This window comes from Echiichthys vipera, assembly GCF_963691815.1.
Source record: "Echiichthys vipera genome assembly, chromosome: 13".
NCBI classification, from domain to species: domain Eukaryota; kingdom Metazoa; phylum Chordata; class Actinopteri; order Perciformes; family Trachinidae; genus Echiichthys; species Echiichthys vipera.
This window is the reverse complement of record NC_139838.1, coordinates 18,362,272-18,434,360: the sequence shown is the minus strand read 5'-3', so window position 1 is coordinate 18,434,360 and position 72,089 is coordinate 18,362,272. Positions and strand designations below refer to the sequence as shown.

The 72,089-nt window shown below is 40.9% G+C and overlaps 1 protein-coding gene across 2 annotated transcripts; it reads left to right on the top strand.

Moving 5' to 3' along the window:
* Positions 1–25,997: 25,997 nt before the first annotated feature.
* On the top strand, positions 25,998–53,814 carry tshz1 (teashirt zinc finger homeobox 1; the record flags this gene model as incomplete). 2 transcript variants are annotated; one of them, XM_083925438.1, is made up of 3 exons in its annotated part: positions 25,998–26,051; positions 26,506–26,601; positions 50,483–53,814. In XM_083925438.1, exons 2-3 carry the CDS (start codon positions 26,562–26,564, stop codon positions 53,812–53,814), a joined length of 3,372 nt encoding a protein of 1,123 aa, XP_083781564.1. In that variant the 5' UTR covers positions 25,998–26,051; positions 26,506–26,561. The 2 variants fall into 2 exon arrangements, with proteins under 2 accessions (XP_083781564.1, XP_083781565.1); XM_083925439.1 differs by lacking the exon at positions 25,998–26,051 and having other exon boundaries at positions 26,466–26,601.
* Between the last annotated feature and the right edge of the window lie 18,275 nt (positions 53,815–72,089).

Below are 72,089 nucleotides of genomic sequence, written 5' to 3'. Positions count from 1 at the left end.
CCAGCTCATCTTCTCCCATTGTCCCTCCTTTTGCCCTCCCTCCTCTTTCATTTCCAACTACTCCCTCCTTCCCTCTCTCTTCCTTTCTCTTTTGGTCTTCCTCTGCGATTTATTGCACGGGGCAGGCAGACAGCAGAGAAACCTCCCTGTATGGAACGATCTGTCATCTCAACATTATCATCCAAACACACCGCCTTCCATATTGTGCTACAAGGGCTTGGGCAAATTGCTATTTTTATGGGACATGATAAAGGAAATGCTACCTTATGTTCACATTTTTTACTGCCCAGTGTTAGAGCAGGACATGCCATGATTCACTATATTGGAAACTAGCCTCTGTAGTGTGTGACGCATGTGTGTGTGTGTGTGAGTCTGTCTGTATGTCTGTGTGTGTGTGTATGTGTGTGTGTGTGTGTGTGTGTGTGTGTGTGTGTGTGTGTGAGTGTGTGAGTGTGTGAGTGTGTGAGTGTGTGTGTGTGTGTGTGTGTGTGTGTATGTGTGTGTGTGTGTGTGAGTCTGTCTGTATGTCTGTGTGTGTGAGTGTGTGAGTGTGTGAGTGTGTGTGTGTGTGTGTGTGTGTGTGTGTATGTGTGTGTGTGTGTGTGAGTCTGTCTGTATGTCTGTGTGTGTGTGTGTGTGTGTGTGTGTGTGTGTGTGTGTGTGTGTGTGTGTGTGTGTGTGTGTGTGTGTGTGTGTGTGTGTGTGTGTGTGTGTGTGTGTGTGTGTGTGTGTGTGTGTGTGTGTGTGTGTGTGTGTGTGTGTGTGAGTCTGTCTGTATGTCTGTCTGTGTTGCTGCATGGGTAGGTGAAAAGTAAAAAAAAATGAACATGAATAATTTTGTAAAAGTGTCACCCATTAGACATCTCTACAGAGATATCATTCAACAGATCCTCAAGTCGTGTCAGTTATAACAGCAACAAGGCACACAAGTCTTGCACGGTTGGTTTGAAGGGAAACTATTATGCTCACTTTCAGGTTCATACTTTTTTTCTATTTTAAGTTTCAGCTGGAACATGTTTGCATCCTTTCATCTCCAGAAAACACTTGTATTTTTCTTATACTGCCCATGACTGCTGCACCTCTATTCACCCTCTGTCGGTGACGCTCTGTCTCTTTCAACCCCCCTCCTGAAAAAAGCCCAGTTTGCTCTGATTTGATAGCGTTTCTGGGTCTCTACCAGTATAGTGGCACTTTCTAATGTGAAAAATCTCTAATAAAGGCCTCCTAACCAAAAACTAGACAGTTGGACACGTTTGAGCAGGAATGTGATCCAAATTTGAGGGAAATTAACAATATCAGCAACAAATTACAGCTTTCTCTGACATTAGCATGCACCTGATGTTATGGTATATATGTATTTATGTATATAATGTAAACACTGCCACAACAGTAGCAAGCCTGGAGCAGATGACCATATAACAAAAATCCGGGAATAAACTGTTGGAAATTTAGGGTATTTGCTTGCAGGGATTACTTTTACATTTACCTCATTATCTAAAGCTTTGGCCACGTTTAATATGAACATCTGACATTGTAACAGAATGTATATATATAATGTATAAAATAAGGAAAACTATAAAAGGTCACCTTTAAATTACAGAAAAAAATCCAGTGATTAATTTAATTTACAAATGGCAACGCTATTGTATATGGAATAAGTTTAATCTCCTTTTCAAATAGAACACACATACCAGTAGTTGACCCAAATAGATGAACAATAATTCATATATGAATTATTTCTAATCTATTTGGGTCAATTACTGGTTCTCGTAAATCAAAAAGTCAGAGAGCCGGAAAGGGTAAAAGGCCAAAATAAAATGTGAGAGATAGAGAAAAAATATCTCTAAAGGCAAAAGGTAAACCTATTACCATGTTCTGTGGGTATGATGAGTGCATGTTGACTTCATCTGTCTGCTCTCTTTTCTCCTCTCCTGTCTTTTTCCTCTCCTTCAATCCTTCCTTCCCCGAGCCCTCGGCATGCCTGACAGCCAGCGCTGCACCAAACTGACAGGCCCTCAAACCGTGGCCAAGAAAGCGAGCATTAATTAAGTCATTGCTGGACTGTAATTTCCTTGAGAAGTAAAAAAATTTCCTCACACGCGAAAAGGTTACCAAGACCTTTTCTGTGTCAAAATTACCATGCGTCATGAATATTAATGCGCTTAATGAAGACAACCTTTGGTTCATCAAGAATGTTCCAGTAGCAGGTGCCAAGCTGATAAACTCACTCGGTGGAGGCTGTTTTTTCATTTTTTCCTCCATCTCTTTCTTCTTTTTTCCAGTTTTATGTCAGATCCTTAGAGAGTCAGTTATTTAAATCAACATCTTCCTATCAGAATTTAGTGACTCACACACACACACACACACACACACACACACACACACACACACACACACACACACACACACACACACACACACACACACATCTAAACACCTTCTCATATTCACTTTTCCTTGTCCTTGAGTTTATTTCTGAGGCCTGCTTACTTTGGTTGTCAGATTTACGAAAGAAATGTTGATTTTAACTGTTTTTCTCTCAGTCAGACATGCCCTTTACTTTTAGCTGCATGACTTCAGTCAAGCCCTAGCAAGCCTGGTATATCCTTAAACATGTTTCAGACAAGATTCTATTGAAATCATGAATGTTTTATAAAATGTTGGATTTTTTTGTGTAGTATGAAACAAGTTGTTCGGTTTGGGTAGGGGGTCATTTTTAGTTTGAGTTGCAAGCAGTCATCTCGTATTGTCTCGTATTGTTGACATAGCCTGCCTCCATTTGTTGTCCTCATGAGAGCATGGTCCTGATAAAAAACTCTAGTAAAAAGTTTTACTGGTATTACTTTTGGTATTGGGTGGCTTAAAACCACTAAATATCTCACTGGCTCACTTTGTATACAACATTCACCTAAAGACAAATCTGGCCAGTATTCAAAAGTGCAGCCAGGTGTTAAATTCCACAACTGTCAAAGGTTTCGTCTCGCATGTATCCTGTGCAGCCCCAAGCTAATATGAGGCTTCAACAGCCGCAAATAGCCGAATTGTTTGTGCAACTATCAGGACACATCCCTCCCCCACAGCTCAGAAAGGTAACATTGTCCAGGGAATTGGGGGAAAAAAATGTAGATTTGGCTAAATCAGACTGCTGAATACTCATATTATTTTAAAATTTAGAATGTATTTTTTGCAAGGACCAAGGTCTGTGGATTGTTGCAGTTAACCGAGCTAGCGCTAGCACACTGGCTTACAGACCATCATGTGTCATTGACTATTTATATTTTTAAGTCATGTTTGGGAATAAATAATTAAGCCATATGATGTCTGGGGCTTCCTTTTTTAACAAGAATAGCATTGTGCCTGAGCTGTGCTGATTTTAGTGTCTCTATACAAGAAGTGTAAAAAACATTCATATCATATTGAGCGGTTTACAAAGGCATCGTATACAGATACTTATGTCAACAACATGAGGAAAATCAGTAACTGGCATGGTTGGGTTGATTTACATATATTAAATATGGGTGCTGTCTTCACTTCTCACTCTGATATCAGTAAGAAGCCACAGTGACCACATTCATATTAATTTAAATTTTGCATTGATTTTGAAAATACCATTTGTAAACAGTGATGGAAATGCTACGACTCACCAAGTAAGAACAAGTCACCAAGTGTCATTGACAGAGCCTTTGATCTCTCTTCTCTGTGAATGAGCTGTCCCTGTACTCCTTCTCTGCCACGGTGCTGCCTCTTATTCCTGTTGTGTAATTGAGATGCAGAAACATTGACAGAACTCATTTAATGCGATGGAGGACTGTGTAATGTGAAAGGGTAAGACAGATTATTACATTGTGTGCACACGCACGCACACACGCACACACACACACACACACACACACACACACACACACAAAGCATACGGACACACACGTTAGTAAAAGAGAATGTCATTTGGCACCATGTATGAAGCCTCTTCAATTGTTCTGTACTTGTGGCCTCATGTAGCCAGGCAGGCAGGGGTAAAAACGTGTTGGGTGAGTGCTTCCTACATGATTGCTTCCCTGTGAGTGCCAAGGTGTTTGTTATGAGAATTGGACATCAGTATTGCTGTGAGTGACTGGCAATTGAAATGGGATTGCTCTGTTGTCTTGTGCTTTCATTAAGCCAAAAAATCCTGTGCTTCAAGGTCCTAAATTGTAAAAAGTGAGCTAACATGTCTTTTTTTTATTATTTAAAGCAGGTCAAGGGGCTGTATAAAGTATCAAAATGCTCAATCCACAGATCCACCAAAGAAATTAAAGTCAAAAACAACTGGACTTGGTTGTTTGTCTGATCCAAGAGGCATCATCGGTTCATTTACGCTTCTGACCAGGCTGGGACTGGTCCAAAGGTCTGGTGTGGAGATCCAGGTATTTAACCTCTAGTGAGGGTGTGCACAAGACCGATGATGTCACTGGAACCCTTTGTGCTCCAAGTGAGAAATGCACATAGCCCATATTCAGATGCTTAAGACCCGGTTACAGTAACCAATCAGTGGATGGGATGTATGTGTGTGTTGGCAAGGAGCCTTTGAGCCCCAAGTAGGTGTTTAATCCCCATCCAGTAAGTGCAAGGTGAGCTACACACTGATTCCCAGATGCTGCTTTGTGACGCCCCTCCGCACAAGGCATAAGGCAGTGTGTCTGTTTTCTTCTAACACACACACAGTGAAGCTCTGCATTCACTTATAATCCAACATTGTAGCACCTTCCAGCAGTTTTTGCAGTGTGTGTGTGTTTATCCGTGCTTTAAAGTAAGTGATGTGAAACAATCAGAAAATGCCGTTATTCCTCTGATTTACTGCTACATCCTCACCGAACGCTGCTCCCTCTCTTTACTCACTTTTTATCTCACTCAACCATCGCTTCTCGCTGTCTCTCCTTTTCTGTGTTTGGCTGTTGAGGCGGAGAGATGAGGGGGGACTGACTATGAAGGCTGTGTGTTTACTAAAAGTAAGCAATACTTTCTACATATTATACCTTTAAAGAGACAGGTGTTTCAGATAGAGGGAGAATACAGGTATATTCAGACAGACAGTATGATAAAATTCTTTGTTTTTGAATATTAAAGCATGTAAACATGATCTAGTAGAAACCCAAAACCTGAGCAGCATATAGGACTTTTAAACAAGGAAATAATAAACAAAAAAACAAAATCAGAAAGCTTCATCTGTGTCAAAATGCTAAGAAGTCTCTTGTCTTCTTTTTGTCTCTCTCATATCACTCTTCCCATTCTTCCTGCATCAGGATGACAAAGACGGTGGTTCATCCTCTTGAGACAAAGGACCTCACTGGCGCACGTGGACGAATGCATACGCACGCACACATACACAAGAGCACCGAGGTCTGCTGTCATACACCTCTCATTAATTCCTACCTGTCAGCCGGCTCCCCCTACCGTATCGGCCCCCCAAAAGGTGACAGCTTTCCAATGACTGACAAAGGCTCTTTAGGTGATACAGAGGATCCCTAGCAACCACCGGCTTCTGTAAAGTGCCCCTCAAATGTCACTTTTGCTGCTCTGAGACGTGCGCACACACACCCACACATAGTATTTTTAAAACAGAGGCCTGCTCTCAAGTCTTCAACCATCTTTGACATCCAGAGGGCTATGGATGTCACAGAGGCCTCAGCTCTTAAAGCTTTTAACATCCGAGAGAGATGGCGTTGTTTGACAGTGCTATTGGTGGATGTTATTGTTGCGTGTCGTTTTCACCCCCGAGTGCATTGGATTTGCTTGTTTTTCTGTTGTAAGAGGCAGATAAGGAAGAGCAAGAAACAGAACCAAACTTTCCCTCCGTGTCCATTCAGCTGTCGTTGAGTGGCAACAGCAAGCAATATTGGTGTCGACTCGTACTAGTGTGGAAGGGGTCAAGTACATAGAAATGTTCACATCTTGTATTGACGTCATTCAGCTGTCGAGGCTCATTCCAGAGTGCAACCTTACCTTTGTTCAGTGTTATCTGTTGTAGAGCTGGTAATAGCGGGCAGAGACATGCAAACTATGTGACTGTTCACACCTGGGGAAGCAAGAGCAGGACAATTTCTTCTTCCTCAAGACCTTAAAGCTGTTACTAATTGATTAAATTCTAGGGGTGTAAATGACATCAAGACATTTGTGGTAATATGTGTATTCGTCCCCCACCCCATCTCTCCAATTGTCACAATTTACTGCCAACATTCACCACTTCTTCTCAGAATAACTCAAATACTTACTTAGATTAGTCAAATCTAAAGACACAGAGACCATACAAACCTTGTTACAATCAGTGTAATCATTCATAATCATCACATTCAGACTTTTTCTTCAATATTGTTGTCTGTACAGTGCAAACAGGTTCATATTTATATTTTTGGGTTTCTATCTGCTTTAATGTAAAAAAAAAAAAACACGTTATTTTTTGTCTTTATGTTCTGTCTGTTTGAATATACAGTACCTGTATTCACTCTCTGTCTGAAATGCTCCATTTTAGCGTCCGTCACTTTAAGACCCCCTCGTGATAAAGCCCAGTCTGCTCTAATTGGTCATTGTTTCTGTGTCTTTCACATCTGCACTCTTGACGTCTCTGCACTCTCATTGCAGCCAGGGAATGACTGTGGTGGCACTCTACCTAACCTCCACTCAACCATCAGGGATCGCTCCATTGCAGAGGGATTTCAGGGTCTGCAAAAAATGGTCAGGCCAATTAGGATGACCAGGCGAGGGGGTTTGATTGATCTGACGTAGCGGCGAAGCGACTGTTGTGATTCAGACAACAATGGCGGCTCGCATTGAGGAAGGAGGCGTCAACATCGATGCTGCTATTTCATCTGTGAAATTTCATCCAGCCCCCTGAAATCGCTTCCCAGTCAAGCGATCCCAGATGGATGAGTGAAGCAAGGAGGAACAAAATTCATCTGGCAAGAGTCAGGTTATCTTCTACCTATATACTGTATCATATAATTATGACATAAAGGAAGTCCTGACGGCTCGTTTAAAGACAGTTTTTGAAAGCAGGCTGTGTGCATTTCTCTGTGGATTGAGCATTTTGATACATTCTACGATATGGGACCTTTAAGTGCGATTCACTAAGTGATCTAAAAGAGTCAAAAGGTCATAAAAAAACATTGTGGCTTAAAACTCTTATATCAGCAGGAGAGCTGGAAAAGCATCTGGAATTAAAACTTAAAATAATTCTTTAATGACGTAGTTAGTGCGAACATCAGCTTTACAGGTTGCTGCTGTGTGTGTGTGTGTGTGTGTGTGCGTGTGTGTGTGTGTGTGTGTGTGTGTGTGTGTGTGTGTGTGTGTGTGTGTGTGTGTGTGTGTGTGTGTGTGTGTGTGTGTGTGTGTGTGTGAGAGAGAGAAAGAGAGCTTATCAAATTAGCAAGTATTCCACACTGTGACTCAAATGAAAATCACAACAGGGTATCACTGTTTAGAGAACAAAAGTTCTTGGTCTGTTGGTATGCTGTTCACTTTCAGCTCAACTTAACTGGATGGTTTCTGCAGATGAAAAGTACTCCTGTGTAACTCAGAGGGTCGAGGACGATGCTTACTGACTTTACCTGGTCTGCCCATGTTTAAAATGCACACAACAATATGCACTAGTGTTGGAAAGGATCAAGATGTTGATGTTTTTTTTAGTCCTAATTCACTTTATCATACAGTAATGTGTAATACGTAATAGTGGCACTAAAATGATAAAACATCAAATCCTAATAATCATAATCACCTCGTAAGATGTTAACTGGATTCAAGAGCTCATTAAACAACTCAAATGAGTCTTGAGTCTGAAAGTTGTCAGATGTTCTTCACATGAAAATCTGTGAGAAAAAGATGAGAAGAGCAAGTGATGTTAAGATATGAAAATGTGCCACAGAAACCAATTATCACAAGAAATGGAGCAAAATGATTTCACATTCTTATGCGCGCAGTCAGTGTCGTGCAGGTTTAAATTAACTCCATCAGTAAACCAGATGATTACATTCAGTAAACAACCACAGTGTGACTAAGGCTCTGAGCAAATAGGCAGCATCTCTGTATCCTGCTTTTGAATGCAAATAGATTGACTGTGCAGGAACTGAGTTGTTAGACTGTTATGTCTGTTAGTGGTCAAAACAATAAACTGGCCAGAAAATTACCTACTTTCTACAGCCCGTATATTGGTTATCTTATCCTGTATTTTTTTATACCTCCCTTGTGTTTTTGTAAGCTGCTGGAATCTCAATTTCCTTGCAGAAGTCATCCCAAAAGTTCAATAAAGAGAAGTCTAAGTCTATTCGAAAACTATGTCTTTAAACAAGCCGCTGATTGGTCAACAGCTCCGGGTTGACCAATCAGAGCAGACTGGGCTTTTTCTGGAGGGGTTTTAAAGAGACAGGTGCTAGTGTAAATACAAGTATGAACATGAAAAGAAGCATAATATGGACCTTTTAAACCTCAAGAGGTCATTCGTACCAGAAGAATAGCTGGTAATAAGAGGTGACAACATTTGCTTTTCGTAAAAAATTTTAAATATTCCATTATAACGTGGTTTATCTCCTTGTATCTTATCTGTTTCCAAGGTTATTTACTACATTTGAGTCAGTAATGTTTAATGTGGAACTTTGAACCTTACTGCAAGATGAAAATGGAGATTCAGTTTTACATTCTGCTACACCAAGGGACTATCACCCTTTAAGAATGAGGGGAATGTTGAGAATATATAGCTCAGGGATCCCTGCAGAAATTAATTATATAACCTATTGTAGCATGCCTCAAAAGTTCACGGTGCATGAAAAACTTAATATGCATGGCCTTCACCTTTACAGGCTCATAAAATTGTAGAGTTGTGCTTAATTTTTTTACAATATGACAGAGATAATTTATTAAGACCGGCATATGTTAATAGCGCTCTACATGGGTGAGACTTTTAAAAAGTTGGGTTTGATGTCCACTCACACAACCGCGGAAAGGTCAATACTATTTTTTAATACGGCTCTAATGATATTCATGTTCTTCTTAGTCGCCACTTTTAAATTGGACTTTGTGGACAGCAGTGGAATTAATACTACTTTATTTATAAAATCACGGACTGTATGAGTTAAATTTTATCACAAGATTATTTTTTTCTGTGACTTCAGTGCATGATTTAGTGACATAATCTGTGTGAGTGGACAGTACATAAGGGAAGTACAATTGTGACATTAAAAATAGACTTACAGGAAAACTAGACATTTTTATCATAAAAGATCATTTGATTCCTGCCTTTATCATGGGAGTCTGTTAGGAGTAATAATAAAGTGTCAAATGCCACATATTTTACATGTTTTCATAATAAGTGATCTGGAAGTTAGTTATATTTTATTAAAAACGTACCTGTATATTTATGTTTATGTGTATTATTCTCAGGTTGTGCGTTTGTTATCGTAGACAATATCTCGTACCTCACTCTTCTATTTGACCCATATCTTCACTGTGCTGTCTGTGTGAATACAACCTAAACTGAATATGAAAGAAAAGTGAAATGGCTGCTTTTAAAACCTTTTTTATGCACAATGCATGTATCAGCCGGATGTTCTCACACCCGGGCAAGTCTGGCAGCCCTGCCTACTACTTGATTACGCCACTCTGACAACCCAGCCGCCTGGTAAGGTCAAGCCCTACAGAGTGTCAGAAAGGTGGGATGATGATGTATCTCTCTGATGCCTCTGTTTTTCACCTCTTGACTTTGTTGTTTTTCTCTTTTGCGTCAGTGTCAACTTTTTTTGCCCCATATGCCAGGGACGGTGTCTCCCATCAGAGCTGGACAGTCAAACTATTAACCCTCTGCATACCTTGGTAGTAAAAACATTTCTCCTTCTCATACTTGTTGTTAAATATTCACTTAAAATTGAGTTTGGTGAATTTGCCATGTTGTTCTGCTACTTTAAAATGACATAACACCGGCTACATTCGGCTCAACTGAACAGTGGTACAGTACTTTACATCCGTGGTAACTATTTTTGTGTGTTTGAATGAAAGGCTGTACATTTGTTGTAATCTGTTCTGTTCATTGATAGGTTTAGCATAAAATCGCCCAGGTTTCCATGTTGTATTCATGAACATTTTTGGAGCAGTCTCTACAAATTTCAGTGGCATGTTTGTAAGGAGACAACATTTACCGACATTATGCAATGATCGCAATATTTTCACACAGTCATCACTCCACGCCATGTGCTGACCTAAAGGCATCATATAGAAACATGAGATATTGTCTTTTGTGGTGGTTTCACAACCAAGAGCACCAAGAGGGCACCGTCGAATGAGTCATAGCACATAGCAGTAATCTTACAAAGCAGTTACTGGTGTGCTACTAGCCTAATAATGGCACAGAGTTGCAATTTCATTGATATCCTTGTCACGCCGCGGTGAGGTTGTCCTGTCTTTGGGTTTTTGTCTTGTGAATTTCCTGTTTTATTTTGAAAGATAACTCTCCTCTCGTTCCAGGTAATTTGCCCTTCCTCTTGTGTCACCGGTCTGACGTCATTCCCTGATTCCTGATTGTTTCCATCTGTGGTTCCCCTTCCCTCATGTGTATAAAGTCTGTGTATTCCCCATTGTTCCGTGCCAGATTATTTCGTACCTTGTGTCGAATGTATCCAGTGTTTTTTCCCCACAGTCTTGTTCATGCCATCAAGCTTATTGTTTCCACGTTCAGGTGATAGCATTTCTTGTTTTGTTAAAGTAAGTGTAGTGTTTTTGAATTCTTGTTTATCCATTGTTTTTCCCTCCTGGTTGGAGCGTCCTAATAGAGCGTTTCATTAATTATTTTGTTAACTTTGCCTTTTGTTTTTTCCTCCTGGATGGAGTGTCTTTATTTTGTACTTTACTTTATTACTGGTGACTTTCTTTTTGTTCCTCCTGTGCGGAGTGATTTTTTGTTTGTGGCTTTTGCTCTGGGCCACGTTCCTGTCGTCAAGCTAATAAATTCAGTGTTGATCCGCGAACCTCCGCATCTAAGTCCTCATTCCTGCCTGGGCCTGACAATCCTTATTCACTATTTATTTGAATGGCTGAACTAATTTGAGATGTGTGCAATGATTCAAAGACAAAAGACCATGTTTGAATATAAACAATCACACTATTCATTTTCTAACCTTGTATACCTATTCTCTCATCTTTTCTGCCATGCTTGGGATTTCTGTTTATCCCAGCCCTCCATTTTTCTTTACAGTTAAATTATTACCATCATAACTTTGTGTCCTGTTAATGTCATTGGATGCGCACTGTGGAGGTTTGTGTATTTAGGATCAAAGTTCAATTTACCTTAACTGTGGCTATAAATTCTGGTGAAAAGTTTGGAAATTGAATGCCACAATAGCTCACACAGCTGCTCTCTCCATTGGAAATACAAAATGTCATATTTTTGTGTTTGGTTTACCTTGCACAGCAGCTGAATTCTCACAAGATCACACAGGAATCATATTCACATGTCACACAAAAATCTCTTTTGTCAGGCTTCAAGAAGTGCATTGTGTTTTGGCTAGAAGTCCTCTGGCCAATCAGCGTCCTGGGAGGAGCTACTGGCAGTTTAGAGGAGGGAGTGGGGAGTGACGACAACATGAGAGGCTTGTTCAAAACAACAATGGCGGCGCATAAAGAGGTTAGCTTAGATGCTGCAATAGCATCAGTTTTATCAGAGTTAAAATTAAAAAGAAGAGAACGGCACTGAAGTCTTTTCTCAATGAAAAAGATATTTTCTCTCTTTTCCTGAGGGAGTTTGATAGACAGTCGGTTCTTACAATCCCCTGTCAGGAATGTTTTGAAAGTGCCCGCCCTTCCCAATCATTTTCCAATGATGAGGCCTTTAAAGATGGTTCTGTGAAACAACCCTCTGGTGTGAAATACATGTTATTATGATGTATCACAAATGTTCATGCATATGCTACTTTGACCTTGGTAAATTAACAGTTTTATGTTTTTCAGAGCAGAGTAAATTGTTGTTTAAAATGCCCACAGACTATCCATCTTCTTTATCAACGGAGTGAATACAAAGTAATTTGTCTGAATTGATGCCTTTGAAGGAAGAATTAACACAATAACATTGCATTAAGGAGCTCTTTAAATACAAGTCCTGTGTGTTGTACTGTCATGGTAGCATGTCTGTCAATTTATTCATCACAATGGATCACCATATACATCAAATCATTTTAGAGAGTTGTATGGCAAGAACAGTTTACGTACACACTTTCTTTATTAACTCACATACGCTGCATTTTCATCACAAACACGAATAGATGTACTCTTCTCCAGGATGATTGCAAGTGGCTTATAGGTGACAACAGCTGCTGTGATCCGGATGTCTTGCCCTAAGCCAGTCGTCCTGTGTGCTGCTGCCTCTGTAGAGATGTCTCTTGTTGTTAGTATGTAGCAGTGGATATTTCAACTGATAATCCTGCAGACTTCGCTGGAGAAGCTAAGGTCAGGGAATCGTCTATTCTTAGTGTGACCTCAGTCATATTTTCCATTATGTCTGAAAACAAATGGGTATGAATCAACTCAAATCACAAAATGGGATTCTAAACTGTACGATAAGACTCACATTGGTAAATCTGTGTATTTGTCAGATAATGTGAGTCAGGCCAACACAATGGGATGCTGTTCTGCCAGATTTCTCTCTTTTCCCTCTCGGTGCTGGTGTGTCTCTGCGTCAGCGTCTCTGTATGAACAGGGAGGAAGGGAAGAAGCTTGTGTTTTGTGTGTGTCGTGGTGGGTGCGTATGTGTGGAGCGGTGCAGTGTCGGTGCTCAGGTGGCAGATACCCTAGGTAAATCATTTCAGATCCATTTATTCAGATGCCTCTGTGTAGACGACACCTGCACAACGCTGCCAAAGAAGTGCCACGATGTCAGCGACTTCGTTTGCAGCTCTGACCCCCGGCTGGCGTGTGTGCAAAAGTGCATGTGTTCGTGTGTAAGCGTATATAGATATACTGTGTCTTTATTTCAGTGTAGTAGTTATGTTGCTCAGTCAAATGTCTTATTCAGAGAGAAATAACAGCAGGGGAGGCTTTTCTGTCATTTGAACGGCTGTGTTATTGCTGTGTTGCTTTCAATGATTTCTGCTTTAAATCTAGCTTCACTCCCGAGGGCGATTAGTTAATTTAATCACTGTAATGAACAAACTTATGCTAAAAAGGAGGATTGTTTGGTTATTAGATAGCAAATTAATTTTCAAAACGCTCAAGATCATATTGATGGTATTTTTAGTCCAGATGAATTTATATATTTTTTTGATATGACAGCTGTCTTAATCTGTGTTCAAAATGAGCTCGTTTGCGTGTGTCATTTGCGCGATGACAGTCAGTTGTGACAGTTGTAAAGTGTTCTTGAAAAAGCGCCCGACGTGGACACTCAAGGCAGCCAGACGAAAGATTTGCAGGCTGTGATGTCTGTGTGTCAAATTACTTATCTCACTAAGCATATGCTGGCACTTCAGAATCATATACTTCAAACCCTCGGCCTTCAAAAGCGTCAAAACGGACTGTCTTATTCAACACATCACTCATGTAGCCACCAGCAAAATGAGCGAGATGTCATTTGCACTCAACAAAAAGCTTCCGGAGACATTTAAAGGCACTCTTGATGACTGTTTCAATTTGGAGAGACTGTTAATGATATCTCAGCTGCCTTTTTCTTTTTTTTCTCCACCAAGATACAAGTGAACGACAGAGAGTGCTTAAACGTGCACTTCAGCTAAAGCTATGCCAATTATTAATTTGAATCCGGAAGACAATTAGTTAATCACTACGGCAACCATTATCCAGCTGTGGCCCTGGATTTTTGAAGAGTGAGCCAATCTTTGGGTCAATTTAGTCTGCCAGTAATGACAAAGATAAAATAATGATTCTTTCTGTCACACATGTTCTGTGCTACTTGCAAAGCCTTCTTTTGTGTGACGGGCCTGAAATAAAATTTTACAAATACTATTGACCTAATAATAGAGAAAAACAACAAAAATATCTTTAAGAAACACCTGCTGTGCTTTCTTATACACAGTTCTCTTTTGTTTGAACCCCTTTCTTTACACACACACACACACACACACACACAGACTCATGGATGCTACACACCAGTCCTTGAGCTTCGAGCAAATACTACTTGGTTTGTACTATTCCAAGTGTTAGAGAGGGTTAAACTACTTCATTGCACTAATTGGCCAGTGTCATTCCTGACGTTTGAATAAACAGCAGAAAAGAGGGAAAGCTGAGACAAATGATGGCTAATTAAACTGGTGTGTGTATGTGTGTGTGAGAGGGAGAGAGAGAGAGAGAGAAAGAGATCGAGAGCGAGCGTTGCAGAGACATAAACCAGCTGACAAAAAATGGAGTGACGAAACACCCAGCTTGATAAAAGCAACAACTACTTTTGCGATGGAAACCTTAACAGAAATAGAGAACTACTTTATGCTTTCTTTGAAATCCTCAACTTCTCTCTAATTGGGTTTCAGTCAGTACTGACTGGGAGGGAAAGGGAAACAATGATTGGACACAATATTTTGGTAGAAGCTAGCAATTTTAGGCTTGAACTAGAAGTGTTAAAAGCAAAAAAGGTGTGTGTGTGTGTGTGTGTGTGTGTGTATATATATATATATATATATATATATATATATATCTTTCTCCACCAGTTATCCCTTGCCCTCGCTAGTGATGGTCATCTGATGAAACAAAACTCAGATAAAAACTCATCTTAAAGGAATAGGAAAAAGGAAGATAGAGCAAACGTAGGGGAAGCAAACTCTTAAAATGAGCCGAGGCGTGTCTGAACTCCAACCCACAGGGGACATTTGTTTTCAGAGGTAGCGTGTTGGCGCATCACATCATCCCCGGGGAGATATCTTCCTCACCATTTCTCTGCTACTTCACCTCGTGTTACAGCCCCTCTCGCTCTCTGTCTGACTGACTCACACATGTAGACGCACACACATAAACACACACACACACACACACATGCGCTCACATGCAATCCCTCAAACCCTCGCCCAACCCCCATCTTGCCTTTCTCGCATTTGACCACTTGTCAAAGGATGTTTATGGGCCATTGTTTGCAGTGCTGATGATCATTGTCACCGGTTGATTCCATTAACCATAGCCCTCTGATGGATGGGGCCTACCCTGACGTCCACTGATACGGGTGTCCTTGACCACTGGGGCAGACGCAATGAACGGAGGGGGCAGTGGGGTGGAGAGTTTCTTCTTCTATTCAGTAGAAATAATGTGTCGTACTATTCAAATTATTTGAAGGTGGTCAATCAGCAGGTGTGATGAGGCAGAGATGTGGTAGACAACAGCTTCTGAAATCATTCCATTAACTGTTTACACGTTTTAAGCACATTTTTTGTAAATGTTGGCAAAATAAAATGAATCAGTGTGTGTTTTCAAAACAACGTGACAAGATTAGGTGATTGATGGATTTATTGTTACACATTTTTATCCAAATGGGAACTTGTTTTTCAGAAGGGGCATGAATTCTAAATTAACAAAAAATGTTTTTTGTAGCTACCCGTTAGAAAGACAGAAGCGTTTTATCGACAGGGTGAAATAATTTGTCTGTGCCCTCTGTGACATTTCCAGTTACAAAACAATGCACGGACAACTGCTGTCAAATTAACAATTAAGTTTACTGAATGTACTCTGGTCAATAGCATTTATACAGTGGTAACTAACTATCTTCTGTGTTACTACACATAATGTCTACACGTCCCTGTAGCCATAACTATCTCCACAGAGCTGGAGTATTGTCTTGTTACGCCAGCGTATCATTCTGGGATATGGGGGGAAACACTCTGGGTGGCTTGTATCTCTTTAAACCAATTACAATTGTCTTTGATGGCATTAAGCCCCGAATGCAGCAACGGTGCCTTGAAAAAATAGATAACTTGACCGGTTTGACAGAAAGACAAGTGTGTGTGTGTGTGTGTGTGTGTGTGTGTGTGTGTGTGTGTGTGTGTGTGTGTGTGTGTGTGTGTGTGTGTGTGTGTGTGTGTGTGTGTGTGTGTGTGTGTGTGTGTGTGTGTGTGTGTGTGTGTGTGTGTGTGTGTGTGTGTGTGTATGTAAGGCATGTACAAAGCTTGCTTATCTAACAGCACACGTTTGTGTTAGTTGTTTTATAATGAATGTCCAGTGACGTTGCCTGCAAGATTAATAGGAAAACTAATAAAAAGGAAAATGCAGGGACTTTTTTTGGTGAATCTAAAGAAGTCCTTAATGCATTTATTTTCTTAATTCTTCCTTCAAAGGCATCAATTCAGACAATTACTAACTTGCATTCAATCTGTTAAAAAAGAGTTAAAAGACAAGAGTAATGTGTAACTTACAGGATAGCTGTAGTAATTTGTGTTGCTTTCATTTGGTTTTAATCACATTATTACAGTGCATGTAAACACACCGAGGGGTTGCCCTTGGTCCAGCCTCCTGCAGTGCTCAAGTGTCACAACATTATTTGGAAATTTCTCCACCATCTCATTGAATTAGTGCTCCAGACGCACTAAAAAACAGATGAGCTTGAAGTGAAGGGATCGTTCAGAAGTCACACATCACGAGCAGACAACTGCAATTACTGATGGGAGAAGATGGGCTTGGATTTAACCAGGCCGAGGCCATGATGTAGTGTCAGTGAAGGATTGGCCGTGGTGTTTGGTGACGGGGGATGAAGCAGTGTTGATAGCTAAAACATTTACCGCGGCTGCAGCTATCGTAATTTTTCACAGAGCCGAGGGCATCATTGATCACGATGATATCTGGCGGAGGGGAACGTGTAGTTAAAGGCACATGTTTAACAAGCTTCTCCCAAAAATTGTCACATAAAGACTTTCCATTATTATTCCGAACAAAGACAGAGTCGTTTTCTATCCCTCAGATCTGTCTTTTGTCAACACATCCTCACTGGACAGATTACTTTTCTTAGGAAATAGCTTTCCTGGATCCGACGAAATATTGTTCTCAGATAGAAACAAGGCCAGATGCCGCACTTTGAGGTCAAAATTAGCCCAGTTTTGTTAGTGTCTTAATGATAGTTGAGTTAAACCCTTTCTATAACTAGACTGTCTTGTTCTTGTTCCTTTAAGACAATTCCAACGTGGCAAAAAAGGAAGAAAACCCAAGCCTCCAATAAACATAACATTAATGGCATTGCTATATGCAAAGCTATGCTAATTTTATGCACACTGTCAACCTACATAGTGGCTGTTCTTCGGTCATTTCAAAAGATATGACTGCAATTAGACGACAATTGATTGAAATCATTTGCGTTTTATGATTCTGTTACTTTTGAGAGCTGACAGGGTGTTGTACAATTCACTGACAGTATATTTTCTCTGCACGCCGAGATTAACTGCTATTATTGACCCTGATGCAAACCAACGGGTAATACATTTCAAACAAACTACACACTATCTCAGTGATTTGCATGTGGTGTGTCATTTACCATATTCCCTGATTACCTAATGATTTATGCTTTAATATAATGCACAGAGGCCTTTCAAAGCAATATGCGTACCTTTACAGTGACTTAACATGTCGGAGACAGAGAAAAATTGAAATGATAGTTTAAGGGCTGCGGGGAAAAGAGAAGTCTTATCAGTTAAGACTTTCTTTGTATGTAGGATTTTTTTCCCTTCTCTCCTTGGAAGGCAGGGGTGCAGTTGATGAATTCTTAAGCAGATCTGGCTGATAATTGTATTTCATAACTGTCATGCGGAGAGGGACTGTCCGCTGAGAAGCTATTTGTGTCACTGCATCTCTCTCCCTCACCGTCTCTCTCTCTCTCTCTCTCTCTCTCTCTCTCTCTCTCTCTCTCTCTCTCTCTCTCTCTCTCCTCTCTCTCTCTCTCTCTCCTTCTCTCTCTCTCTCTCTGCAGCCTCTTCAATAAAACTCAAATTACGACAGAGATTGTTAAATCCACCTCCAAGATTATTAAATCCAAATGGAGAATTTACGGATGACACTTCAAAACAATTAATCTGAGATGCTTGATTAATAAAGTTCGTTCACCCCCCTATCCCCCGTCTCTCTCTCATTCTCTTCTGTCTTCACCCTCCCCATCGCTAAAGTTGTCCTGTTTGAGTGGGATGGAGGAGGCGGTGAACAGACATACGGGTGGCAGGATGGTTGTCAGGGACGACATGAGTGTCATTCTTTTTGATTAATGGAGCATTGTGACCCCGCCCCTAACCCTCCTTCTTTCCCTACGTGCCCACTCTCACCTCTGCAAAGCCCCCCCACACCCCTCCCCCAATAACAGGTAAAAATAGATGTGGGACAAGTTATGCTCTCCATTTGAATTCAAGCTAGACGTGATCTGATAGGAAGAAAAGGCAGGAAGTTAGGAAGGGGAGAAAGCAAGGAAGGGGAAGATAAATGGAAAGAAAGAACAATAGAAAGAAATAGACATAAAGATGGAAAAAAGAAAGAATTGAGAAAAATGGAGCAAAGTGGAAAGATGGAAAGATAAACAAAAGAAACTTATAAGGAAGGCCAGAAAGGGAAAACGAAAGAGAGAAAGGGGAGGCAGAAAGACAGATTTTTGGAGAATGTCACCTACCTAACCTTGTCACCATGTTAACTCAGCTGTGATTAATTAGTTGAGTGAGACTGAGCAATTAGGTCAGGAGTTTGGGGTGTGTATGAGTACAAATGTGTGTATGCATATGTCGATGTGTGTTCAAGCACAACTTTCTTTTTTGACCAAGACACTTTTTATTAACAAAGCATATAAGCAGTATGTATCTCTTGCTTCTGTTTCCCTCTATGTGGGGACGAGAACAATTCAACGGGGCAAGAATACAAACAACAATAAATATATAGTTTAAAAAAAGAAGAAAGAAATTAATCTGAATCTAAAGAAAATTAATCTTTTCTTCCTAAATGTAATTCATAACATCCTTGACCCTATGTTTCCCTCCACTTAAAACCGGGTAAATCTCCTGGCAAGTGGCTAACACACCCATCACATTGGCCTGAGACTAGCACATATGAAAATCCCACGTGACAACCCCAAACAGTGCAATGAGTGGAGATAGTTCTAATGGTTTTTGGATATTTTTGAGAAAGTGTTGAAGATGGATTTCCATCGGCCCCATGTGGGTCTGCTCTCATCTCACACAATCCTGCTTTGCATCAATGAAGCCGATGTACAATTTTGACCAGTTTGATATGCGACTTGCATTTGAATTCCATGTCAAATCTGAATTTACAACAATATGCAAATGTATAAAATGGCCATATATTCACAGTTTTTGCTTGGTTTGCAATAACCAAGAGGGTAAAAATAAGTGTTTTTGAAAAACAGGGCCCTGTGGTGTATTATCGCAGAAATGTGGCTCTAGATTCCTTTGAAAGAGTTTGAGGATAAGAAACCCTGAGACAAATCCTTGAACCAGTAAAGGCTTACAAAAGATCATATTTAACAATGATGGCTATATATTTTCCTTTTCGCAATTAAAGAGTCCCTCTGTGTAATTTAATGCTTCTTTTCAAGTGTCGAGTCCCCTGAGACTTGGCCTGTAGCTATGCCATCGCTCTTGGTGATTATCATTAATGAATGTCGGCGAGGACCATCCCTCAATGTGACTAGGGAGGAAACACAAGCCCTAATTAAAGGTTCCTATTCATAAATATATGCCTCAAACTGCACGGATCGACAGGCGCTGTGCACACAAGTCATTTTAATGTCAGAAAAGCACCTTTTTAAGAGCGTTTTCTCCCTTAATGTACAGCACACCAACAGCTATGACAGATTTTCGCAGTCAAAGCCCACAGCAAGGGATCTGTGCAATTTGAGATTCACAGATTTAAATTTAGGAGTAAAGCTGAATATTAGAATGCACTAATTTGACTTGTAAGAAGAATGATAACAAAATAGCTGCTAACTGTGCTGTAGAACTGAACATTATGGTACATTTTTTGCATTAAGTCCTCAAGAGACTGGTGTGTTTTATCGCAAAAGGTTATAGGGAGCTCCTTGTGTTGAGAAGGCATACTCTGCATGGCAACGTATTCCTCTGTGAAAGAAACAGAAATATATACAAAATTAAAATGTTTAACTGATGACAGGATGTCCCTGAGAAAGACAATAATCCTTGTTGCTTGTGCTCTCTCATAAAAAGTAATTTTAATCAATGTAATTGCTCCAAATGCAGACTGACAACTGCTCTCATAAACGCTAGTGGCTACATTGTGACATCACTTTCCCAGACAAAGCCATTGATAATTGTTATGTGAAGAAGATCATGTTAACATTGAGGATAATATTGAGTCTGTCTGGATATTGTATGCTTTTTTTCTTGTCGGAACAGGAGCATAGTGAGACAAACATTTGGCTGCTTCTCTTTCCTCCTTAATGGCTGAAAAATGCTAATTGGAGTGCACGTGTCAAAGAAAACAAAAGGGAAGGGAGGAGGAGAGGGAAGGAGTGTGCGTGTTAGAGAGGCTGGTATTTTGAAATGTGAAATATGTCACTTTATTTAGCTGAGTTGGGAAGGATTTTTTTAGCAAGGTTGTTTCCAGGAAGCAGGAAATCTCAGTTAAAGTTCTGTTCTGCCTGTGGTGGTATGTAATGTCGCTTGTGTTTAAAAGGAGACACACTGTATATATTCTGCTGAACAATTATTTTGTAGTTCATGTAAACAAGCTCGAGTTGCTTGCTTTCAGCTTTCTTGTTGCTTTAAAATAACGTCTCGAATCCCTGCGAGACTCAGATCCTTTAATAAACTTGCATCTGTCACCGCTGCACAGCATTTCATCACATTCTTCGTCCAAACTGACAAAATCTGAAAAAAGCTCAGGTGGGGATTACAAACCTTTAATTGCATTGTCAAAACTACAGCAACACATCGTTTTTTTTTAAGTCTACACATTAAAGTCGTGGAAAAGTAAATCTCTATAAAATATCAAAACCCCTCTCTCTCTCCCTTTCCATACTCACAGTTGGCATTTTAATTATGCAGTCTTATCTGATAGATGTGGAGATATAGCTCATGTCAAAGTTAGAGCCTCTTCTTTATTAATTTTTTATTATATAGTCTTATATTCAGTCTGTCAATGAGTGTCTGGAATCTGATAGGACCCATCATTGATTGAAGATTACTCAAGATTATGAAGAGAGGCATTATCATAAGCTGTAAGCCTTCGTCATTCCAAAATGTTAACTTATTTGAACGACACTAAGGGAAACGATTACACTCTATTTCAGTCCACCAAGAACAAGTTGGTCGTCTGGTGCTGTGGCAGATCTCTATACAACTAACATTAAAATATAAAAGACGTTTGTCAAAAACGTACTGTATATGGGACGTTAAACACCATGTTAGACCCCTGACAGCAAATTAGTGGCGCACTGCTCGTACTTGCATGCCAGAGGAGCCCAAACCTTTTGACTTCAGAGGTTTATGGCTGTAAAATAGCTCGGGTGGTTAGCCAGAAGCCAAAATCTACATTACAACATTTTTTATTTATGAACATTAAAAGGTAAGCATTAAATTCTTGGTTTGTGTCGTGACGATTTTTGTTGATATACTTTGCAGGATAATTCTAAATATGTCCTTAAATTGAACTGAAAAGCCTCGGTTTTCCTGAACTATTACTGCATAGCAAACAGCTCCTCTAAAACTGTTTTTCAGCTTGTTTACTGGTGTCAAACTGTAGACTGTAAATGAATAAAATCACGCTGCAGTGTGTGGCACCGACGTTATTTCAGTGTGTGGCAGTGATGATGATGATAAAACTAAAGAGGGTGAAGGATAGAGACTGTAGTGCAGACGGTGAAGAATAGAGAGGAACAAGAAGAAGAAACATTTTTAATGTGTCGCACGTTCAACCGTCAAGCAACAACCACAACTTGTTTAAGGATTTTCAACAAACCAAGGCATGACTTGTGTTTTATTCGTTTTTTTTAATACTGCTTATTAGAATAATTTTCAGAATTGTTTGGTTACTTACAGAACAAAAGTCCGAATGAAACTGTAGCACAGTAGCAAGTAGCTCAGTTATAATTCTGTGAAAAATGTGCATTACAGTGTTGACAACATTTTCATTTGACACATATATTAATGTTTCTCACTCAATACAAAACTTCTTGGATCACATTTACATATTGGTGGCATATCATTGGCAATATTTGTGTTTATTCCTATATGGTAACCACACAATGTTATTCATAGTGACAGTATTTACATTTTCAAAAAGTATTTTTGCCATGATTTGGTCATTGAGTTCAAACAGGATCCCTCACCTCATTTGACAACCTGCAGAACTCCTTAAATACGATCCAGTAGGACTTATAACAGCTTCTCTTTGTAGATGGTCACGTCAGACCTAGAAAAGAAAAGACAAATGACGAAAGAAAGTAGAGAATAATATATGTAAAATATACTTGACGACTACATGGATGTTGTCACCCGCTCTGAGGGAGTATCGTCACACAGAAGAGAAGGAAACCGGATGACATGTCATCCCGCTGTCACCGTGCCACAGTATGTGGGAGAGAGGCTTCATGTATACACGATGGGGGTGGTGGGAAACAACTGTTTGTGCGTTCAGCTTTTGTCATACATGCACGTGGACACGGGTGGTTGAATCACAGGGTAGTGTAACTACTGTAGCAAGCAATTTGAATCATGGTGTCCTGATTGTGTGTGGCTGGCTGTTTTGAAAAATACTACATATCTGAACTCACTGTAAATTGAACACATTCTCCATATTAGGTCATAGGTGATAAAGAGAGTGATGCAAATTGACAAAATGTCTTTTTTTGTCGCAGCTGTAAAGTTTAAATAATTATTTGAATTTTGAGGAGCAGCACAATTTGATGGACATTCTTGTAAACATAAAAGCCCAACTGATACACACAAATACACACCAAATGACTCCTGGAAATAAAATGTGCTTTCACAGTATATCTGCTCTCTGACACGAGGGACAAAGAAGAAAAAGAGAAAGACACTGAATGAAAACGAGCAAGATAAAAAAGAAACTGAAAGAAATGTTTCCCAAAGACAAAACATTTTTGGTAATAACAGAAAACGTTGTCATTTTAACATGAAAATGCGAGCGTGCTCTCACTCTGAAGAAGTCCTGCTCATGTAAAGACTTTTCAATGCAGAGATGGTTACTACCCCTGCCTCTTGAACCACATGTCCCCCCCTGCTGGCCCAGGATCAGACCCTGCATGAGCTTTTCTGCTGTGACTCCTCAATACTGTCTCTGCTCTCTATAAACATGCAACCTTCAGAGCAAGAAGAGATATCTTACTCACTAAACTAACACAAAATAATTGAAAAGATCAGTATTATCTAGTTTTTATTATATAGGGTGTATTTTCTGACAGGGTTTCATTGTATTTCTTGAGTTTTTAGTCACTGACCTCAAAATTTCCCTGAATAAACATCTTACATCTTAATGAGCCCAAAGGACAGAAAAAGTTTAATAGCCAAAAAGTATGATTTTATGCACACAAACAATTAATCATCGTGTTTTCCTTAGATTTAGACTTGAGTTGCTCAGTATCACTAAAACTAGTAAAATAAATTGTGTGCTAAAAAAATGTTAACTTAATTTAGGCAGCTGTGAGGCGGTTAACATCTGCATCACTGATTAATTACAGCAAACCTTTTAGGTTTTTGTTTAGTGGATGAGGCACTGCATTAACAGCTACCTTACTGAACACAGTCCTGCACATGCACAGTCACACTACAAACGCAAATGCATGCATTTTCACTAAATATTCAACAACAATATTCACAATTATTTAAGTGAGCCAAAATCAAAAAAAGGCATTACAATTAAAACTGGGATTTCATGCTTATATGATCATGTGATTAGCCTGAACATGGACACATGCTTTTTCAAATAGTGTAGAGCCTCTCCAACAAAAGGAACAATAATTTGAGCTGCAGCTCTCCTGTCTGTCTGCATGTCTGTCTGACTGTCTGCCTGCTTGCATGTCTGTCTGTCTGCAGACTTAGGGGTGGAAATATTAGTGACGTAAGTCGTCTCCATCAATCAGCGCGTAGGCCGCTTTGACAGACAGGGATAGACATATGTTGGGGCGGTACTTTGGGATTTCTTTCACCACATAATAGGCGACCTTAAACATCTTCTCTGCGAAGATCATCCGTTTTTCAGAAAGGTAGTGGCTCAAAAGATACCGAGCGTAAAGACGCATACATGTTGTGAGCGGGTCCACTGCTGTGCGTAATGAGGAGCAGACACCCGGCTGTTTATTACCTGTTTACAGAGAAAACGTGAGGACAGAAACTCACCAGAACCACTTCAACCAGGACGGTTTGCAGACACTTTGTAATCCAGTTTCTTGTAAATGATCCGTTCCAAACCTCCGGTCGTAGCCCGGACTGGAGCCGGTGCAACTGGGTGAATAATGTCCTAAAGTCCTATGGCTGCTGGCCGCAGACAGAAGAAGAGCGCAGCCAGTCTGAACTGAACCAGCCCTCATGCTTTATCCGAGTTATGTTGTGATTATATCAGTCAGTAATAAAAACAAACTTTCCCCCCCTTCGCTCTTCTTCACTATCCTCTCAGTAACCGGATAAATCATGCTGTCTCATTTGAGATAACATTAACCTACTTGTGTGCCCTTTATAAACACTTTATGGTGGATAATAGTTAGGATGGAGTGTAGGCTATTAATGGAGCCTCTTGTGATTCAGAGCCCCTCCCCTTCACCACGAGCCTCACTAAAAAGGTGTAACGAATCGATCTGCAGCCTCCTTTGTCCCACTAAAGAGGTCATCGAAAAATCTCCACATTTTTAACAAACTTAGGAGCAGAGCGAAGAGCTGATCTGCACTGCTGTTTAGAGCGTCTGTGAAGTGAAACTCCAGATTTCTCTTCATATTCGTGCCTGAGCGAGAGTGTCATAAAAGTGTGTTTAATTCAAGAAGAAACTTGATATATAGTGCTTAAATTGTGTAACATTTTGCCGCATATTCGCATGAATTATCAGTGATTGATGTTTCAGGGTATAATCCCAATAATCAGTCAGGCCTGGTTTGGCTGTCATTACTCTCCCTGTGTCGACTCAACAAAATAGCCTATAATAGATTTGTTTTGGTATTTGGCGATTTTTTTTTTTTTGGTTTATTTGCTTGTTTTTCGCAAATTAAAACGCAGTATTTCTATCGATGAAATTTAGAGACTACACGCCTCACCTAATAGGCTACCATACCTTCACTGTTACCTTCACGGTGACTATTAAACCAAATCTTTTGATTGGGCAAATCTTCTCTCTCACACACAGACACACACATACACACACACGTCAACTTTTTGAGGCACCTCTCATTCTGTTGTTTTAGAGCAAGTTTACAAATCGGCCACTTGCATGTTGACGAACGGGACGCCTCTTCTGTCGTAGCCTACTATATGTGCGGAGACAGTAAGGCGTAGAAATGAAAGCCATCCCAGTGAACAATTAGAGCCGCAGATTGACAGGTGGGCTCTGACTGTCAGGGTGACGCTTGTGGAGGGGTGGAGTAAAGGAGAGGCCGGAAAGGCAGCTGGATGTGTCTGTCTATCAGTGGGAGCTGTCTGAACGCACCGCGCATCACCAATGTGCGCACATTTCACTGCGGAGAATATCCAGGGATGCTCGTTGCGCTCTTTAGAATAAATAATAATAATAAATGAAAAAACAGGAAAACAATACCAACAGTCACCCACAGTCTGCGGCTCAGAGGGGCGGGCCTGCTCGTTGTGTTTTTTGATGACTTTCTGAGAAATTCGTCAAGTGTCCGTGTTGACAATCGGACGGACAGCGTATATGTGAGTATTTTCATTATCCAGGCGGGCTGTGCGCTGCTTTCTCCGCACACACTTGACTGATTGACACACACACACACGCGCACACACTCACACACACACATAGCCCGGCTAACGTGTCACTCTTTCCTCTGATTTCCTCCCAAAAGACTGTCGCGGAGGTTGGAGACCGGAGCTGGCACCTGGACGGACTGACGGAAGGAGCGAAACACTAACGCGCAGTTTGGACTCGTCTCCGCCGCCGAGTGAGTTAAAACGCAAGAAGAGGAACTCCGTTTTTCTTCACTTTTGCTGTTAATAGAGGTATAAAATAGTCCAGTGAGGGGTGTAAACCTCTTTTTGATGGAAACGCGACGAGGAGCTCCGGTAGCTGCCCGTACCCCCCAACCCTTGATAGACTGAGATCCGCACGGAGCTTTTTTCAGCCAGTTTTTCACCGATCCAGCCAGCGATGAGTTTCTGTGATCGGCAGAAGTTAACGGACGAGCCGCCCTTTGCTTTTAAATGATTTGTGATCTTCATTTTATCACCGGACACACCGATTATAGAACGATCAGTAGAGATTAAACCTCCACTTTGCATCGATAAAAAGAGACTTCTTCACCCTGCGAGGGATCTACACTTTAATCCTCACATCCCGCTGAAGAACTGCGGAAACGCTGCTGGTTTTGATTTCCTCCTTTTGGGTTTCCTCTCCAGCTTGTCCGCTATTTTGATCTCTGCATGAAAAGTCAAGCGGAAAGTCTCGCAGCAGCATGCCGAGGAGAAAGCAGCAAGCACCGCGGCGGTCAGCAGGTAAGCCACGGCTCTTTCAAACAAACACCCCTCTCATCCATCAGAAACACGCACTTTATTCTTGCCACAGTCACGAGAAACAGCCAGGGATCAAGACAAGTTTACACACCAGCGTATAGGCCTGATGCAGGACACATTAAGGGTCCCTTATAGACAGTAGTCAGTATGTGTATCAGTGTGGAGCCGGGCATAATGCCAGTGTGCGTAGTTTTCCAGTATCTCAACAGCCCATAATAAGTTTATTTCTACCAATCTAAGGCGTGTTTGACTGGCAACCGTATTGTTTCATTTACGCAGCCACGCTTCGATGCCAATTCAGCCTCTTGAGAAATGAATGCGCTCAGCCGCACTTCAGTCTCAACGCTTTAAAGCTGATCCTCCTCTACAGCATCCAAGTTCTCCAAACAAAGCTCATCTTATCTCGTTTTTACAGGCTAACGTTTTTGATGTGTTGGTGCCAGTAAAAAAAAAAAAATCAAAGAAAGAAAGAAAAGTGGCGTATTTTCAGCTTGTGTTCCGCTCTGGGATTGCCATCCTTGATTTGATGCTTGATTGATCGCCTGTCATTCGACTGCCTTTGATCTATTCATTCTCGATAAACATCAGTAAATCATTCACCATAAAGACACGCATGCGCCCCGGCAGCTGGACTCCCCCTCAAAGGATAACTTTTTGCCCCCGTCGAGGAGCAAAGAAAAGACAAATTGAAAGAAAAAGTTCTCAAGCGGGATAAATACTTTGCGATTAATACCCAAGGGGGAGGGAACAAGGGAGGAGGGGTGCTGGGGCATAGCGAGATCACAGAGAAGCATCTCATACAGAAGTAGCCCCAAAACACTGCAGGGTGATGTGGGGAGGTTACTTCTAATGGTCAAACTCATCACCTGACCTCTGGGTTTATCTCTTAGAAGTGTTGTAAATCTGTCATAAGAGACAGGGTGCACCATTAAATACATCTAAATATAAGTGTAACTTTTGTAAAATCACTATTTAGTACCATAATCTTGGTTATTATCAAATAAAAAATGCAAATGAAAGTTTTTCAGATGAGCATGTGTAATAATTAGAGCCAAAAGTGTTAAAAGATAAGCACTAATTCACATTTAACAAGCATTATTTTGTTTAGTTTTTCAGAAAAAACGACCCTCTGCTAAACTAAATAATTTCACATTTTCTGGAGGAATTCAATGCCACAATTTCCATTTCAGCACCCACATTTTGCCCTCTGACAGTCATGCCTACATGTCGTCTTTAAGTTGACCAGACACAAACTGTTCTGAGAGAGAATCGCATGTTTGCCTGAATCCATTTGATGTCCCTGGGCGATGTGTGTGATTGACATGCATTTTCAAATGACGGGGGAAAAGAGGAGCCTTTGAAGTCGGTGCAGTAATGACCAAAGCCGAATAAAACAGCTGTAGAATGTTAAGCAGGCGGTGGAAATGTGAGGTTAAGCAGACTTAATCAAGGTTGTGACAGAAAGACTTTGAACTCGGTGGGGCTGTAATTTCTAATTGACGCCAGGCTTTAGTGATGGATAGAGAGAAATGTGTTTGAAGAACAAGCCTGAAAGTGAATAGTGTGAGTTTATACTTCTGCCACAAATAGTGAGCATTAAAAAAAGAAAGAAAGTGTCTTCTGTTTTCCAGCCTCTTCTGGTCACTCTGAAGTGGCCCCCATTCCGCCTCAGCCTTTGAATATTGATTTGTCTGTTTTTGTGACAGACACATGCATCACAGGCAGTAATGGTCAATCCCAACTTGACAGCCTTTGTCTTTATGTCATTTCCAGTGCCTGACATATGGTCAATCCAAACTCTTTAACACCTCTATTGAAGTGTGTCTGCTGTGTGTTTGGCACTCCTTCCTCAGTGAAATGGTGTACACCATTTTTTTTTTGTTACAATGCATTACCATATATTTCCACAACCTGGATTTGTCACTTTGGAGTTGCACTAAAACAAAATGTTGCATATGCTCCTCAGAGAGAGTGAGAGAAAGAAAGAAAGAGGGAGAGGCTTCAATGGCTCTTTGTATGCCATTTCAAATGGGCTCTGTTTCATCAGTCACAGTGATGATTTTAGACCCTGTAATGGCGCTGTACCCTATCTAGTTTATGACCAGTGACAATACATCAGTGTTCCTTCATTTGGAACCACATTACTGCATCTGTTAGTTTTGGCAGTTGAGTTCAGTGCAGTGCAATTTGAGCAGCAGAGACTTTTGCTGCAGTCATTTGTCGTCATTTTCCGCTTTTTTCTTCTTGTCTCTTCTCCCGAAGTGCAGTTGTGTTTTGAGGTATTTCTCATTGGACCTCAACGTAAACAATGCAGCAATATCAAGTTATTATGAGGAAAATAAAAATGTAGTAGAAAGAGAGAAACAAAACTTACTTTGAGTCGCAGTTCCAATACTTTATTTTCTACCTCCTATGAGGAGTTTTACATGTTTAACTCATGTTGATCATTCTAGATTTAGACAATATAACACAGTGTAATGAGTTTGTAAACACAACAGCACGCTGTAAACATAAACATTTGACTACTATGTACAGTACAGATATAAGTATGTATATAAAGAGTGTATATACAGCATTTATATACATATACACTTAAAGACCGCAAACCGTGCTTGAATAAAATATAGAATGATGAATATAACGGGCTGTTTAAATACAGGAGGTAGGTGGATATTACTACAGTTTGACAGCTATTTATTTACAGGATTAATTGAATACTATACAAATATACAATTTATTTGAAGTTAAAGCTAATGTTATTGTGCCAGTACTGCCTCTGCTTAGGTGCAATCGAAGTTGGCGCTGAAACGATTAGTCGAACGACAGAAAAAGAATGGGCAACCATTTTGATAATCAGTTAATCGTCACATAATTTATCACATCAAAACAACTTCTCAGACATGATGATTTGCTGCTTTTCTCTGTTTAATATCGTACATATTGTTTTACATTTTTGTTTTCCTGTCGGAAAAATGAAAATGTTACCTTTGCATGTGGGAACCTTTAAAAGTACATTTTTCACTATTTTCTGATGCTTTATAGACTGATTGATTAATCAAAAACAATCATAGCTGCAGTAGTCAACACCTGTGTTTATCGCTGTTTAAAGAAAACTGCGTGATATAGTGATATAAAGTGAGCATATTTTAATATGACAACATATTAAGGCTAGATAAGCAGTAATTAGTTTGTATTGTATTGTATAGAAGACATACAAAGAGGCCATAATTCTCTATTTGCCTTGATACCGAGGTCACTGTTTGGATTGCTGTCTGAAAATTAATGATATTGCTGCACGTCTACTCTCGCTTTTAGTTTACCAGCCACAGTATCTTAAATCAAACACTGTCACTCTAAGTAATGAATCTGTCAAATAATCATTCAACACGTCAGTGTGATTACAGTGTGACACTGTGCTGAATTTATTCCACAGGAGTTAAAAAGGTCTACCTGCAAAAAGAATACCATTTTTTTTATGACCTATCCTGCACAACATTTCATTTTACTGAGACACAGGAAGAGGCGGGGCAAACTGTGGGTGACCAATCCACAGTGGGGTGGACCAGCATACAGGTTTGGAAGTGTATGGGATAGACATCTTTGTTCTTAGGTTGAATTAGGCAGGAAAACTGAAATTCACTCAGTTTCCTTTCACTCTTAGATGTTTAAGTTTAGAATTATTTGATCTTGTGCTGGATTCTTATCTCCACTGACAGCAGAGAGAGCAGCTTCTACACTGACAGAATTAGTACGGGTCATGAAGGGAGAGAAAGTGACATGCTGTGATACTGTCAAACATGACTGTGTGGAAATGTGTTCCTTCGTAGCTCAAGATTGTAATTAGTTTGCCTTTTGTCTCCTCGTGATAGAAATGTAAGGCAACTGGCTGGTTCGGCCACTCACACACTGATGCCACTAATTAGAAAATTTAGCACTCTAAACATAAATCAAGTATTCAGCTTACAGTGAGAGACTGTGGATGCTGTTAATTTCTTTAATACATGTGATTCGGCGTCTCCAATAAACAGACTTCAGTGCTACATTTTAATGATCTGTCTGTATAGCTTAGCTCAGCATGTGTTTAATTAAAGCGCTCTGCAACATTTGTCCAGATTGAAGCCACAATGAGGTACACGCTGAACTGGATGCACAGACAGTACCTCGCCTTGTAAGCTTCTCCACTGACATCAGTGGTTGCCTAAACAGATCTCCCCTTTACTGCCACGATCACTACCTCAACGCAAAAAGGAGTGTCTTAATTATGACTTGTGGGTGGGGGAGAAGTTGAGCTTTCCTTCTTCCCGACAGCATCGTTAGCTGTGGTCCCTAATTATCCAGGTAGCTGACGGATCAGTGACAGGGCCTCACCGATTAATGCTTACAAATTCAGCAAGGTGTCAAGTCTGCAAGCTGCCTTGATATAATCAACTTGGTGTTAGCCACTTCTCGTCCACCCATCCCCAGTTGTTCCATTGTACACTCAACAGCAGAGGTTGCTTGTAATGTGACGGAAAAAATCAAAATGTATGACTTGTAAAGGTTATGAATGGTTGTAGTCTCTTGTTTAGTCCATGAACTCTCGCTATAAATAGTCATACTATGCAGTGCGAGTAGTTTTTAATAGGTAAAGAATAGCTTAATGTATGTGCCTTCCATTGAATGTGAAACATTTTCCCTCTGATCTTTCTGGTAACAGCTTTTTGGTTTGTTTGACAGAAAGGAAGGAACAAAGTTCTAAGTCGAGTAGCATTAATACATTTTGTTGTTGTTGTTGTTGTTACTTTGCATTGTATTTCCTCTGCAGAAATTTAGCTCACGGCACCTGTCAACTAAGAAGCCGTCGCCTTGGAACCTTGTGTTGGTTTTATCGTGATGTTTCTGATAACGTATTTAATGACATTTGTCGGGAGTTGAAGCTGCACTGTGAGAAAAAACGATGTTATTTGAAGTGAAAAGTGTGTGTGTGTGTGTGTGTGTGTGTGTGTGTGTGTGTGTGTGTGTGTGTGTGTGTGTGTGTGTGTGTGTGTGTGTGTGTGTGTGTGTGTGTGTGTCTGTGTGCGCGCGTGCGTGCGTTAATGAGCAAGACTAGGAATTGGTGCAACCCTGTGTGTGTGTGTTTGTACTAATGTGGAATATTCTGATCCTGTGATAAGGCAGTATATGTAAAGTGTCATTAACAGGTGACATTGACTGAAGGAGTCAGTGGATATATTTGCTATCCCACACTCGGCTACACCCGCAGTTTCATTTGCATGTGGTGTCAGAGCCAGTAGGCCTTCAGGAAATCAAACACACGCACACACTAATGCACACACTCGCACAACTACACTCTCTGTCCTCATCTTCGTGGAGGTTAAGTGACAAATGAAGATCGATGACTGCTCTTATGGAAAAGAGAGGGTCGGATTGAAAATATGTGGGAATTAGGCTCGCCAGCAGGGTGACGATGTAAAGGCATTCAGTGCTGCAGCCGCGAGGTAAAACTATCCCAGAGCTTAATGAGGTTCAGAGGAAGCAGGAAAACCTGGATTTTCGCTCAAGCACGACACGAGGAGCCTTGACAAAGAAGTAAAGAAAACAAGGTCATTTTTACTCACTAGCATCCTCACTCTTAAACACATCCTGCACGTATTTATTGTCCCTGATTTTCAGTCTGTTTTCCATTCGGAAAGATATCTTGGCTCAGTGTCAAAACAGCTGCACAACAAAAGCCACAATGTACAGTGGGGATGTAAAAAATAATAACAGGAATGAAATCATTCCCATGACTTCTCCTTTAGGGGTTTAGGCCACAAGTTGCTGATTATTGTAAAGCGCACACGCAAAGTTTTGCTACTGAGAAAATGAGGGTGAAATCACAGGGTTTATAAAATAAATTGTTTTTGTTTAATATGTATATACGAGCTGAAAATGTGTTCACCCTTGTATCCAACAACCAACAATTCTCTTTGTTATTAATTGATCTGCGCATTTTGGAATATTCAAGCTATTTCTACAGGAAAGGAGGAAAGGATTGTGGGCAATTAGACACCCAAAGGGAGCCAGCTGCATGTGCTTCTTCACACAAACATTTATCCGACAGTTTCTCTGTTAATTCGATCTGGTTAAGAATCAGACGAAGAAAGACAAAGGGAATTGGGCTCAGTGTGTAAAAAAGGAAAGAAAGAGAAAAATGGGAAGTGATGATTTAAGGCAAGAAGACGGGAGGTCCAGGGTACACTCAGAGGTCAGCATGTACTCAGGGGAGCCTCCAGTCTAGAGTGTGTTTTCTGTTTTCTCATATTTCCTTTGCAATACAGCTGTCTTGTATGTCTGTCAACTAAGTACTTTAGCATAAATGCACTTTATGTTTTTAGTTATCAATTCCAATGTAATGTTAAACCCGAGTATCTGCATGTATTGTGCATGATTGATGCTCTGTAGGGCAGACAGACGCCAATGTTTCAGAGACAGAGTAAGCCAGTGTTGGCTGCTGTGATCTAATTTGTCCGAAGCCAAAAACATTTTGCTCTGCTTTGGATATTTGTTTATGCATTTTGCCTGGGTGATCTCAGAAATTACTCTTTGTCCTTTTTTCTTTTTTTGTGTGTGCTGCACTTGATGTATCAGAAATTGCCACTGACGCGGCGCCTGTTGCAGTAATCATGATGATCATGCTAGAGATAAGGCTGGAGATACATGGCCACCATAGCAGGCGCATTGAGGTTTAAATTTCTCTCAGTACTCCTTTTTTATTGAATCTCATATTGCTGATACTTGAGTCAAGGGCTCAGTCAGTTAAGCTAAGACCGAAAAACTTCCTTTGATCCGCAAATGAAACATTAAAGAACATTGTTGAGCTGTATGACTTGCCACTGGAGGCCCTGTACGACCCGACCCTGAAGTTGTGCTGCTTCTGTTAACCAGCCTTGAACATCTGGGATGAAGCATGGGTGGGTAAGAGAGGGTGTGGGTGAGGGGAAGAAGACAACGGAGGGAGAAAGAAGGGCTGTGAAGAAAAGGTATTAAAAGTGACAGATGAACAGGACTTGGGTAGACGTTCTCCTGCAGCAGCTGTGACTGCTGCCATAGCTCTGACAGGTGTCAATTAAGAATTACTGCCGAGGCCCTGTAGTCATTTTTTCCTGCCCAGCTGTCTGTCTGTATGCCTTTTTGAGAAATAACACTTTACCCTTGTCACTGCTTTAGCGCTTAGCCACGGTCGCCCTAGAAAATGAGAGCATGGCGGGCACACTAATCGATAACCAGTGTATTAGCAATTATTTTTCCTATTGATTTATGGTGGGGCAGCGACTCCCACCATGTTATTAGCCGCTGATTATATGCGCGTGTGCTCTACTGCAGAACTGCACGCCAACACATTCACTTGCTTTGCTGTTGCCAGGTAGATATCCTTAATCTTCAAAGCTACGTTCACATGTAGGGACAAAATAATACACAATTTTGCTCTCAGTCACATCTCATAATAAAACTGCTCTCTGTAGCACTCTGGCTGAAAGTATGTGTAATTCATGTTTTCCAGTGTGATGATTTGAAGGAGTTTTGGCTTCCCATTAATCCAACAAAAGGAACCTGCTAACACTTTTATAATTTTAGAAACCACCTACCTGTCTCCTTGTGGCCTAAAGATACCTTTCCATGCCCTTGAAAAAAAGATAATAATCATGTTTTAGATAGACATCAATCCGTGTCTGTGCTGGGGCGTCTACTAACCCTAAATAAGCTGAGTTATCGGCCAGACGTGACCGATCCACATTAAATATAGTGTACTCATAATAGTTACGATTTGCAGAAGGACTTGAAACAATTGTAGCAGCTGTCTAGTGAAGAGAAATAAGAGTCATTTCAAGGCACTAACTACTGCATTGCTCTTTGGCTGAATTATTGTATCTTAGCAGAAATTCCATTAAAGTTCAGAACAGGAAAGTGTAAACTTTGTAATGGAGGGTTGCATCAATTCTTCACGCCAAACTATAAAGCAACCCTAAAACGGCTGGAGGCTTAAAAATAAAATTAGTGTATTTTTTTTTATTTGTGGTTGCCAAGGCAAAGGCTAGATATGGGCTAAAATATTCATGCACATGGTATCTGTACACTGTTGGTGTTTTGAATATAATCCCCCTGTAAACATCAGGAAAACATTAACATTAATCAAACATATGCAAACTAAGCAGTAGCTAGTGGTAAAGTTTCTTTTTCCCTTCATAGCTCTTAAGAGAGTCTTGGTTGTACTGCGTGTAGAGCGTGTTAAGAAGCAGTATTGTATATCATGAGAACAAAGGTACTTGTTTTTATTACAGGGATAAAAGCTGGCCTCAGCATATCCAAACAGCGGTGTGTGCAAGTGGACGAAAGTCAGAGGGTGGAAATTTCTATTCCCAAAGGAGTGTTCATTTAACTGATAAGGTGGGTTGAGAAGCAATGAATATCATTTTTTTGGACACTAGTTTACTGCAGATAAGCCATCTGGGAATGGATACAGTTAATAGATGACACTTTGTCCTTGAGAGCGGACACTGAGGGAAGGTCATGCTGCAGCCTGGTGTAGTGCCACTGCCATCCTCCCCTCACCTCTTCATCTTTATCTGGGCCTATTCCCTCTCTCTCCACGTTTTTTTTGGGGGGGATTACCGCCAGCCCTCCCTCCCTCCCTCCTCGTCCCTGTAAGCCTTTTCTCATCTTCCTATCTGTCATCAATCTCTATCTTACTGACTCAATTCTCCTCTACACTGCTCATATTTTCTTTCATCTTCCTCCGTGTCTCTTGCCCTCATCTATCGCTCTCTCTCTCTCTCACCGGATGCTCAAGAGTCAGTGAACTGGTTACAAGAACATGAACTCGACATCTTAAAAGGCGAGCATAATATACCCTTTCAGGCCCACTGGCCTTGCTCTCATATTTCAAGAAACCTCTTTTTGCAAAAGTCTGATTTCCGCGACATTCTGCAGTCACACTACGGAGTTGTAAAAATCTGAAAGGTCACAGGGCAGTTCAAGTCTTGTGTTGTCTTCTTTGAAGTCTGAACACATGACTGTCACATATTTTCCAATAGACATTTCCATTCCCATAAAGCATGTTGCACAGGAGAAGAATCAAAGCACATTTTGTTTCTGTGGTGCTCTTCATTTTTGTTTGACTCTTAACATTTAAAAGAAACCCATTGACCACAATTTGGTGAGGGTTTCACAAAGTAATCACTTAACAGTCGTCAGCTTGACAGGCAGTTGAAAGGGGATATAATGTCTCTGGCTCCCAGTCGATTCAACAGCGCCACATGCCACCCCCAAAAAATGCCTCCCAAATCTTTCCTGAGCTGCCGTGTTTTCTCAGACAGTGACAATCACAGGGGGGGTATAAGCTCAGCTCTGTCCCTCTAAATCGTCTGTCTCAGAGAGAACAGCGGGAGGCCTCTTGTGCACCCGAACGTCTCTTCTGTCAGTGTGTCTCTCTAGTCACTCACCCCTCGTACAGCAAACTAGCTCTGTCTAACTCACTGTCCACCTGAGCATCTGTTTCTGATCACCTGTCTCTGCCTGTCAGTTGACCCCACTGTTTACTTGCCTATCTCTGGTCCATCTGCCTCTCTGATGGTATATGATGACAGGACTGGCACTGCATCAAACTAGCCACCCTGAAAACATTTTAATGTTGAATAATGCTTGTATGATAGCCTGCATGAATATTAAACGTTGCTGTTAATATAACAATGAATGATATCTGGTGTAGCCAGTTGTGTAGTGTAACTATGTCAATTTACTCAAGTAAGAACTGTAGAAAAATACAGTTGTGATGTGCTTAACTTGAGTATTTCCAATTAATACTGTTACTAGGTATTGTAACTTTTTTTCCGTTACATTTATATGACAGCTGGAGTTACAAGTTACTTAACTGGAGTGTTGTCAAAAAAGAAAAGTTACTGTTCCAGGCCTAGAAATTGTCATAACATAACCCCCTATAAAACCAGAGATTATTGTTTTTGTGTATTGCCAAGAATCTGGTGATACAATATGTATCATGATACAGGGGTTGCAATTCAATATATTGCAATACTTTAAGCACAGGCATATATTGTATGTGTGTAATCAACCGGTTATCCAATCAAGTGGCAGGTGTATTACTGGTGACCCAGTGATGTGCTTTTTGTCGATTTTGGTGGAATTTGCACTTTGTATTTTGTAATATTTCCTGTAACTTTTGAATCATAAGTCTCAGAAACAAAGTTCAATTCAACAAATCTATCCATATACAGTAAGCCATGCCCATTTCCATTCAGATCAATTTTCAATCTGTTTTTTCGATACTCCGAAAACTGAACGGGGTACAGAACATCTCTGGATCAAGCTGTAAAATTCTGAACAGTCACATGCTCCAAACGGACACGCACCCCCCTTACATCCTTTCATTGAACAGAGCCAAACTAGCTGCTTCCAGACTTTATGCCAAGCTTAAATGAACAGCTGCTAGCTGTAGCTTCATACCATAAAGGCATGAGCGTGATATCAATCTTAACTATCAACAAGATTGAATAAGTGCATTTCTCAAAATGTTGAACTATTCCTTTTGGGATTTTGATAGAAAGTATATGACTAGCCAATGCAATATGCAGTGCAGTACTTTAATGTTATGGTATTACTACTAAAAAATTATATCCATTCAAAACCTAGAACATTTTTTACTTGTTTTTGTTTGCTCCCTCCTGCAAAATACCATCCATGAAAGGTTTCTGGTTCCTGTCTAACTGGTCCATTTTTGTCCATTTAGCAGTATTTTCATCCACCTTCTACCATACCTTATACTTTGGGTACTGCATGCTGTTTGACCTTTGCTAAGGTCTGTGTAATATATCTGTCATCTTGCTGAAAACTTACAGTAAATTTGGAATTTGTCTGGCCTCACATTCGGAGTCCAATAATGGACACATTCCCGGTGTGTATGAGTCATTTCTAGGTGTGAGTGTGACATACTTTTTTTTACTTAACTAATCTGTTTTTCCTCTCCATCTTCTCAGTTTGTCACTTCATTCATTCCCTGCCTTGCCTCATAGTTGGAGCCTTAAGTTGGAGAACAGAAACCTCTCTGGTATCACCTTAGCTGTGCTTGTTTCTACTATTCTGCTGTATTAACTGCCATAACATATAAGTCATATTCACATTACTATAGATATTATGGTAGATACCGTACAGCTAATGCTATTTTGGAACGGGGGCTTCATCCCTGGTTGTTGGAAGCAGAACAGAAATCTCATATCTGTATTTCTTTTTCCAAAAAGACAAGATATGACATTGTGCTGTGAGGTTCAGGACACGTAAGAGCTTAAAAACTTGTGCTAAACTGTGTTCTCCATAGGACAGGAAATTAACACGCATGACTACACAGGCCTGTCTGAGTATTTTTTTTAAAGTTCACATATTCATAGGACGCCTTAAAACTATTTTAAAACTAGAGTCGGACATTTTTAGCCTCGCGCTGCCAGACAGTGGAGCTACTATGGACGCACGCTGATGGCCCAGTCCTGAGCGGATGGAAATGTGCACCCACCCCTCCTCTTGATATTTGGGATCTATTATGTATGGAGGAGCTGAGTGTCTACATGTCCGGGGCCAGAGAGCTAGACAGGACTGGGTGAGGCACTATTGTGTGAGTGTGTGTGTGTGTGTGTGTGAGGAGGGGTACAAAGGGGTGAAAAAAAGAGGAGAAAAAGAGAGTGACAGCAGACAAAAAGAACCAGGGAGAAAAAGGGGGGTTGGAAAAAGAGGAGGCAAAGCAACAGAGGAGTGAAAGAGAAATGACTTGAGGGGTTGAGGGATGGAGAGAGAGGTGAATAAAGCAAGAGAAAAAGTATCAAGGCAATGGAGACGAAAAAAGAGGGAGAGAGAGAGAGAGAAAGCTGTTAGATAGTGGAGGAGAGGGAAGGAGAGAGGGGAGGATGTCACCCATGGCTGCCACTCATCACTCACAGCTTAATGACGCTGTTTTTTTTTTCTTCCTTCTCCCGCTTCTTTTCCATGTGAGAGGAGGGAGGGAGAATGGCCCCATCACATGGGGTCATACAGAGTTCACAACCTCCAGGTGGGACTGTCCTCCACCAGTGAAGTGTTGTGCACGTGTGTGGTATGTAGCTGTAAGGACCGTCTGGACCTGGAGATAGTTAAATGAGGATGTTTTAAGAAACTCTAACCAACAAATCTGGCGATGTTTGGTAGTCCGATGAGAGTTAGTTTTAGGTTTAAGGTTAATCAAGTTATGGCAAATGTCAAAACAAGCACAAGCAGAAAGCAGACTGGAAGATGCAGGTTTTTTTAAATGTCTGACATTTCTGTAAACATGGTTAAGGTTTTGTTTCGACTGCCTGCCAGCTTCTAAATGTTGGTTAAGGTGCAAATGCCTTGTCCAAAGTTTGTGTTCATGTGTTTACGTATATGCAGGTTTGAAGCATGTGTATTTACGCGTGTGTGCAGGCATGTTTGTTTTCAAGATTCTGGCTGTCTGTTGCTTCCTTCTGGGATTGGCACGGTTCCTATTGGAGTTTTTATTCGGCTGGTGTTTGTGTGTGTTCAGCTCCTCTTGTCCTCTCACTCAGTCCCGTTTCTGGGAAGCATCAGCCGTTTAAAACTCAAACGGCAGGATTTTTATCCCTTGCTCTTCTCCTCGCACCAAATTTGGGGAACAGCTGGGGCAGCCATGACGATGATTTGTCTCCCTCTGCCCGTCCGCCTGACAGGTTGAGAGCATGCACACAAACACAGACACACAGACACACACACACACACACACACACACACACGTACACAGACACTCAGTAATATGCACATACACACACAATTAAACATGCACTCAGTATCACAGACAGACAGGCACAAACACACAGACACGTATCCCTTATAAGAGGCCATGTTCTCAGGGCGCTGCCAAAACACTCTGATTTCCCTTAGCTTGGGCGGCCATACATCAGCTTGGGGCCTCCCAGCCCGGATGGCAGGGGCTGACAGAATGACATGTGTCATTTATCAAACAAGGGGCGCCAGGCCTCAGGAAAAGAACAGACCGCCGCGTGACAAAGCCCCCGAGAGCTCTCCTCCACTCGCAACGAGGGGAGTGTGTCATGGGATAGACACTGACAAATCTGCGGAGATAGAACACACATGGATACACGCTGACAACAACACACAAGCAGAGGAAACACACACTGAGAGGCACTTCCAGTACAGATACCAACCCAGTGATCACACATTCTATCCAAGCTACATTGTGGCTTTAAATGCATTTTGTGTTTTAAAGAAAGTCCTGTAAAACTCTAAAAAATATTTCAAGAAAAACTATATTTTCTGGATTTTAACGTGCTGGCTCTGGACCTACAAACACACATACCCACACATACACCCACATATATGTTTCCCTTGCAGGCAGAGAAGCTGCATGCCAAAGCTTCTCTTGTTGCCAGCAGCAGGCCTGTCTGTGTGCCCGTCCTTATTAATGAACGGTCACTGGCTGCCGAAAGGAACTCTCTTAGTTGGCAACGCCACTCCATCTTCTTCCTTTCATATCCATGCCACCACATACTCACAATTTCCCTCTTTCTCCTTCATTATGTCTCCCTCCTCTTCATTCCTTCCCTTCCCTCTACCCTCTCTCTGTCGTGATCCCCCTCCACCCCCCGTTTACTCTTTCCATAGCCCGTTCATTTGTCTTCATAAGCCTAATTTATTTTCTCTGCCAGATGCAAGCTGACAGCCATCAGTCTCTCTCCCACACACTGACGCACACACACACCTGACCTCTTGACACACAGAAAAACATACACTACCATACGTACAAATGCACAAAGCTCTTTTCTCGCTTTCTCTTTTTATTCATTTACTCTCTCTCTATTACACACACGCACAGCCCGTATTACCTCTCGTTGCTCTTAGGTCAGCTCCGCAGTCGGATACCCTCTGTTTTACCCCTGTCCTCCACCCACACCAACCCTAAAAAGCCTCCCATTAACATTACTGAAGATGGATGCTTCTTCATAGCTGAGATTGATTGCGGATGTAGAGTTATGGTGCCATTTATGTGTGTGTGTCTGTAAGTGTGTGTGCGTGGTAGTGTTAGATGGAGGGCACTTTGGGAGGCGGCGTTTGGAGCTGAAATGTGAGGGAGGTAGGCTTTTCTCTCGTTTCCAGAACCTTCCAGCCGTTCGTTGTCTGTCCGCAGTCTGATATTGTGCTCTGTTGAAGGATTGCTTCCTCTCTTCCTGCCTCTCTCTCTCTGACTCTGAAGCTGTTCACAGTATTGTACGCTTTCTCTCTCTCTCTCCCTCTCACACACACACACACATACACACACAGGCATGCATAGTCACACAGACACAATCAGGCTGAGATGGCTACTGATACTAGTCCACTTTAAGAGCCCAGTACATAATTTACTGACTTTCTCTGGGGACCCTTTTTCAGCCCCTAATTCCTCCTCCCTCCTATCATTTCTTCTTTTGTCACTTTATTGCCATGGTCATCAGGAAAGGGAGAAAAAAAGCTCCACACTAGCACACATACACACTCCAAACTGCTGTGTGGTTCAGCGTATGCTTTTGTTGTATTTTTTTCTTGTTACGCCCCTATGCTATTCATCAAGCTTTAAATCCTAAACTAGTCTTGAAATGAAACAGTAGAACTTTGTTTAATGGAGCGCCAGACTTCAGCACTAACTCGTCACTTCAACGGGCAGAATGAAAAAGAAAATGTGGCGATGCATAAAGGATAACGGTTTTGATGGTGCACAATTGCTGGAATTTCCCTGGTGACACATGCAGTTAAAAGCACTAAAATGTTTTGGGACATTTGGTTGTCCTGAGCAGCCTCCTGCCCTGAGGGTTTGAGGTCCTAATTAATTTCCCTGAAGTGACTTTGTGGTTTTTAAAGTCATGATTTCTTTGTCTGTCTCTGGGGTCATGTTCTCACAAAGTCCTCTGCGTGCTTATGTTCAGCCTTATGATGCATATCTGGTGTTAAGTTTGTTTTTGAATGTATTACTGAAGAAGTAGATACAAGTAGAGACGAGCTGATGAAATGTTTTGACTCAGAAAAACGCAACTACATGTGTTCCACCCCACTGTCCTAAATCAGACTACCTAACTGTTTCTACGGTCTGGTCTCATTAGCTTTTAAAACGGTAAACTTTTGCAGCTAAATCAGTTGATTTTTTTCTTGTATCAAGTTCAACTTTGTTGAACTTTGACAGCGCGGCGCCATCAAATGGCAAGCTGTAAAAAAAAAAAAAAAGATATTGTATAAAGATCAGTACTGTATGTTTCGTATCAGACAATTGGTGACCATGCTCTGCTGGACACACTATGTAAATACACATTTCTAAATCACCCCAAGCATTGTTTAATGCATTATATGTTCTGTAAAAATGAATTATCAGACCACATATACGGTGATACCGATATGTCTGGGATAGGCCAATATCGGCCGATATATATGTCCGGCTCTACTTCGCAGGATGGGTCTTGCCAAGAAACCAAGTGGTATTCATAATAGCGTGTTAACGACTATAGGGTCATTTATGCCCTACGTTAGATACGCATATGGATGCGTACATTTCACGTATTTCTGCATGTCTTCTGCAAGTATGCGGATACAGTCCAATAGGGACCAAATGTTGCAGTATCACTGGAAATCGTGGAGGCAGTGTTGGGCATTGTGCACAAAAAAGTGGCATGAATAGCTTACACAAATAGTTTTTTTTAAATGGCTGAATTATTTGAGGAGAGAGTGCGAGTTAGTTAGAAACTATCCCTATATATATGATGTGACATCGCCCAGTTGCAGGGATCGACAAGTGCTACAGAACAGCAGGGGGAGATTGGGTTCGGGCTAAATGTGAGCTGGACGTCAAAAGGGGAAGTGGAGGTGGATTCGAGACCGCTGTGTCTGAAACCACAACAAGACGCTTAGCAAGCGGACTGGGGATACCGCTGATATCGCAGCCTGCGATTTTGCCTCCTTCTCAATAGACGCAGGATTGTTATCTTCTCCATCGTCGCCATGTTTGTTGTTGTCATACAATTTTTTTCCCAAAACTTTAATGGAGTAACTTTTGAATCTGAGCAACTCACTCTAGAGGATGTTTTGCTCAACGTCCGTTCCAACGTAAAGGATGCATCAAAGTATGAGGGCAGTGACGGGTAGAATGTTGACAACGTACGTCTCTCTTTACGCACAAAATGGGAGCATAAATGAGACTTAACCCTGCAAGTGTTTAGCTTGCAAGCTTTGAGAGCCAAATATTTTGCGAAGACACAAGGATGCATTTCACTGTGCCATTTTCTAGTGTGAGCGTGTCTTTACGGTGTATCCCTCCCACCGAGAGTAAAGGATCAGATTTGTGGAACTATGTGTATGTGCCAACATGTTTCTGTATTTTTTTTTCTCCCTCTGTTTTTTTCCCTTCTCTGTGTTTTGTTCCTCACCAGTGTACAAAGTGGATGGCCTCTGTGAATTGAGGGGGTCTGACAGCGTGGAGAAGGTTGATTGATGGCTTATTGTGCAACCGGACTCGGCTAGACCGAACTGGTTAGGTTGTGACCCTGTTTTGGCCCTGCACCCTTTCATTTTCTGCTTTTTTTATTCTCTCCTTTTCCCTGTATCTCACCGTCTACTTCTGTCATTCTCCGACACACTCACTCTGACACAAAGTGCATAAATATACACATACCTGTATGTTCAACACACTTCCTCTTTGTGCTTCTTCTCAACCTCCTACCCCTCTCCTTCTTTGCTGCACTAAACTCATCATTGTTGCCATCATTCATTCTTCGCTGTTTCCTTTCTTCCTTCCTCTGCCCACTTTGTTTTCTTCCTGCAGGACAGGTTTTGTCCCATGAGTCATTTCATCAGGTTTAATTTTACATCTCCTATTCATACAGTCTGAAACACTGGCCACTCTCAAGAAAAGCTCAAAACAACACTAATAGACAAATCCAGTGCCACTTTTTAGTTGTTTCGCCAACCAGTTCTTTCCAGCAGGAGAATCCTCCAATGATTACAATTTAACAGATTCAAGACAAAGAGAGTTAACTGAAACACCAGACACACTAGTTTAAAGTGTGGTTCAGTCTGTTTTTTTCTACAATGATTTTCTGCTTCTATTCTCCACACAACCATAGTGATTTATGGTAATTATCCATCTTTGGGGTCATCCATCAACTGGTTGTTGCTAGGCGATGGGAGCAGCTGTTGTTTAGTCGGGGGAAGCTCCACTGTCAGGGGTAATGCAGGTGAATTCAAAAGGTGGCATCTATGAAGAAAGGATGAAACGGTGTTATTTTGTTAGCTTGTTAATTTTGTGATTCATTCATTACGATTTAAACAGAACACATTTTGTGTTGTGTAACAGCCACCCTTGATTGAACCAAAATAGAACTTGAATATTAATAAATGTGTGCAGTGCCCCGAAGTATAAAATTATAACAGTTAATTAGAGATTAAGACAATACAGGTAGCTGAATGGTAAATACAAATTTTGCTAAGGCTAACTTCTTATGGATGGTGGAGAAAGTGACAATATTTTCTCTGAAAGAATCTGTTTAACAAATGACATCTGTCTGATGCAGCCTACATTGAATCAGCGCTTGGCATTGGTTGTGTAAATCTTACTCACATCATCTTTAATTAGCATTAGTAATGCTTTATCTGTGCTCCGCCTGAAAACAAACCAGATGGTTTGAAATGTGTATGCAGCACAAGAGCTCTGTTCGATTGTTGGGCGTGGGGGGTTTTGGCTGAACAGCAGAGCAGAAAGGGCTGGAATCTGCCGTGCCGATGATCTAATGGCTGTTGTTTCATCTCAGAGCAAGCAGGCACTGACAGTTCAGGGAAAAGGTGATTTATAGACCACAGTCACTGTCATGGCGTGTCGAAACTGGCTCACGGGAGATATGAACAAACGGGCAGAAAGAAATAGAGAGAAAAAAAAGAGAGGAGAAACTTGCAAAGCAATTCAAGAAAGAACTGAGGTTGGCAGCAGTACTACAGATTTGTTGCTTTCTCTCTCCTGATACTCGTGCTTAGTTTGTTGCTTTCTTTTGTCATCACGATCTTTTCTGTCAGCAGGTATCATTTGGTCTTTCTCAGTCGCACACATTGTAGGCTACTACTAATGAGGCTGAGCCAGAGGTAAAATACACTGTCAGTGTGACCCATTTAAAAAAGCTATTAGCAATCCATGAGTTCAAGTAATTGCAAATTACTTGGAAACATATGTGAAAGCCCCCAAGACAGTCAGAAGTTTAGGAAAAGGTCATCTTAATTTATCTTATTATAAAGAATCCAAAGTAGTGATACAATCTTTTTGTAGTAACAGAATGAGAAAACAATTCAAATTTAAAATTGTGTCTGCACGTAACTACCAGCATCGAGAGCAGACTGTTCTGTTTTGTTTTCCCCAACCGGAAGAGCCGTGGAAGCTGAGAAGGTAGATTTGTACGACACATGAGCTATTAGAAGCCCCGGAGCTATTGTGCCATATGGTGGACTATTGCATGTGGGTTAGAGGAGGGTGGGGCCACTGGAGGGGGGCTGTTAGGTAGGCTTTTACATGTCTGGTCAAGCAAGCTGTGGATACAATTATGGCTAATACATGGTATATGTGGCTTTAAATAGCAACATTTCCATTCATATATTTTTACATGCATTTTAAAGAATTGAATGCTGAATGGGTACGCGCAAATAAGGTTTCACGCTTACTTAAGGTGGTTTTGCCTTTGTCGAAAAAGTGTTGATGCGCTAAAAGTTTGCCATAGTTGCCGAATAACTTTTGACATAGCGACACAACATTTTGTTGTAACATTTAACTCACATGACTCAACAGCCGATCAGCTTTCGTAGATGAGTTAGATGACCAAGGCGTCTAATTTTTTTCTGGTTTGCAACCTCTACTTCTTCCGCTCTGTTTACTTGCAAACTTCAGCCAGTTTTAGCCGAGAGCACCAACAATGCTGTACCCTAGTTTATTTGCTCCAAACCAGTTTATAGAAACACACCTAATTCACATTTATTTTTTTATCTTGCTTAAAATTTGCCTAACCACTGAATGGAAATACGGCTCATGTAACTTTGTACTGTGTTGGGAGGTGGTGGCGATATGAAACACACACTGGAATTTTACCCTGCATCCAAGTTTTTCTCCTCAGTTTAAGCAACAAACTGAAACTCAAAAGACAAAAAGGAAACCTTGAATGAGTGCCAAGTTTATAAACAAACTAACTTTCTAATAATTTGGAATGACAATGTAGATCTTGAATGATTTCTCATTGACTGTTGTAGACAGTTTGCCTCAGTGTGTGTCGTCCACAGCGTAGTCCAAAGAGAGTGTCGGGTCCTATGAAACCACAGCCACGACTATCCCAGAGAGAAAATAAGAACAAGAATGAAGAGGATGGGGGAGAGTAGAGAGGGACAGAGATTGCCTGACATACTAAGCATTACCATAATTGGCTTTTCTACATGATAGGACAGAGGAAATAATAATGTCATTTTATTTACAGCCTTCTCTCTGCTGAAACACACACACACTCATGCATGCTGTACAGGTCAATGACACACACTGATCAGGCCTGTCCAAAGCCATCAGAGGTGAGTGGCAGGGAATGGAGGGGCCGGTGACAAAGCGAAACGGGAGAGAGAAATAAGACTGCCACGGCAGAGCTCCCGTTTTGAAGGGCCACTAAACGGTGTGAGGGAGAGGCCGGCTGCCCCGCTCCGAATGTTGCGCTCTGCTACGCAGGGTAAATCAGCAGGGTGAAAGCTGGCGGAATTGGACATTAGCACCGCAAATGAGAGCCAGGATGGCCCTCTTCTCTCAGACAACATGAATAAATGAAGGTTTAGGTTTAGAGGGGAAGTGTGTTTTTGTGTGTGTGTGTGTGTGTGTGTGTGTGTGTGTGTGTGTGTGTGTGTGTGTGTGTGTGTGTGTGTGTGTGTGTGTGTGTGTGTGTGTGTGTGTGTGTGTCTGTGTGTTTGCGTGTGTGTGTATGTGTGTGTGTGCGGGGGGGACTAAAAACTTTTGTTGATTGTGTCAGTGCCATGTCATGCTCTACGGTTGTCTCACCTGGTCTTCCGTTATCTCTGGTCAAGTGTTGCTGGGTTTCTCACTATTATAAAGATATGTTGCTGTCTGAGTCAGACTTAATGTAACTTAAAATTGTAATAACTGGGTGTTACATACTTGCGGTGATGAAATACTATTCATTTATTTTACTTTTTTGATACCTTAGTTTGAAGAATAATAGCTTTTTTACCCTAAGAAGTGATGCCAAACTCTTCTCAAATGTTTAATGGTTTAACAAAAGCAGCCATGCACACACTTTACTCAAGTAAAGTTCAGTTGCAATTGGCAAAACTAAGATTTAAATCAGTAAATCTCCAATTAAGGAATTAAAAAAAAAACATTCAGTGCAAATTTTTGATACTCGTTATGGAAACATTTCAGCTGAGTTTTCGATAGCAAGGTCTAAACGTGTACTTTTTTGCATGATCGATGCATATGTATTTTGGGAGCAAGGATATCATTTTCACAATGGTTTTCTGAGCTCAGTCGCATTTGTTCTACAAAAAGCAAGGTGTTTGTGTTTGTGTGTGTTTGTGTGTGTGTGTGTGTGTGTGTGTGTGTGTGTGTGTGTGTGTGTGTGTGTGTGTGTGTGTGTGTGTGTGTGTGTGTGTGTGTGTGTGTGTGTGTGTGTGTGTGTGTGTGTGTGTGTGTGTGCGCGTGTTAATGAGCAAGACTAGGAATTTGTGCAACCCTGTGTGTGTGTGTTTGTACTAATGTGGAATATTCTGATCCTGTGATAAGGCAGTATATGTAAAGTGTCATTAACAGGTGACATTGACTGAAGGAGTCAGTGGATATATTTGCTATCCCACACTCGGCTACACCCGCAGTTTCATTTGCATGTGGTGTCAGAGCCAGTAGGCCTTCAGGAAATCAAACACACACACACACTAATGCACACACTCGCACAACTACACCTCACACAGCTTACTGCCTTGGGGGAGGGATGTAGTTTGGGGTAGAGGTGTGTGTGCGTGTGTGTGTGTGTGTGTGTGTGTGTGTGTGTGTGTGTGTGTGTGTGTGTGTGTGTGTGTGTGTGTGAGAGAGACTGGGTTGGGGGGGGGGTGTCCTACTGTGGTGTCACCTGTCTGCAGCAGGAAATCCTGGACTCTGGGCACAACAATACTGACAGGCTCCTCTCCAGACGCAGATGGCTTGGCCCCCACCAACACCCCCCCGCCAGCCACATTGCATCCCTGCATGCACCTGACACGCTATGACACTTGACACACACACAAGTGATCAGCCACACCTATCTTACACACACCTACAAACTCACAAACACTGCAGTACTTACTCTCTCCTGATTTTTCGTACTTAGTTTGTCGGATGGTGTTTAACTTGTTTCCCTGTCATGTTTTCTTCTGTGAGAAACGCGCGCGCGCACACACACACACACACACACCTCCCTCTTGTTCGCTGGCCTAAACACATCTTTTCTCCTCTCTTTTCACAACTTCCCCTCTCTTCCCTATCCTCCCTGACAGCACAAAGTGGGCTTACGTTTTTGACTGACAACCACAACAGACACCTTCCCCCACTCCTCCCCTCCGCCCCCGTTTTAATCCCCTCCCTATCCCCCTCGCCCTCCCTCTCCTCTTCCTCTTTTGTTCTGAGTGACGCTCGAAAGCCGCCGTGTCAGCATCTTTTCCATCTCTGATTGCCTTATTAGCCGGCGGTGGCACCCGCAGCTTTTCTGACACAGATGGTGAAGGAGGAGGCTCGAGCAGGGGGGTGAAAAAAAATGGCTGACTTGTGTTTGTTGTTGTTACTTTCCCCTCCCACCTCTTCTCTGGCTTGTTTGCGTGGACACTGACACCTCGGGCCGACACTGACACACTCTTGACACTGATGCCTGTCAAGGCAACATAAGGAGGATGGCAGGGAAATACTAGAATTTAGCCTTGGTGTGCTGTGCTGTGCTGTGCTGTGCTGTGCTGTGCTGTGCTGTGCGTGCGTGCGTGTGTGTGTGTGTGTGTGTGTGTGTGTGTGTGTGTGTGTGTGTGTGTGTGTGTGTGTGTGTGTGTGTGTGTGTGTGTGTGTGTGTGTGTGTGTGTGTGTGTGTGTGTGTGTGATTTTCAGGTTCCTCTCACTTTGTCAGCTAAGCTGCTTTGTCTTTAAAACTACTCTTGCCACACTGAGAAGGTTCAGTTTTGCATTTATTTCAATACAGTGGGCAGGTTGAAAGAAAGCTGTGCAGCTGCATTGGCGTCTAATTTAGTGACTAACTCAAGTGAATGATTTCAGTGTAGCCTGTGTATCATAGCAGGCTTACGGTTAAGAGCAAAGAGAATTTTACAGGAATAGTTTAATTAAGAAGAGGAAAGTTGCAAATTTGAGAATGTACGTTCTCTCACACACACTTTCACACACATGCAAGGCTGAGAGTTGCAGCTGTTGGACCTTCAGCTTTTCCCAGGCAGCAGTAACTGGCATCTCACAAACATCAGGTATTATGTCCATTCCGATTATGGGATAGAGAGCTACATGCTGTTTGAAGCTGACAGCACATCTGCCTCCTCACTGGAGACTGATTCTGGCACCTCAGACAAGCATCTTACGAAGAATGGATTGGAGGAGCAGCCTTAGCATATGTAACCCTCTCTCTAGTTTTCCCACTCGCTGCCTCTGTGTAATATGTCTCTTAATCTGGTTCCAGGATCATATGTAAACCGTTTTGTCTTTCTACTATTGTAGAGAAAAATGTCTTTCTTTTTTTAAAATCTTTGTCATCTGGAGGTTAAAAGGGATTATAATGCAGATGTATAATTTTCAAAACAAATGATTCGTGAAATTTGTCGACAGTTACAGAGTGGGCAGCCATTTTCCATGATCCTATAAATCTCTCTGTCTTATATTAAAATGGCACATTTGAAGCTGTGAGTACTCTGGGAGCACAGGCAGTAACAACATGGCTTGTCATGTCCACTGGCCGTTTCCTAGCATCACGCTGTGAGGACTTCCACAGCCAATGCCAAGTTGACTCCAGCCAACCATGGCTTGGCAACACTGATGCAGCTGGCATTTTCCTCCACTATCTCTTACTTGTGAATCCATAGAATGTGTGGCATGTTGGAAGAATAGAGCAAATCAAAGTCAGATAAAGATCTTTGGTCCACATACAGCCGCAAAATAGACAGTGCTCTGGCATTTCAATTTGCTCATTAGGAAAAATGTTATATATTTGATGAATATACTGAAATATTTGCACATTTGCAGTACATTCATCTTATTAATGCACTGTTATCACTCAGTATATGTTGTGAAAGAAACATCAAAGTGAGTCTTTAACAGAGCAATCAGTGAGGCATATTTTCCTCTTCCTTGCTTTTTTTTCAATTGTCAAGAGACATAAATGTATTTCTATTGGGAAGTAACAGACACGATTAATACGTTTCATCTTTGCTGAGGATTTGTTATCTTTAAAAGTTAAAATTTGGCTTTTTTTTATTTTTTAAACCAAGCATAAACATTTCTGTTCTCATCTCTGCTCTCAATCCTTGCTGAGCTGTAGTGTTCAATAGCCCCATTAGGCAGTGCCGTGAAGAGGACTATCTGTCATTGTCAAGATATGGATGTTTGCCACTTTATTATTGCAAACCTGTGTCCTCTGCTGGGACAATTGACAAAAATCTCTTTAGGATTATTGCACATAACACCTTTATATAGTAAGGGTGGTAGATGCATAATCTGTGTCATTCTGATGTATCAAAATGATATATATAAACAATATCTAATTTAATTTTTCTGCTCTTTTGTGTTTTCCAGCTTATGGATCTGAGGACGAATTTATAGTGGATAAGATTGATGAAGAGGAACATCTGCAAGATGACGGCCTTTCCCTTGATGGCCATGATGCAGACTATCTTTTTAATGATGATGAGGATGCAGGAGATCGTTATAGCTGCCAAAACTCTCCACTCAGCAATGGCACCAACCCAGACGCTGGGTACGCCTCTCCACTCAGCACCACCAGTGATCATCTGGTGGACCTTAAGACCACGTCCTCCTTCACTGACGAGGACAGAGTAGAGGAGAAGGTAGAGGAGAGCGCAGAGCCTATCAATGGCCTCTCGCTACAGGACAGTCTGGCAAAAATGAAATCTGTCTATGCAAACCTGATCTCGGATGCTTCCTGGTCAAGCATTGCTCTGGACATGCTTAAAAGTAAACAAGGGAAAAATGATGCAGTTAGCAACGACAATGGGAGCAATCATAAAGGGAGCAATGGGTTCCTGAACAACATCCATCTGAAGAGCAGATGTAGCACTAGCAACGCCTCAGCCACTACTAATATTACCATCAGCAGTACCACCACCAGATCAGTGTCGGGCAACAGCAACAGTGGCACCAGTGTAAGCTCTGGCAGCACAGGAGGATTAGCATATGACTGGCACCAGGCAGCGTTGGCCAAAACCCTACAGCATACCCCATACCAGCTCCTTCCCGAGCCAAGCCTTTTCAGCACCGTGCAGCTTTACAGGCAAAACAATAAGCTCTATGGCCCTGTGTTCACGGGTGCCAGCAAGTTTAGGTGCAAGGACTGTAGTGGTGCCTATGATACTTTGGTTGGCCTGACGGTGCACATGAACGAGACAGGTCACTACCGTGATGACAATAAGGATACCGAGGATGATCGAAGCAGGAGGTGGTCCAAGCCACGTAAGCGTTCTCTGCTGGAGATGGAAGGCAAAGAAGATGCCCAGAAAGTTCTTAAATGCATGTACTGTGGCCACTCTTTTGAATCCTTGCAAGACCTCAGCGTTCATATGATCAAAACAAAACACTATCAGAAAGTGCCTCTAAAAGAACCAATGCCAGCCCTCACCTCAAAGCTAGTACCCCCAACCAAAAAAAGATCATTTCAAGACATGATGTCCCCAAGCTCACCAGAGTCTGTCTCATCTGGCATACTCCTGGGAGAGTCTCCCAAAGACCAAAAAGTGGCCAATCCTTATGTCACTCCAAACAATCGATATGGTTACCAAAATGGTGCCAGTTATACTTGGCAGTTTGAGGCACGCAAGGCACAAATTCTGAAATGCATGGAATGTGGCAGTTCACATGACACCTTGCAACAACTGACAGCACATATGATGGTGACAGGGCACTTTCTCAAAGTAACCAATTCCGCCTCTAAAAAGGGGAAGCAGTTAGTTTTTGATCCTGTTATTGAGGATAAATTTCAGTCAATACCTCTGCCACCGACCACCACACGTCTCCCAGCACCAAATGGGAAGTCACAGCCTGACTCCCCATTACAGCCCACTAGTCCTGAGGAGAAAAACGAAGAAATGAAAGATGAGGAGGCAGAGGGGGAGAAAATAGTTGTGATGGAACCAGAGAGAAAAATAAAAGAGGAGAAAGAAGATCCTCCTGAAAAAGCTAATAAGCCTAAAAAGGCCAGATCTTACCAATATCTAAGAGAAGAAGACTTGGAAGAGGCACCTAAAGGTGGCTTGGACATCCTTAAATCTTTAGAGAATACAGTTTCAAGTGCAATCAGCAAGGCCCAAACAGGCACACCCACCTGGGGTGGATACCCCAGCATTCATGCCGCCTATCAGCTACATGGATCCTTGAAATCAACCTTGCCGTCATGCGCACAAGTTCAACCTTTGTTCAGCAACAACAGTTTGAAGGTACTGTCCTCTGATTTAGGAACTCTGATCCATTCACCAAATAGTCCCTCTCCACCGCCAAGTCAAAGGAGCAATGTGCTGGCCATGGAGGAGCTGGTTGAAAAAGTGACAGGGAAAACCTCAGTAAAAAGTGAAAAAGAGGAAAAACCTGTACAGAGTAAGTGCAGGTCTGCAAAGTCTCCATTGCCAAATCCTAAGGAAAAAAAGGCCTCATCCATTCCAGAAAACAGCTCAAATACAGTGAGAAATTCTACAGCAGAGAACCAGACTGACTCCAGAGGCAAAGGAGAGCAGACAGAGAGTAAAGTTGAGAAACAAATAAAGAGTGAGACTGATTCACCAAAAAAGCATGTAAGCAATGGCGGCAATAACCTGAGCATCATCACTGATCACTCACCTGAACAACCACTTGTCAGCCCTCTCAGTGCTTTGCAGTCAATCATGAACAGCCACTTGGGGAAAGCTTCAAAAGTGGCAACCCCCTTTGTAGACCCCTTTGCAATGCTTTATAAGATCAACAGCAACTCTGCTCAGATTAAGTCTGCAGAGCCTGTGAGTCAGTACTATGATGAGGATGATCAGCCCATGGACTTGACAAAATCAAAAAACTCCAATGGAGGTACACCTAAGGGTACTTCCCCACCAAACAACAATGGCAGCATTATCAACAACAAAACAGCTTTCAAAGATTTCTCACAATCTTCATCTCCGCCTCTACGGGAGAATGCTTTGATGGATATTTCAGACATGGTAAAAAATCTTACGGGTCGTTTGACACCAAAGTCCACGACCCCTTCTTCCATCTCTGAGAAATCAGACCTTGATGGCTGTGCTTTTGAGGACAGCTTGGAGGAACTGTCTCCCATTCAAAGACGGAAGGGCAGACAGTCGAACTGGAATCCCCAGCACATCCTGATTCTCCAGGCCCAGTTTGCCTCTAGCCTTAGGGAGACCCCTGAGGGAAAGCTTGTGATCACTGACTTGGGACCCCAGGAACGGGTCCACATCTGCAAATTCACTGGTCTGTCCATGACTACTATCTCACATTGGCTGGCCAATGTAAAATATCAATTAAAACGGACAGGGAGTACAAAGTTCCTAAAAAATATTGACTCTGGCCAACCTCTGTTTTTGTGCAGTGACTGTGCTTCCCAGTTCAGGACTCCCTCCTCCTACATTCACCATTTGGAGTCTCACCTTGGGTTTACCCTGAAAGACCTCTCAAAGCTTTCCATAGATTTAATAGAGCAGCAAGCAGTCAGCAAAATAGAGGACAAGACTTTTAGTTCCTCTGGACTTACAGAAGAAGACACTGGCTCAATATATCAGTGCAAACTGTGCAATCGGACATTTGTGAGCAAACATGCAATCAAATTGCACCTTTGCAAAACACACGGAAAGTCGCCAGAGGACCATCTTATCTTTGTGAAAGAGTTGGAAAAGTTCGACAAACAATGAAGATAAAGCTGATAGCATGACAGATTACTGTTGCACTATAACTCTAAGCTACAATCTGTCACAACAGATAGTGCCACAACTGTACTGAGCATTGTTACCACACATATTGTAGTGAAATCATGGTATCTTTAATACCACATACTGTAATTATTCAGTTATCCATAAATTACAGGACTTTGCACTGCAGAGGCTCAAAGCTACGTTGTAAAAGTAGAACTTTTGGTGACATAAACGTACCAAATTGGTGCAGCAGCCATGGCACTATATAGTCACTGACTGATTGTCGCTTTCCTAATGCACTGCATCTTATCTGAGCCTTTGGGAAAAGTCCATATGTTGTTTTAAAACTGGACCGCGCTCTTATTTTGATCACTGATTTTGAATGATTTTTTCAAGATGAATATATTTCAACACAACTTGCATATTATTTATCAGACAGTTTCTGCATGTTTTATGTAAAACAGTGAGCATATTGTGTCTAATGAAATGTCAACCACGATTACAAAACTGATATTCCTGTCTTACAAATTGCAGATTAAGCTGTTTAAATGAAGGTATATGGTTATAACATTAGCCATGTGAAAGATGTTCTAAAATATTAAGATGATTACAGCACTTTAAGGAAGTGTAAATTGATGAAGAAATGTGTGGGTAAAAATGAAAACACATCACCCTTTTGATTTTTAATTCCCTTGATTGATCAACATGGCAATTTTGGGGACTAGCTATGATATTGTTTTTTATTTGCCATTAAATCTAAATTCCCTCAGAAATTTTAGAACATTTGTTTCTCTAGTACACTATAATTTTTGGTTGTTTCAACATGTACAGTATTTGCGTTAGTAGGCTACCAATTTTATTATTGTGAAGCTACAGTTGTAAAATCTATGAAGTTTAAAAGTTATTGTATGAATAATCAGCAAGTATGTATACATGTATGTCAGCATATCTTGCTCTTTACAGTTCAACATTATTTGTACTGTGTGCATTTTTATAATGTTATTTTCTAGACAAATATGGGGGGAAACATATAAACCTACAGAATATTGTCGGACCACAATGTCCTTTTTCAGTGAAAAGTAGGTCCTTCAAGGTGGTTTGCATAAAATGAGAGAATTTTACTGGCATCTGCTCTGATGCATGGTCCTGTACATAACATTGAAAAAATAAATTCTCACCCAGTGATAGATTTCAAGGTTTTATCATCAACCCAATTATTCAGAATTACATTCTTTTATCCTCAGTTGTAAAATAAACTCCATGTCCTGGATTAAATTGTGGTGTTGTTTGAGTGATTTCGGGAGTGTGTGAAATCCAGACCAACTGAACCTGAAACACAATATCGTGCTGCAAACTCTTGCATTTCAATAATGTTTGTTCTGTTGTCCTTATAGATTATGTCAGGTTTAAGAAGGTTTTTCTAAAGTTAGAAGACTTTTAACAGACAGTATTCCTCTGCTGCATTTCTAGATTTCAAGACACACTATAAAACATTCTCTAAAGTAATTTCTGTGAAGCTGAAAAAAACTTTATCAAGCTATAAGTTGAGAACTTTATGCCCCACATTAAAATCATAATTTATTTGTATTTTATAAATGAAGAGGGCCATAACCACATTAGGCGATTTACAAATTGCATCTTGTCCCAGGTATGCTTTGAGTAAGAGATGGCTTTGCATTACAGTCACACAGGTTGGCACGACACAAAATTGGGGAAATGACCTCCAGTTTACTGTTATTTAGTCTAAAGCTTCTTAGATTTTAAAACAAAGATTTGAATTTAATTTATCAGCGGCTGCATAGACATAAAGAAGTGTAACCCACTTCAGTTGTCACCAGACTACATGTAGTGTTTCCTTATTTGAGGTTGCACCATGTCTATCTCCTGTACTGTCAGATCATAAATACCATCCAGTGTGACAGCCTGGAGTTTGACAGCAGTCTGACTGCTGTGGCTTTAAACCGACAGACAGCTGGTCTGACGTTTTCTGGATATGTGTATAAATGAACTCTTTCAGGGGGGTCGAGTTTGAATAACTCAGGCTACTTTTAGGGGGTGGATCAGGGTTTCAAATCTGGCATTCACCCCATCCTATTTTTCAGGCAGTATTCATTGTGATGCACCAACAGAGCCACCTTTTTGGCTGGCGTTGTCGGGACAAACAGTGACAACCACATCAAATCCCCTAAATGATTGTCCTCAAAGGGGGCTTGCTGCAGCACACGCTGGACCATCTCCAGGTCCCACTGAGGGAGCAGCAGCTTTCCCACTGTAAACCACATCTCTTCTTAATCTGAGCAACTTCCATAAGAACTGAACTGTCTGAAACAGTGTTCCCTGCAACAGGTATTAAAGATCACCCTGCAAGGCTGTTATCTCTGACTCTGACATGGCTACAAAATCAGTCTTCTCAGGTGCTTTGGTCCATTGGGTGAGGATGATAGCAGCTCCTTCTAGACTGCACTCCCTCATTACTATTTAAGGGACAGCAGGAGGATGAATAGGGGAAGCAGACTGCAGGGCTTGAGTCTACTGCTGTGCCACTGAATCTAAGTTGAGGAGGGAGGGAGCTGAGCCAGCCCAGAGTTTCAAAGACTGATCCTTGTCCTTCAGCTGACAGATACAGCTATCAGCCATTACCCGGCAGAGTTTTAACACAATCAATTTATTTTGGGGCTACCGATGTTTGATAATCTTGTAAAAGTATCGTCCAGTTAACTTTCCATGCAATTTACAAGACCAACAATTTCCGATTGTATGCATACTGGTAATTTAATCAATTAACTTTTTTAATCATTTATCTACTATAAATGTGCACGGCTTGCACCTTACAAAAACAAACTTTTACCTTAACTTAAAATAAAACAAAACAGTGGGCATTTTACTGGAGGTTATGTGCAGGACTACTAGTTTCATACCTAGTGTACTGTACATAAGCAAATAAGCACAATTTCACACAAAAACTATTCCTCTTTCAGCTTTCTGTGTTTTTGTTAATTTAGTCCAGTTACTGTAATGTGTGAGCTGGTGCTGCGAAAAGAAAGCAAACTTTGTTTACGAAAAGGACATTTCAAAAATGTTTCCACTTTTGCTTTTATATTTGAGGGTAGAGCAAAAGGTCTGTCTCAACTGGAGGGTAGGATGATGGTCTGTAGTATCCACACAATCTACCACAGTCTGTTAGCTTGCGAGCACAACCTTGAATGTATTTTGCTTGTTAGTAAGACACATTTTCATACAGTGTTAAATGTATGTGAGGATTTTCAATTCACATGCCATGATGACTCCTAAATCAGTGAATGTGTATGAGCAATTTCAAATAGAGACATAATCCCTTAAAGGAGAGAAAAAGTGAATAAAACATTGTCATAAAAAAAACAGGATTTGACTTTATGGTTTAACATAGAGCTAAGCTTTATAGTTCAGCCAGTGAGACACCTGATAAAAGAGGCCATGGCATGTCTCAGCTGAAGGTATTTAAGGCGACATGTTCCCGCCCCACGCAGCTCTTGAACACTAGCCTGAGGCATTTTCACAAGAAACAATAGAGTTCCAGTGCCTCGTAGCGTGCTCTGTGTGGCGGGGTAACGTTAGAAGCAGCAATGAGAAAAAAAGAGTCCCATATGATGAAGGCAGCTAATGTACAGAATGTTAACTAATGTATGCAAACAAGGAAGACAAAATCAACAAGATGTGAGACTCTTTCGAAGGAAATCCAACTTCTCTTTCATTCATAACTGTCTCTATAAAGATCTTTTAGTTTAGAAAAAGTCAGAAAAGAGCGTATTCCACTTTTAACTGAAGACTTACATACCGTCACTGTATGACATTTTGATGCACAAGTGTTATCAAAATGTGCTGTGAGGCTTGAACTTTTGGCTTTTGTAAACCTTATGACAGTAGGATGTCTCTGATGTGCAATTGCCATAATGTCTCTATATTTTTTAAACTGAACAATTTACAGAGTAATTAAAATCACAGATTGATTGGTCACCATTGAAAAGAATCATTAGTTCCAACCTTGAATGACACCTCTTTTTGCCTTTTTAATCAGGCAAAAAAGTAACTCAAAGACTATAATTCAAAGTTTGAGTATGTGCACATTGTTACATACAGGATCTCATTTAGAGCTGCTTTGTAGAGTCACAACAAAGTGTTGTCCCATTCAGGATCGTTCAGTCAATACATTTATTATGATGTTGTCTCCTACATGGTCTCTGAAACAAGCCATCACAACAGATACAAAAAGCTCCACGCATGACTTTGTCAGGCAGTCGATGTTTTGTTTGTTCTCTCGTGACTCTTGTTTGCTTTAAAAGCAAACACAAAATAAATTGGCTCTGTGTCATCACCATTACCAGGTGAGCAGAGACTCACGAGACAGCAGCACGAATCTGATGTTAAACAAAAGGGTGTTTATGACAAGAGGCGTCGTGATGCAGCCTGTTATCCATTTGTAATAATCAAAATGGAAAGCTTCGAGTCGCAGTGAGCTGCTCTGCTACTGAGTGGTAACATCTGTACATCCATGAAGTATTACGTGTCAGCGAGATGCACAGCGGGCAGTGTTTGAATCCTCGTGACATGCATATCATGTGTACTCATGCCGACAGCGGGGATTTGGTGAATTACCCTAGTGCTCTCTTGTCCCCCCCTCACTGCTTTCTGGACAACCTTCTGTTGATCACGGCGCTGTACGACAACACCTCACTCTCAAAACACGCATTCTCTCTAGAGGGAAGGACATCGAGAAAAAATCCCTCTCTACAGTAACGTGGTGAATCTGCGGCTGAACAAAATACTTTCATGTAAGCTGTTTCAGAAGGAGAATAGTTACAGGAACCACATTTCTGCTTCACTTTAAGTCTGTAAACAAGAGTGTAGGTGTGATTCCAGAAGTTGGGGGATGGAAAACAGAAATGCTATGTACTGTAGTCTTAGGGGGATATTGACTTTAAATCAAAGTATGCCCCTTTGCTTGCTATTGTTTTCCTCTTTGCTAATAACTTGTTATAAGAGTTGGTAATCAATCAAAAAAAGCTAAATGACTGGATAGTTAATCTTCATCAATCAGTTCTTATCTCTGAAAGCCATTCAGGGAAAAAAAGATTCTTCCACAACCCAAAAGCGTTTATTGACTTATAACTGATCTGTACAGCTTTAGTAAACGATTAACCATAAATATATGCATTGGTTACAATTTATAATCCCGTTGGAATTACTGTAGAAAAAGTGGTACTAAACTTGAAAAGGAGCCCAAGATGACGTCTTCAGATGTCTTGTTATGTCCAACCAAAGGTCCAAAACCCAAAGATATTCCTTTGTTAGGATAGAAAACAGAAAGATCTCAAAGAAAGATTAACCAGCAAATATTTATTTGATAACTAATTTGATAGTTCTCCAGTAATTTATAATCTAATCATGAGCACTAGTTTATTATCCAAACGTAGATTAAATAGGACATAGAATGCAAAAGAAATCAATAACCACATTCCACTCATAACGGTTTATTTAAAATATTTCATTATCAGTGTTTATTGTTCTGACTCTTGCTGATTGTCTCACTCAGACTATTCTGGTGGTCTAGCTAAATGTTAAAGACTATTCTGTCGTTGACTTTTACCAGTAGTAGTCAATTCATCCCAAATTATGTCTCTATATGTTGAAGGTGTGTGAAATTGTAAGGCATCAATCAAAAGTGAACACATAACAAATGAATACTCCTGATGTGGCAGACTCATTTCTTTCTGCTGCAGCCGTTCTGACAGCAAAACAATATAGCACCTTAAATTTTTGTAAAAACATTAAGCCTCAATGCCGGATTTGAGGAGAAGCTGAAGGTTTTAAAATCACCCGAGACATCTCATCATGGACAGAGAGTTCAATCCGATTGCTTGTTGACACGTTTGTCCCCGCTGAGATCTGCAGGCAGTCAAAACCATCTTGTAAAGTGTTGTGTACCTGTCAGGAATGAGCCTTGTTTTGGAAGATACAGACGACATAATTCATCAGGCCCAGGGAGAGGCTCTTGAAGAATGGAGAAGTGACAAAGTCGATTCTTTCGAGAATAATGACGGCTGCCAGCGTTCTGAATGGATGGAGTGTCTTTTAGGATCTATTAAAGCCTTTCTCCAATGCTGTAAAGCCCACAGGTGCGATGTGAAGGGTCGTCACTATTCCGTCAAAGTACCTGAAATATTGAGACATTTGTATATAAATGTGATTTTTTTGTTGTGTGGATGTCATACTTTGACGGTTATATTATTATATCCATTCAATCAAGAGTAAAAAGTACATTTCTCTCCAAAATGTAGTGGAGTACAAGTATAACGCATAAAATGAATATACACAAGTATCTCAAATCTGTACTTAAGTACAATAGTTGAGTAAATGTACTGAGTTACTTTAGACCACTGGAAAACACACATTTCTTTTGTATGGTTTCCACTACAGGCATAAACAAATCTACTTCCTGTTTTCAATTTGTATTCTTCATGACCAGAAAAAAGATTTGATTCCATCTTCTTGTCAATACTGGATGCTTTTTCATATGAACTAAAGCTTTTTAAAAAAATGCTTTTTATTTTATGTAATGAACCATTTGTGAATAAGGTCATGGGAATAAAGTTTAACTCTCTCCAAACTGTGTGTGTGTGTGTGTGTGTGTGTGTGTGTGTGTGTGTGTGTGTGTGTGTGTGTGTGTATGTGTGTGTGTGTGTGTGTGTGTGTCTGTGTGTGTGCGTGCGTGCGTGCGTGCGTGCATGTGTGTCTGTCTCGCATATTCCTATTGGAGTTTGGATCTGTGCTATTTAGGACCTAAGAAAAGGTAAATAGGTTACGCTTGTGGTGCTGTGGTTCCTCGCGCAAATTCCTCATTATTTTGAACTATTCCTGGTATTGGTTGCCAGGTTTGAATGTCAAATGTCGTATTTATTTCATGTTGAGCTGAGGGAGAAACCACTGTCATCTGTTTGGGTTTAGACCCTTGGACAGTGTGACGAGTCTCATTCACATTCTGTCCAAACCTGACATCATTTGCATGAGAATAAGCCCAAACTCTGCAAACGTGACACGTCCCAGACAAGGGATCACAACTTGGCTGTCATATTAGGCCGGTAAATTCAGGTGACATGGATCCTGTGTCCTCATCTGGGCCAACCTGACAGTGGTTCATGTTCCCTGCTGTCTTTTTCTGAGGGGCTTTGTGAGGGGGGGGTATGCTTTTAATCAGCATGACGAACCCTGCCACCCCCTGCACGCACACATACACACACACACACACACACACGCTCACACACACACATATGTGAGAGTGGGCATATGCTGAGGGGCAGTGGGCTGGCCGCTGTGCCATCATTAGTCCAAGCCTACACGGCAAGCTTCTGACACATGTCGAAGGAGCTTCATTCGACCTACAGAAGGTGCATCCGCATTATGCAAAGGTAGCAGTGTCTTTATGTGCAGCACTACTGTCAGAGGCTTGGAGGAAGAACTGAGAAAGGAAGTGCAGGGGCCTGGGGGGAGAGAGAGAGAGACAGAGAGAGAGAGAGGGGAGGAACAGGCATGGAGAGAGAGAAGCTCAAAATCAATCAGAAGAGGGGGAATCTGTTTTAAGTAACAGTTGTATGCGGCAAAGTTATATTCTCTAAATGAATGAAAAATTGGATGATACAATTCCACTTGTTTCAGACTGAAATTAATTAAACAATATTCTTTAATTCAGCAAATTTTAAAAAATCTGCCTTATTTGAAGATATAATTTCAGCAAAACATGGAATGGAATTTCCTCATAGTCTCAAATGTATTCTTGTTTTAGAGAAAACTAGATTTTGTGTTTGACTCAGTGTTGGGATGAGAAGCGTCTGTGGCATTTTTATCAAGAGAATAGTTGTTTTTTTTCTCTCACCTGTGCCCTCTGGCATTTTGATGACTCACTCTGAATTGGACTGTGTTCAAGTTAGAGGCACAGTAGGACACGTGTCACTGATGATCAAGTGAAACAGTGCAGCAACATGGACTGCATGACGCCTGTCTGCTCCCACCAGTAAGAAGTACAATGTTTTATGGTGATTTTGTGGCTTTAGTTTGTAATACATGCAGGAATCTTATTAAATCTGCCAGACTATTTGTACACTCCTTTGCATTTAATTGACAGCTTTAGTTCATATTTACTCTGCAGTTTCTTATTATAAATACGAAATATAAATCAACATATAAATGATGATTTATTGCTACAGGCGTACCCAGCATTATATAAAGTAATTAGAATGAGCCTTGTACACCTTGAGTCTCCTGAACTGCACTTTGTACCATTTCAAACTAATCCGCATACTTGCATAACAAAACTTTTGACTTATATTTTGCAGTTTGCAAAATGTCACTGCACAATGTGCAAACACTGTCCCTGAAAAGCTCCATTCTATTTCAATATACAGTGTGAAGGCAGGTACTTTAGGTGGTTATTTTTGTACTGTTCTGTTCACTTCATGCAAATTAATTATTGGTTCAAAAAGAACATTACTTACTGAAATGTCATCAAACCAATGAGTGCATTTGTAAAAAAAAAAATCACAAATAAGTGAGGCCAGGTCTCAGTAGACACTGATAATTAAAGTCTCTTTTATTTTGCTGCTTTAAAAATGATTGTCTGCCATGGATGGGATTACGTTCTGGTCTGTACAGACAGAGAGGTAAAAGTCTGAAAGTCATGAAGCAAATTATCACGTTATTTGTGTTCCACTTTCGCCTGGCTTCAAACAAACGCTCAACAACTTACACGTCTTTAAGAGATGTGTTAATAGAAGAACCAACAATCCACTTAATGCCCAAAGTGAGAGGTGGAGTCATTTTTACAAGTCCAGAGATGAGATTCTGCTTTCATTGCCCACGTCAGTACAATGATTTAGTACCAGGTCCTGCCAGTCCTTTGTCACTTGGGCACTGCAATCTTTCTCTGTCAGTTGCCAGGGGGAAGGACTGAGATTCAGTTTTTCCAATAACGCTAAATGCATAGCCAAAGGCGCATGGTCCAGTAGCTCATGAATATGAATATATGTATAAATAGACAAGTTGAGGAGGCGGATGGATGTTGGCCTGTCACTTTTGCCTTGCCTAACATCTCCACTGAGAGTAAGTTGTGTCCTGGATTCACAGCACAACCAACTTCCTGCAAAGTCAGACCCTCTTTTTTCTCATTCTGTGTTAAAGGCTCTGCTTATAACCCTGTTTTATTTCCTTCAACCAAATTAAGTCACTATCATTAGCAATGTGTATGTCATCTCTTTAATTAACAGTTATCCAACAATCATTATCACAGTCGGAATAGAGTGACAGAGAAATGAAAGGAGGGCGGTGGAGGAGCGGCAGCATGATGACAAGCGTGGACTTTGTACTAAACTGTTAATATGATGAGTTAGTTTGATGAGCTAAACACACCCAAACAGCTGTTTTTCATACAGAGGGGCCAAATTAATCTGGCTTGATCCAGTCTGATAGAGATTGAATTTGAGATGTTTATCTTGTGATTTAAATGGGTAACTCTGCTTTGGTACAGAACGAGAACTGACAACTGAGTGTGCATGATTTCTAGATTAATTACTGCGTTGTGCTTTCTATGGGATATTTATGTTCATCTTTCACTGGAGATGTCTTTCTCCTCACGCAAGACAGACAATAGTATTCATTTGACAGCTAGTCTATACTTGTGTGAATCCAGTTTCCTCTTTAATTCATTATACAACGCCTTTGGTCCCGGTGTTGTTCATGGTATCTCATCTTTTTCTGATATGTAATCAATATCAGTGAATTAGTTTTACACTGTCTTCAAACTTAATTACCTCCACCAAGGATGTTATGCTTTCAATTTGACTTGTTTGTTTGTCTGTGTGTGTGTCTGTGTGTTAGCAGGATAACAGAAAAACTATTGGCCCGATTTCCATGGTGTAGCGTGAGGCAAGAACCCATTAACTTTTGGAGTGGATTTCAATCACGGAGTGGATACACAAATTATATTTCACTGCCATTAACAATGTGAAATGGCCTTGGTAGATGTCCGTGCTCTCCGAGTGCCCTTCTAGTTGGTAGTGTGCTTAGCTCACTGCATAGCTGCTATTTTTAATGCACAATCTCTATTTGCACATAAAATAACCTGATTTGAAATGCAGAAAAGAAATCAAATTGAAAACAAACTTTTCTACATTGTTTCCTCCGCAAGGGAGATTACGTTTGTTTGTATGTTTGTCAACAGACTGCAGAAAAACTAATGGCCCGATTCCCATTAAACAGGTTGGTAGGATGTAGAAAGGGGCCAAGGAGGAACGCATTTCACTTTGGGGAAGATTGGTCTGTGCTCTATAAGTGCTTTTCTAGTTTTTCATTGTTTGAGGTCGACTGGCATTCTTTTATTGAGATATTCTTGTCGTATCCTCTCCTCTTTCTCTTCTTCTCTAATGGATTAATGGCACCTGGCTGGAGAATTAGTGCCACCAACTGTTTATCTTTTATGTGCTCAACTCATAATATTGATAGTAGTGGATGGAAGCCATCTTATCTGACTTTGACTCCGCCTCATTTCGCCTTACCAAAAAAGGGCATGCAAGTGACGTTGGGGGGGGGGGGGGGGGGGGTACGTCCGTCTGGCTGACGTATACCTCAGAGGAGAAGTGAGGGTCAGTGGCTAGCTGTCATGATGTTTTTTTGTACCAGGCCTAAAACAGGTATAATTATGCTGTGAAAACAGCCTGTTTAACATGGGGGTCAATGAGAAATTGCTCTATTGTGCAAACTACTCCCAGTGGCCACTGCAGTTTTTGGCACTTCCTTTTTGGATCAACCACAACGTCACTGTAATGGGGGCTTGATGGAAACACACATTAATTAGTATTTTCTTTTACAGACCTTCTGGAAATTTGGTTAGAATGTGTGCTCAGTTTGGATGGAACCCGGCTATTGTTAAAAAACAAACTTGTGAGAACTTCTCAGTTTCTTAAATCATGACACCTGCCCAGCACAATGTATCCCGTCATCTTGCAGCGGTATGTCATTTGATGAATGAAAGGAAAAGTCCTCTGAAGGTCCTATGAAGAGGTATTGCAGTCATCTTTGTTCGAGGGACTTTAAGGGCTTCATATTTTCAATGCACTCAAATTCAGACACTCTGAAATTCCATATGTATCTTCTCCAAAACTGATGAATTCCTGTCTGTTGACCTTTACCAGGACATCCACTGAAAAATGTACACATTTATTCCATACTTTGTTCAAAAACTATGCTGGAAGAGAAGATAGCAGTTGGCTGATTCCAAAAATGAAATACTAAACTTAAGAATTGAAGAAAAAAAGGCACAGTTTCTCAAAAGGTCACCTGTTAGCTAGCTCTGTTAAAATCCTTCATTGAATTGGAGGGTGTCTAATATTCTTAAAGACACTCAAGCCTCTAAATAAAAGAGGAACTTCTGTTGGTGCACCACTCGAAGCTTTTGGTTTGAGCATCCTTCCAGTGAAACTACACATATTGCTCTTGACATACCTGTCCAGCACACAATGCAAGGAGAAGCTCTGCTTTTGTTTGTCAAGACACTCAGCAAACTCGGCTCCCCAACTCCTGGTTTAACTCCCACACTGTCACTATTTGGCTCGTTTCTCCACCGCCGTGGGAGTATTAACGCGTGACATCTACAATGGCCTTAACACAACACGCTGAGATTGAGTTCCTCATTCTGCCTATACGCGCCTCCTCTTACCTTCACTCTGAGTTAAGCCAACCCCACTGCTGCGAAAGAGATGTGACAAAACCAGGGGGAAGGGATGTGGAAAATAAGGAAGCGCCAAAGCCGAGCTGCCACTCAGCGACAGGCGTTTTGACAATCATAGGCTGTCATCACTTTCTGATCAGACCTGTCAGCAAGAAATGCGGCAACAAGACAGCGCTGCAGAAAGAGCATCCGCGTGTCTCCCTCCTTACTGTACACACACACACACACACACACACATACACACACACACACACACACACACATACACACACACACACACACACACGCACGCACACAGATATCCAGAGTTGTGTTATTTATGTACACACACATCACAACGAGACGTGCAAACACATCAAACTTGTCAGAAAGTGCTACATACCGACCCTAAGAATAAAACAGGTTTGGTTACACAGTGAATTCGCTGCGCTTCCTGCCAGTGCTGCAGGGATACCCCCACCCCCCCAAAAAAAAAAAAAAACGAAAAGTAGTATGCAAAAGTGTTGCATCTGACAGCTGATGGAGGATTTATACAATTGGAAAAATAATTTCAGTATTGCGCTTGATTTGTGTGTCAATATGGACAGCAATCAACTCCCTGAATCCTTCAAGTGCAGCTTTCTTACTGAGGGCATTTTGAACTGAGAGTGAGCTAGAGTAATCAGCTATCTCATGCTTGTGCCCGTCTTCTTCTGCACAGTATTTTGTCCAAAAATTCAAAGAGTGACCAAAAAGCTGAGGCAATCTGAAAACAAAATGGAGCTAAAACAGTCTTATGAGGAAAAAATGAGTCGTATGAAATCCCATCCAATAGATCCAATTATCATTCTCCATCCAAACAGAGAAAAACAAGAAACAGAGAAATGAAATAACATCTGTCACGTCATCTGAGTCTAACTGCCAGTCAGACGAGCCAAGCCTCCATCTGCGAGGATAATGGAAATAAAAGGGGATCTCTAAAGCATTATTTATTTGATTTTTTTTTCAAGACACAAACTGGTGGGAGGAACCTTCGTTTGACATTTTGAAAGAAATATCAATTGGAAATTTGAGTAATATTGTTTTTGATTAGTTTTTTAGCTTTATTCTGAGTTTGTTTCATCCATTTTACCCAGCTGCTGCACGTTAAGTGATCTACATTTTCTGTTTTAAGACAGATTTTTTTATTTTTGTGTGTACAAAATTAAGCAAGGACCCAAAACAAGGCTCATCTGGTTAAATTGACACAGGTGTAATTATAGGGGGCCAACATATTTACAGTACTCTATATTGCGCTGAAAAGTGTTGGATTTGTTTTGTTTAAGAAAAAATATATTGTGTTTAATTTCTGGTCACAACAGGAAGCCTCAATCAGTTGTAAGACAGTGTATCCAGCTTTATATTGCTGCCTTTGTCTGTTTAGCTGTGGGTATCAACACCTCAACGCTTTATTGAAATCAGTGATGACATCAAGAGAGACTCCAGCATGCTACATGTTGTATATTTATTCTATTTATTTGTGTGCTGCTGCTGATCATTAGCTGCTCATCTGTCACTGCTGATGATCATTATAACACTAGCTGCTACCAGAGCTGGAAAGAGCTCTGAGAGACATCAGAGAGGCCAGAGTGGCAGGTGTCAACCCAAAACTACATCTGAAATGAAAATGTACTGAATGTTCTTAACACACAAGTCATTTCAATTTAAAGTGGTTTAGTCAATGAATAATACAGGAGAAGTATTTAATGTTTGGATCCAGAGTTAAGCTTTCATCTCAGCTTTTCTTTTTCTTTTTTGTTTATGGTTGACATGACAATCCAATTAGACGTGAGCTTGTACTTGGAACTTTTATGATTAACTAATTTAAGAAATCACTAAATGTAACAAAGATCTATACTGCATATAAAAATATGTGTAACAAAATTAAGTGCAGGTCGAGATTCAACCTTTTATTAAATCTGTTTTACATAAAACCTCAAACAAAAAGTAATTCAGAAATCTAACCTGAAAGCAGAAGCCAGTTTGTCGGGCTTCGTGCCTTATTTGAATGTAATGTAAAAACATCTTTTGAAAAACAAATGAACAAAATACAGTATACTGTAAATAATACTTTGTGTTACTGTTATGATATTTATCTCTAACACCTATTTTATTATTCTCAATGTCCTGATTTTGTAGACTATACTACACTAGACACTTAAATAGAAAAAAACCTTGGAATGACATGAATGAGATTCCAACAGTAAAAACAGTATCTACAACAAATCGACATGGGACTGAACAGTTCATATTTTCTATAATTTTTTTTTTTTTTTTTCTTTCAGCCCTCCTTGCAAAATTCCATCTTAATGTTTCTCTATTCTTCCGTATCCAATGCTATATTATTCCTGTGCTGGTCCTGTCATTCACACAACCTCAACCTAAGTCTAACATGGACCTTTTATAAACTCTTTATGCTATAAAATACGGAAATGTTCATTGTGATTAAATAGAGAGCACATTTCCCACAAGAGTTTAACTGAGAGAAAATGAAAGCAAATAACAATGATGAGTTTGCAAGTAGACTATTGTAGTAGAATATTTAAATTGCACTGCACGGGATGACTAGGAGGTTTGAGCTGAGAAGTGTATTACTCTTTGCACAGATAGATCTTAAAGTCCGGGTGCAGATTATGCCGGGGAGAGTTTAGTGTGTTTATTGTACAGTCACATCCATGGACGATACACGCTGGGGCAGCAGCTCCTACAAGAGCTCTCATTATGATTCTGTACTGCAGATTGTGTCATCAGTGTCTTTGCAAACTCAGGCATACATCTTTAAAAAAACATTTTGCACAATACATTCATATTACATTATGAATTATATGATATGTAGGCTTCCAAACTGTGTTTACTCCTACAGTACATGTTGTGTTCTTATTTGTTGTCCTTGTCTCACTGCAGCTATGAGGTGGAAAAATTTACTTTTTGCTTGAAATCAAGGTGGTGGAAGCAAAATGAATTCTTGCAGCCAACTTCACATAATTAGAAACATCTTTTCCTGGGCGCTGCGAGCCTGCCTCGGCCCTGTCCTGGATCACATTTTTGAATCCACACACCCTCATCCCACAATCTGCCATTATCCTGCAGGATGATTATAACAAGAAAAACAAGGAAACAAGAAAGGGGATGGTCTGGTGCTGTGGCAGGCGAGGACCAATAGGCAAACTGAATCTGTTGCAGCTTCCTGTTCTGTAGCTTTTGTCTTGTTTTTGTTCCTTACACTAACAACTAAACAGATAGACAAACAAACAAACAGCTCCCACAACCTTGTGAGTGACTGTTAGTCTTCATCTTGTTTCTATTCATTTTTTTTTCCTTCAGCTCTTCCCCTCCCACTCAGACATCACTCCGGCACACATCAGTGTTGTGTAACTTCCCTGCTGCTTGATGAACCCATGTTAAGTGCGCAGCAGCTGAGGATGTGTTTGTGGCGGCTCTCGGTGTCAAGGTGTTTGCAGATATTAAGTGATTGTTACACACAGACTAATTAAAAAGGTGCATTTCAAAAGCAGTAAATGAATATGCAAATGGTCTGTGTCTGCGCCGCGTTCTCTGAAGTGGTGATAACAATGTGGCTCTAAGCTCTCCTCTTAACTGTAATTTCCTTGATCCACCGTGACAAACAAACAGAAACGATAATCCTATTATATTTTTAATGGCACAGTTTTGTTTTCTCGAGGCAGTCTGCGCGAGATGTTGGTTTTTTTGTGTGCCGTTGTTTTCTTCACCGTCACTGACAGAACTTGAAATCAATTTTCAGCCACTTCTGTTTCCATCTGCACAGTTTTTCAGCTTATTCCTGCTTCTTTTTGTCGTCATTGTTGTCATGTGTGTACGTCCTTGTACCGGTCAACTAAAGAGAGCACAGTTTTCTTCTCCGGGGCAGAATTTACATTAAGTAGCTTAGCATCACTCTGCGTTATTATATGCTGCCATTTTTCATTACTGTGGGAAAGATATGTCCATTTGTTTTGGATGGTTTTCCAACATTGACATTTGGTATATTCCGTTGTCTCGCTTATTAAAGCATTTGAATTAATGTCTCTTCAGTGAAATGTGGTTTATTCACATGATGCACTCTGCTTTATTAACCTCAAACATACCATGATGTGTTGTGTACTTGTGGCTGACAAGAAAGTCAAACCAAATATAATTCAAGTGCATCCCATCTCTATACATTAGAGGCAGAAATATGCCAAAGTGGTGGAGTAATAATTTAAATTTTTGAACCTGTACAGACTATAAATTATCTACTTATACCACATAATAGCTTTGTCTCAAATGTGTTTCCTTCATTTTAGAGGTATAACATTTTAGCCTTCAAATGTGTAATGTGAAATTTATGAATATGCAAACTGATATTGGACAAAAAGATTTAGTGTTGTAGCATCCAGGGCTAAGAGTAAGCTGGTACTGAATGGTACGGTGTACCACTAAAAGATTTGGAGGGGCTCGCCGTACTGGAAAGAAAAATATACTGTCTCTTAAAAAAATAGCTCTTTCAGCATGACAACACACCTAACCTAACAGCTAACATCAAATTATCAGAAGCAACATGTTTCCCCCAATATATATTGCATATAACTCGTTCTGAACTGAACTGAATTGTGTCTGAACCTTCCGTGCACCGTTTCACTCAACAGACAACTTAGCTACTGCTTAACCTTCTTGCGGCAACATGCGCAGCTGGTATCCAAAGTGTTGTAGACAGACGTTTGTTGCAAAGTCTCCCAACTAGAAACAACATATACAGAACGACAACGAGAGCAGTGCGCATGCGGCTTAACCAGATCTCGCACCAATGTACGCAGCTGGTAATCAAAGTTTTTTAGCAGGCAGATTTTTGTTGCAAACTCTGATACTCTACTACACACTAGTAGTGTGATAAAAATGTACTAGAGTGATAAGGAGTCCTAGTTTTTTCAGGTGCATCCGCACTATGGGTAAATATGACGATTCCGGCAAGAAATAAAAACTGCTTTTACCCCTTGTAGCATCCCAATGTGCACTGCCCAATGTTCAATGAGATTAGACAACAGAGTAAGAGGAATGTTTCTTCAAAATCAAATGCATGTAAAGTAAATTATCTACTGTAAGTTTTTTCATATTATATCCTTAAAAAGCTCAATGAGGCAGACAATATGTGAAAAGGTAATGTATTTTTACCTCTATTTTCTGTTCCTGTCTGCTCCCAGAGCCCCCTCTATCTGCGCCTAATGGAATTTGCTACATGATCTGCTAGCTTCTGCGCTCAAAGCAAAATAACCATGGCAGAGACTGCTCTGAGTTACTTTAGGCATCAAAACTACTCGATTAGGTTTAGGAAATGATTGTTGTTTCGGTTGAAATAAGCATGATTATTAAGTAATTTAACTCAAGTACGTAAGTTAACTTCTAAGTTAAGATAGTAAAAATAATAACAACTCAACGTTGGACATTTGATTCACATGAACAGCGGTCTCCTTGGTGAAAGTCCTTACTTCCTCTTTTGCTCTCGTCATAATTACTACGACCACTAGAGGTCGCCGCCTCTATAAACATAAATCTGGGTCGTAATAAGCTAATCGTACAAATGACCTATGAGGTTGTTTTTTGGGGGGAGGATAATCTCATTTGCCTGAAGTATTTGTTTGACAGAACGATGTCAAGGTCCACTCACGGGCTGGTTCCTGAACCTTCAGCTGCATTGCTCGATCTTCATCAGCAGATGTAATTTGCTCAGACTGTGTGATTTGGCTGAAGTGGACCTCGGGTTGAGATTGTTTTGTCAGACTGCTGTTTCAAAAGTCAAGCTCCTGTCAAAACACTATGAAATGCCATCACTATTTGTCAGTATTTTCCCCTGAAGAACTTTTCGACACCGTATGTGCTTCTCTCTCTCCTCAGACCAGGTTTTGACAGTCACCTCTCAGCCTGCCAATTTCATACAAATGGCCACTCATGTTAGCATTCAGCAGCAGCAGTCACAGCTGCTTGGACGTCTGACAGGTCCGTCTAGAGTTCAGCAACCCTGTCTGTGTTGACAGCTACTGCTATTAAGGACACCAGCACTGCCCGGCGTCCCACTGAGCTGCTGACTGGTTTAGAGAAGACGGTGAGTGGGTTTTCCTTCTAAACTCCCTAGCTTTGGTCTTAAATGTGAAACTTGAGTGCAGTAATAATATAATAATAATTGTCTATCTGCAGCCAGGTCAGAGATCATGGCTGGAGGGAGGATTTTGTTTGCAGAAAGACACAACATTCAGAAAAAGCAAGAAAACAACAGCTTCTCCAGAGATCGTGAGTGAAAGTAATTTTTACTGTATTTGTATGCGTATTAAGCCCTTAAAGAGCTAAAAAGAAGAAAGAAAAAAACTGCAATTTGAGCACAATATGTCAACGCTTTAAGCAGGATACCTTCAAGAAACAGTTTGACAACCAATGGCACATTCATTTCCTAATACCTGAACTAAATACCTTATTCCTCTTCAACTCCAAAGGCTTGTAAATGTGCGAGCATTAT